Below are 72,089 nucleotides of genomic sequence, written 5' to 3'. Positions count from 1 at the left end.
TTTGTCTATCGCCATGCCTTCGCATCGCTTCATCTTCGCATCGCCACGCATTCGCTTTGTCTCAATACTGTAGTGAAACTTTAGCTTGTATTATTGCAAATAATTTCCCAATTAGCTAACTGCATACTACAATAGGTATTGCTCACTAACAGCTATTACCAGCCGGCATGTCATCAATGTACGGTAATGGACAATGCAATGTTGGTAACACGAGGCATTTGTGCCAAGCGATCACATGCTCATCATTGTTTGATAAATAGTTCTCGACTCGTTTATACGTTAGTATTTGATATGAAACTGGAAGGATATTATTTTTGAAATTTAATGACAAATGGTGTGCTTTTTAAAATACCTTGTACAAAGATTACTAAATAAAGGTTATTTCAAAGTGAAATTAGAGTCTATTGCTCAGAAAAAAATGCTTCCAGCTTATTTGTCTATCGCCACGCCTTCGCATCTCTTCATCTTCGCATCGCCACGCATTCGCTTTGTCTCAATACTGTAGTGAAACTTTAGCTGGTATTATTGCAAATAATTTCCCAATTAGCTAACTGCATGCTACAATAGGTATTGCTCACTAACAGCTATTACCAGCCGGCATGTCATCAATGTACGGTAATGGACAATGCAATGTTGGTAACACGAGGCATTTGTGGCCATCGATCACATGCTCATCATTGTTTGATAAATAGTTGTCGGCTCGTTTATACGTTAGTATTTGATATGAAACTGGAAGGATATTATTTTTGAAATTTAATGACAAATGGTGTGCTTTTTAAAATACCTTGTACAAAGATTACTAAATAAAGGTTATTTCAAAGTGGAATTAGAGTCTATTGCTCAGAAAAAAATTGCTTCCAGCTTATTTGTCTATCGCCACGCCTTCGCATCTCTTCATCTTCGCATCGCCACGCATTCGCTTTGTCTCAATACTGTAGTGAAACTTTAGCTTGTATTATTGCAAATAATTTCTCAATTAGTCAACTATGTTTGCTACAATAGGTATTGCTCACTAACAACTATTACCAGTCGGCATGTCATCAATGTACGGTAATGGACAATGCAATGTTGGTGTCACGAGGCATTTGTTGCCATCGATCACATGCTCATCATTGTTTGATAAATAGTTCCCAGCTCGTTGATACGGCACTGTCAGGGTTAGGTATTTATTTGGTAGTGTTAAATATGAAACTGAAATTTTATTTTGAAATGCTGTATAATGAAAAAAAAGCTTTCCAATGTGTTTAGATAGTATGTAGAATGTTAAGCTCTACTATATACTTTCCTTCCTATTAAGCACCAACTCATTGAAATCAAAAAAGAGGTATGTTTTTTGACCACCCCTAAGTGTGTTTGTCTTACGTAAAGACCATTTATAGCGGGCAGAGCTGCAGGTACGCTCTAGTATAATAATGTCCAAAAGATTTATGTTTACATGCCTATATCAAATTGGGATCGAGGCCGCGTCTGGCATATATTGAAATTTAAATAATCTTAAAACAGCAAAAATAATCTTACTCCTTAACACATCGATACTAAAATAAACTAATATTAAATTCAACCGAAGCAACCAAACTATATAACACAGAAAACTTGAAAAGTAGTTGAACCATCGCATAATGGGAGTAAGGCAATAACTTCGTTATTTGGTCGGGTAGGTTTCAAGTCGTATCCGTGGATCTGCAGCGAGCGTCGATAGTGCCTTCACAATGCCGGTCTTTGGTGACCGGAATAAATAAACTACGGAAAAATGGATCGGAGTTTACGGTAAGGTGAGTGGGTTCAACGCTACGAATGATAAAAAAGATCCGTCTTGATAGGTACAAGTGTATATTTACAGAGCTTTCTCGGTAGTCTTAATATCTATGAAATGATAAGCGTAATGTATCCTCGGTCTGGCCGACAAACTGGTGCTGAAATTGTATTGGCCCGTACTATCTAAATGCCAACAAACAATGTGTATCTCTATGACCTCCTGTTAAGACATACTAAGGTATGAAGTATGTTACTATTTACGAGAAAACGAGATCGTAGCCGGCAGTATTAAATAAAACAGTAATTATTATTTCCATACTACAAATCATGTTTTAAGACAGCTATTTCCGAATCGAACAAAACAAAATACAATTATTATTTGCACTACAATTTTGCCTTTCCGCAATCCAACACATTAACTTTATCGTTCAACATTCTTTACAACAAACTTTAAACAAAATATTCAAAAAGAAACTAATAACAAAATCTCCCCTTAAAATAATAATAGGGTTCCCACAACAAGGCGTCCAAAACAGACTTAAATAAATGTGACGTCATTATTTTAATACTTTCATTTGCTAAAGTTATTATAATAAGTTGTTTTTGTAAACTTCTGTTTATGCTAACGATATTAGTGCTGTATGTTTATTTATGTAATGGAGATTATGTTATTTTGGTAGAACTATTTTTTATCCATTACTGCTGTCCCACTGCTGGCCAAGGGTCTCTTCCCGAATTGCGAGCAATGGACTAGATCTTAAGTCCATCACGCTGGCCAAGTGACCATAGAATGCGATGTAACTATAGAATTGATAGATATTAAATATTATTCTACAAAAAAAAATACGTTTCAGTTTGGACCACCAAATTGCCCAAAAAAATTTCAGAGTTGAGAAAACATACATGTAATTAGGAAACGGAATGAAGTTTTTTAAACTAGGTCGTGCCAAGTTCCTTTCAATTTGAATATTTTAGTTTAGTTACCAGAGGAACGACTTGCAGCCACTATCGACTATCGACAACCGAAAAAATATAAATCGTGAATGTTTTTTGTGTGAAAACTTCATCAGTGGCCTTTGCGTATTCCGTGAGAACTATTTTTGCCAGTAATTTCAAATGTCTAACGCTTACTACCGCGGTACCTCATTCGTACAACAGACAACTATCATTTGCAACTTTTTAATATCATGTTAGCGATAGATAGAGTCGTCAGCAATTCTAACCATACATTTTTCATATAATGTACTTGATAAGTACATAGTCATGGTAACGGAACTATTAAACCCGTTTTAGAGCTCTTACTAATTTTATTCTCAAAAACTACTTAACACAGAAAACCAAAGAATTCTAGCAAGCACATTTTCACCACTAAAATTAACCATTTAAAAACGTTTTCGGTCCCGCAAATATGTAAATAAAGACATTTTAATACATATTGCAACGTTGCAAGGAAACCGCTTCCATTTTCTTAAAAACTCTTTCACAGCTGCTAACATTAAGAAGTTTCTTTTGCGTGAATTTATGTTTTGTGTACTTGTATGAGAAATAAGATTAACTGTGAATATATGTAGCAAGTTTGATATGAGTTTGTTTGCTGTTACATTGTTACATGGGTTGTTTTAATTTGTTTTGTGTCGGTCTAGCTACATTGAAACAGTAGTCGATTAAGTGATATGGAGTAACTATCCGGATATTTCTTATTATGGGTTCGGGCTGTCATCTTCAAAGATCTTTGACAGTCGCTAACAGTAGTCAGAAGCTTCAAGGTCTGACAACCAGTCTTACCTAAGGGTATCGTGTTATAATCCAGGTAACTAGGTTGTGGAGGTCCGATATGCAGTCGCTTCATGTAAAATACTGGTATTCAGCTGCATCTGGTGAGGCTGGAAGCCGCCTCCAACATAGTTGGAAGAATGGCTAGGCTGATATCATCATGGCTAAGCCTTTCTTCCACAACCCAGTTACCTGGGTTATAACACGATAATGGCTAGGCTGATATATGATAACATAATTGTCAGATGTACGACATAAAGCAGAAGTTTTGGTTCAGACCTGTCATTACTAAGATAATATTCATAAGCAAAACTAAATATACAGAAGAATGTTCCACCGAAAATATTTGGCCTAATAAAATAATATTCGTACCGTCTTGTCCAATTAATTAGCCGCCAGGAGGTAGTACAAACAAGACCCTATTTAATTAACGACTGGAATTCGCTATTCATAATGGAAGTTCGCCTTTCAGTTATTAATATTTAGAATTTATTGTGTAGTGACAGTGTACTTAAACAATCCTTTGGGATGTCACAAACATACTTTTAATTGTGGATTAGTGCTTATCACCTATCCATTGTGAGAAATCAAATCAATTAAGTATATAATAATTGTAAAGAGTTGTATAATTATATATAATATTATGTAAGAATTGATATAGAGCGCCATTGTCGCCAACAAACTGTTATGCAGTTTGGCGATTTTTTGTGAAAATTAAATTTTATAGTTAAACTTGAATAAATGATTACAAAAAAAACAAAACACCAAAATCACGTTGATGAAAAATACCACTGTCTACAAAATGTAAGTCCCGTGTAATAGGAGTCGAGCTACTATTTCTGTAACATTCGTAACAAAATTAACCACTGTTTAAACGATTTTTTTTTCAAATTGCTTGTTTTCTCGGCCATGTTGCATTTGATAACAATATTTTAACCCGAAAGATAATTCTATCCTAAAGTAATATGACATTTTAGTCTTATCTTAAGCTTTATTATTTTGTAGCCAAGAAATAACTAGCGTATATCAAAAGCGGCCTCATAAACGGGATTACGTGAGCAGTAGAACAAAACGGGAAGTTTCATCAAGACGTCTTATTGGCTCGCCCGAGCGTGGCTACCTTTGTCCGATTGTGGAGTCAACTAACGAGAATACTAGTCTACAATGAGCCTGTTTATAACTATGGTATAAGCCGTTTTTATACTCAAAAGATTAAACAGTAATTTTGCCTTGAAATAAGGTAAAAAGTTGTAGTTTTGTCTGTTGTAATTTCAGTCCAATTTTTGATTTTAAATTCATAAGCCTGCCTGATTGTAACACTTTTACGTTATCGAACCAATAGTACCGACGACATGACACCGATGAATCAATTTTGATGATAAACGTTGAGACAAGTGAGGACCTGGGATGTTAAAATATAATGTAGAAATGACACTGAAAACCTTTATATAAGACAATAAAGAATAGCATAATATGTAGGATTTTTTAAAGTGGCCTTTAATGGATGAATATCCGAACGCTTGCAAGGCTAGTGGACTATTCTATCTGTGATCTATATAATTAATATCGTCACTATCCCGTTTACCTAACTCTAACGACTACAGCAGAAAACGGAGGGCACATAAAAAGTCGGTTTCGGTTGTTGCCAATTAAGGTATCAATCGTTAAGCCATGTCAAAGGCCTTCGGGCGGCTTGAATAACTTTGACTTCAAACCACTAACCATACAATAAGGAGAAGAAACAGAAAACACATAGTATACTTTAAATTAACTTGTAATGAAAATCGAAAATCAATATAATTGGCCCATTGTCTTCAAGAGCTTAACGTCTAATCAAATTATAGTCCAAAGTGATCGATCGCCATTTAATTTGCATGACTTAAGACTGTAAAAGCATCGCATTTTCAATTCTGTTGGAAAATTACGAGCAATTGCTTCAAGTTACTAGCATTTTATATACAGTCATGGCTAATTTATGTAGTCTTTCTTTATATTAATAAAACTCTACCATTTACAATTGATGGTAAGGAACTGTGGTTTGATCTATAAATGGCTATTTTGTTTCATTACTTATTTTTGATATGCCATCTCCCTACAAAGATACCATACATCTTTTAGTCCAAAATTTTTACCCAAATAACTTAAGTGATAAAAATCCTGGATATTCCAATAATGTACTTCTTTTGAATACAGATAAAAATATTTACTGTATACTTTCAATATACACTTATATAAGTGTTTATATTACAAGCTAATAAATAATATAAATTGTACCATTATTTATATACCACTCTAAATGTTTTCCCAAACCTTAGCCAGTTCAACTTCAAAATGATATACTACATCTTCATCTCTTTCTTTCCTCAGTAAATAGAAAAGGCCAAAGCTAGTTAAACGAAGCGATCAATGGGGGACAATATTCGCTAGACGGCAAAACTTTTGTTTTGAATTTAATTAAAGTTGGTACAGTTTTTTGTGGTTAAGTGAATGGAAACCGAGAGGTCTTTTGATTTTGAACAAAAGGAAAAGGGTTTGTTTACTTGACTTTGATAGGGAATTAGCGTGCATTTTGTATTCTTAACCGACTCCACAGAAGGTGGTGTTCTTTATTTTTTGCTTTTTATGTTTTCTTGTTGTAGGAGCTCTTGTATTGTATTGGGAAGTGTGAAGGATCTGTCATTCAATTCTTTCTGAAATCCAGACTAAATTTTGTGCAACTGTTTGATTAAATAAACGTGAAGACATTTTAACAGACAAGTAATGAGTACAGATTTAGTGCTGGTTAAAAAACAGTAAAAAGCCTTAGCAAATGAAAAGTTGTCTATGTGTCTATCTATCTAGCTGTAGAAAAAAACAACATAAAAGTAGTAAATTGTTTAGACTAAATATCATAAAAAAGTCGTTTCCACTATCAACGAGGTGACATAGCACTACCACGACAGTAAGGATAAATTCTTCAAGCCACATACAGACAAAACTAGTCCAGAATTTCAGCATATTTATGCTCTTATCTACACATTCTAGTTACAATACACTGCAGCCGGCAGTCACCCGTTACGCCTTGACGCTAAACTTTATTTAGGCTTGCTTTACTCTTACGCTGTTATCGGTCGCATATATCGGTCTAGCACACCGTCAGTCGCATATCAGTTCTGGAGACTAGGGTTCTATTTAGAGCTATAACTGTAATTATTTACATGCAGGTATAGGCAGGTTGCCGCAGTTACAGAAAAACATCGTCATCTCCGATGTGCAGTGTCCCATTTTATCTTATGTTTAGGGGTGGATGAAGCCTGTAGCTCACAAATACTTTAAGCATTATTGATATTTTTATAGCCCCTTTCTTTGCTGCTACCAACGCTGGGAGGCAGTAGTGAACTTGTGAGTTCCTGCATACCCTGCAGTAGAAGCCTCATGTTTAGTGTTTAACGTATACTTTGCACTGTCTGAAAAAAATGTGTACACTAGCATGCCCGCCAGATATACCCGACTGACGTTAGCGTAGATAGAACTCAAGCCTTACAGTTCTAGTACACTGGCGGACACAAGTTGTGACCGCAAACCACTAACTCGACTGAGATTTGTAAAGTGTAACTGTATAAATGTGTTTGGAATACTCGCTTGTGGATTGAATGGGTAATGGAATTAGAAAGCATAGAGTTACTAGCTAAGGTTTCAAGGAGAGCTGTAATTTGATTGTGAACTTTAGGTATTATCCTGCCGCTGGAATTACATATTCCTCTATAAGTAACTATAGTTTTCGTAGTTTCCGCTAGTACCAAGAGGTCAATTTAAAATTAGATTGTATTAGATACAGTTTGCAGTCATTCACATATCAATTGGAATAGTAAAAATTGTGAATTTGTGAAATGGCCTTGGTGTCCATTTTTTCCCTACTAGTCGCGAATACCAGAACTGCTTAGTATTAGTAGTTTTTATCGATATATCGTTAGAGTGATTTCTGAGGAAGGTAAATTGTTTTTTATTTCAGTAAAAGCTAAGGCTCTTTTTTGGTAAAATACGGGCTTTACATAAAACATGCTAATACAATTCAGACAAGGCAACTAAAAACAGACTTGTCAACTCTCATTACCTAATTCCCGAGGGATCACGAAACATTATTCAAAATTATCTTCTCTGTTCATCCGAAGATAACTTTATTTTATTTATTTCCGTCCATCTTACAAAGTGTCGTCTTATTTATTAAATTAGCCTTCTTTTCACCTTTAATTTCCTAAGAGAATAGCGAGCTTTCAGTTTCATTCAGGGCATTTTCTGCTGTAAAAAAGGAGTCTAGGTAGAAATGTAACAAGTACCTAAAAATGTTGTAAAAAATCTTTTCTCAAATTATATTTTTGAGTCTCGAGCTAGCAGTTGAAACTACACCCGAATAGTTTATTAATAAGCATGTGTTTTCCACGTACTCGAACGTGGTTTTAAACCCAATCCAATACAAAGTCACAACCTCTAAAACATTTCAAGTTTAAACCTTCACTTCGCCAGCACTATGGACTCAAAGCGTGGCTCTATATTTCTGTAAAAAATTCAGTAGTAGATCAATAACAGTTTATTTTTTATACCAGTCTTTTAAGTTTCGTCTAAAAATCAATTCACCTTATTCATCCATACTAATATTATAAATTCGAAAGTAACTCTGTCTGTCTGTCTGTCTGCTACTCAATCACGCCTAAACTACTGAACCAATTTGCATGAAATTTGGTATGGAGATACTTTGATACCCGAGAAAGGACATAGGCTATATATCATCACGCTACTACTAAAAGGAGCAGAGTACCAGTAAAAAATGTAACAAAAACGGGGAAAAATTTCACCCATTCTCTCTTATTGGACGCAAGCGAAGTTGCGCGGGTCAGCTAGTAATAATATATTGGAACAACAACTACACCAAATTAAATACCATTATTTTTATGTGTTTGTTATTGATAGGGCAAGGTTTGTATGGGATCGACGGGGTCCAAGTTCCCATGGGACTGAGATCAACGGATTAAAATTATACTTTATTATTGGACGAAGTCGGGCCAGATCACTAGTTATTTATATAATGTAACTTCTAAGTTTTCAAAACACCCTCAGCTATTCTGGGCAATTTCATGTCAAAATCAATAGAACAATCTGCAAAGCCAGTCACCCTAATGCGTTGTCATTAAAACTCATACAACTCAGATAAATACTGTTTACAAAGTTGTGGCCACGAAAATTACTTTGAAACAAAAAAGTTATACGTTGGTTGCGGCTTAGTTTGACTGATAACTGTAGTCTGAAAATGTTCGCGTGCCAGTAATTGTAGGAAAAAGTAGTATTTTTTGTACTGCGGTGTTGGTGCAGCGAGAGATCCCTGGTCGGGCCAATAAATTTGGGTTTAGTATAGTCAATTTTTTGTACTGCGATGCCGATGTTAGTGCAGCAAGGGATGGATGGATTATAGTCGGCCAATAAATTAGGATTAAGTAGAAGTATCCACTCTGACTTTTGCATCAATCATATCACTGCTGTACCTACCGTATTGACCGTATATATTCTAGCTGACCCGCCCAACTTCGCTTGCATCACAATAGAGAGAATGGGTGAAATTTTTTCCCGTTTTTGTAAAGTTTTTAGCCTATAACCTTCCTCGATAAATGGGCTATCTAACACTGAAAGAATTTTTCAAATCGGTCCAGTAATTCCTGTGATTAGCGCGTTCAAACAAACAAACCCTTCAGCTTTATAATATTAGTATAGAAGTATAGATTACGCACACACTTGGCCTTTCTAGAAACAGTGTAGTGAAAATATCAAAAACATAATAATTTTGTATTCTGTATTAAAAAACTCACAAGAACATGTCAACTTGTTGAACAAAAGAAATTTCGAAGACTACATTGACACTTACTTATCACTAACAAAATAATCTTAATACAGACCATTTTCGAGACCTAAATAAAATGCTAACACAACATTTCTCTCAACGGATTCCTAAGCCGGGCACTTGGAAAAACAAGATACAAAAACAGGCCCTAAAATATAAACTAAACAGCACTTATGTAAATCATGAAGATAGTGGCCAGACCAGATGTCTAAAATGTTCTTTTATAACTACACTAGGACATACCCGTGGCTTTATCCGTATGAATGACGGCAATTGGAGGTCTGTTTTAGCTTTGGGACCAAATTGTAAAATTATTTCTTGTCTGCGGCCACGTGAAATGATTTCCTGAGGTAAAAATTGTTATTTGTTCTTATGTAGGTACAAAATTTTGCTAAGTACGTAATTTAGCAGTTTCAGCGTGATCGAATAATAAGCTTATACACTTTCTAATTCATGATGACTGATGATTACAATATAGTGGAAAAGTATGAAGTAAGACTAGAATGTACTCATGGCTCTACTCGTGTAAGAATGGCGTACTTGAAGTTCTATTTAAGTTATTTTGATCGAGTTGTACCATTTTTTTATATTCTTTGTTACTGGTGTTTTTCTGTATCGTAATTGGTAGAAACTGGGATTTAAAGTTGCTAATAGAGGTAGATCTAATATGAAATATTTATTTATTAATTTACTATCGGCTTTTAACCCCCGGTTTCTGAGGTACATTTATCGGTAGTTTATCTATTCAATAGGGTTTAAACTCATATAAGAAAACGCTATTGAACAGATAAACTACTGCTAAATATACCTCAGAAACCGGGGGTAAGTGAGATATGTAATTATGTACTATATAAATTGAGTAGCTATTTTTAAAGTTGTACTATGAAAAGTGTACATAGTAAATCTTTCCGAAATATTTTAGTATCCGTTTTTAAAATGGCTTTTTGACTACAAAATAGTCTCTCTGGTTTTTCACTAAAAGGAGATTTAAATTGAAGTAACAGTTGCAACAAAACTACCGGATTACCCAATAGTGTACGAACAAAAGTAAATAAAACAAATGTTTGGATGAACAATACTTTTTATTTGTGTTTTCTTTGCTGTATTTTTTGTTTATTTTCAGGAACACGTTTTTCTAACATTTGTGCCATATCGGATTTTATTTAGGCTTTAGTTTTTGCAGCTATATGTCAGAAATTGTTTATAGCATGGATGGTTTTTAACATACTAGAGGATAATACTTGGAAATGTTTGACTATACACAATAATATAATATACAAATACAATAAATTTGTTATTCAAAAATATTCCGCGATTTTTTTTCGTGAAGAGAAAGAATTACGAATAAATTACTGTACTAACTCAGGTTACGTACTCTCAGTGTGCCAAACTTGATATTATATACAACTAGCTGACCCGCGCAACTTCGCTTGCGTCACATATTATGAGAGAATGGGTCAATTTACTGTCTATAGGTGAATAAGGTATATAAAGATAAAATAAAGAAGTATTAATATCCATACAAAGTCATTTAGTATCATTATAATATCTTGCTGGCTACTGCAGTATTTTACTATCTGATGAAGTCCTAATAATGTTCTGCGAAGGAACATTTTCAATTTCCTTTATCTATTTGCGACAAGACGTTGCGTTGGACGGCAGCCAGTTTGTACAAAGTGCTGTGTACTGCTTACAAGGCAACGGTACTTAGTGACTGTCGCTGTTTCATGCTAAGCTTGTATTGTGACTGAAATCACGTATTTGTTTGTAGGGAATATTTTTCTTGTATCTATTGTTATTTTTTAATACCACTAGTAAAAAATAGATTTCAGGTCAGGTCGATTGGCAAAGGTCATTGATTATTTATGATACTCGCTGTGACATTTTCGATATGTGGCACCAATGTGATGGCTGAAGAGACAGACAAATACTTACTTTAAGTGTATAAATTTTGCAAGAGTAAACTTAATGTTTAAGTACAACATGACATTTTTAGGGAATAAATTACTCCCAAAATATAAACTATTACTTAAAAATTTACAAGGTTTACTCAACTTAAAGTCATATCAATTTCTATACACTTCATTTGGTATAAAATTCTCCATTGTTATCTACCATAGCACATACTTCTTTAACATATGGCAAATCAACCTTTACTCTGCCAAATACCTCTACGATTAATAAAAGAAACTTCCAAGAAACCCCAGAAACCCTCAAAACCCACTTTTCTCGAGGGTTGTTAAAGAAATCTGATTACCTTACATACCCATATGTTAATATTCTAATTTAAAAGGCCCTCTATCACTCGTACCGATCTCATTCATCGAGTGCTTTTGAACTTGGGACTCTTTATGGGACGAATTCGGATTATATTTGGGACGAAACAGGTGTATTGTGGGGCGAATGGATATATGTATATATATATGATTCTTGTACCCTTACCGCCATGTTTTGGTAAAACATATTTTATTACATACTCTGGAATGTATAATGTATTTTTTAAGAAACGATACTACTTATAAGTTCAGTGTTTCTATTAAATCGTTAATTTTTAAATATATTTATTTAATCAGCCCGATCGAAAACTATAATTATAATAACCATATTTTATTTTGTAAAATAGAAACGTATAGTCAAGATACTATTTTGACCGCTCAAATTCTGGGTATATGTTAATGAAATAAAATTCTATACATAGCATTTATCAATCAACATGAAATGTAATGCGTTCCACAAAGCTGTGGACATCCAATAAACTGGTGCAGTAAGCTCTCTTTAATTATTGCGTCCTGTTTCACTATGAGTAAGAATATGCTAACAGCAATCAAACTAATCATTAATGTTGCTTAACTAGAATTATATGAAGTATGATTTTGTCAGTACACAAAATTAAACAAAATGTTTTATATTATTTTAAGCAAACACAAAAATATTAATACCAGAAAAAAAAACACGTAAAAAATTCAAAAAATAATTTTATGTACCAAAAATACAACAGCCGCAATCTCGCATTAAAATTTCTGATATAAAAGAACACCATTACAAAATTTAATTAATGAAAAATGATAAACTTTTTTAATACTGCTCTCAATATGAAACAGAGTGGTCGCTTTATAAAAACATTCATGTTTTGGACCCACGCCTTTTAATTTCGGCATCCTATTTGCATTGTTTTGCAGATATTAATAAATTATGGTGTTTGAAACAAAATATCAATAACATTGCCATCAAACAGTTTCAAAATTTTACCTTTTAGATTTCTATTTCTGTTTTAGAAAATAATTATAACGCTTAAGGGTACATGTATGTGCGTGGCTGATGTGGTCGTAACTTTTTACTTCGAAATTTTCTTTATACGTACAATCACGCCTTTTTCTCACGGAGGTATACAGAAACCGAAGAACTAAAATTTAAAGTCTTTGAATAATCCATTTTTCTCTAAAACAATTCATAAAGTCGCTGCCCACATACCTTACTATTTTTCAGAGTAATCGTAAGTTCTGTATAACACACTACATGATTGTTGATTGTTATCAAATTATAGAAAGAATATGTTCACGACCAAAATACATTTAAATTGAAAAATTCTTAAAGCTCGTTATTTTGCATGTAAAATATCACAGAAAAACCTCTGAATACAACGCTAAAACTATACAAATTCATTGGCTTTCCCCTTTAACGCTCACATAATTGATGGCGCAAAGTTACGTCGAATAAAGTGGCGCCATCTGCGAACATTTTTTATGAGTTTCCACTTGGTGTTTAGTTCGCATTATAGTTTTATACGGACCTTTGTACACGACACACGGTACTATTTTATTTTGAGCTTTTTGCATGCACGTAGATTTTTCCTCCAAATTACTCAAGAAGAATTATTATTGTCTGGTCCCTCCCTTCACCTATGTTATGAGAGCATGATTTTATGTATGTATGTGTTACCCAGAAAGCTAATAAACTACATAAAAGTAATGTATTTGTTAACCCATTTGACATACATTTTTTGGGTATTGCATGTAGCCTTGAAGAAGCCTAGAAGTGTATAAAACGTAGGATTAGTGCTCGATTTCTGAGGCACATTTAGCGGTAGTTTACCTATTCAAATTGTCATTTTTATATTTGCTTAAACTCTATTAAATAGATAAACTCCCGCTTAAAGTACCTTAGAAACCGGGGGTAAGAATATTAGTGATTCGTATATTTACCATCGAGGCCTGTTTGATACAGAGAGATTTAAGCTGCTTTGTGTAGAAATTCGCAGTATTATTAATTATTCAGCTTTATAATATTAGTATAGATAATCAAGTTAAACATGCATCTTAATACTATCTACTAAGTGTTTGGACTATATAATAGTACATCGTTGAATGGTAAGAATAAAAAAAGATCATAATTCGCAATTTCAAAACATATTGGCATTTGAAAACTACATTTCCTTTCCAGTCCCAATTTATCGTGCCAACAGATCGGGTAGCTAGAACGGGACGTGAGTGAGGGTATTTTATGTATGTTTGTAAAATATTAGGGTGCGTTATACATCGGACCACCTACGGCTAGAGAAAGTTTATGAGGATATTACATGAGGGACACTCACCTGCAGTATTATATTGTTGTACAAAAATGTATGCAAATATTCTGATGCAACCTGTCTTATGCGCGTTTAAGATCCGCTGGATTGGAATATTATGTGTACAAGTCACAAATTTTTAAAAATCGTTATATGCAAATATATCAATTTCTAATTAGTCCGAGGTAAGAAAAGAAATTTATGCTTATTACTTTTTCAAAGATTATTTTTGGTATGTTAAAAAAACATTGACTGACGCAACGTATTTGCTAAGACAACACGTATAACTTAGTTATAGTACATAATGTATAGGTTGAAGAATTGTTTAAGTATTACACTAAAAATTATACAATAAATATACTTTCAGTTGTTGATACTTATACATTTAATAACATATATCGACCAATAGCTCATGCACCGAACATAGTAAACATAATGCAATACGAAAGTCATATTCTAATGAAATCGGACAAGGATTCGCAATAGATAATCGTATTACCGACTGTAAGGCGCTTACGGGATTATTTCAGTGCAACGACTCTGCAATCTACATATAACGACTACGAACAATGCACGAGAACAATTCTGAATGGGTAATGAAATTCTATTGATAGTAATTTGGGTAAATATCTATGGTATACTAGTAAGCTGTATGTACCAATGGCGAATTACGGGTTTGTATCAAATGTTGGGTCATGGGTATTAATGTATGGTATACCGTAAATATTAGTATGATGTCTATATAACGTCTAGTTACTATAGTACAAGCTCTACTGAGTTTGGGATTAAATGGATATTTGTGAGTTATTCAAAATGTATCCATTTTATTATGAAATAGAGGATCGAAATTGCAATAAAATAGTCTTTAATGACTCCAAGCTAGATTTCATCAAAATTGGTTAAGCGGTGAAATAGAAATGAATAATTAATTATACAAACAGAATCTAGCATTTGTTATAATTATTAAAATATGCATGGGCAAGTATAAAAATTAACACTATGTCTAATATTATTATGAAACTGCTTCAAAATCACATCAAGCATAATTCAAAAAGCAATAGTTCCTCCACATTTGTAAGATATGACTCGGAAGAGAAACAATATAAGTTTTTGTAGTAACTCCGAGCGAGTCAGCTCTTGAACTGGATCTGCAAATGACGACAAAAACTGAACGCTGAGCTGAACTTTTCTAGATCTCTGATTTGTTCCTGATAAATCACCGTGCTTGTAGTATTGATGGGTTAGAATAAAGGAGGAATGTAAGACAGGCGGCAATGTATGTCGGTTTTTTGTCGGTTTTATAAGACAACTCCCGCACTAAGAATTGCTCTTGTGTCGCGGGGACTTTTACAAACATACAAACAACGGACACAAAGCACAACCAGACCCGAAACAATTATTTGTGGATCGCACAAATAATTGCTCCGTGTGGGAATCGAACCCACGACCTCCTGTTGCAGTGGTATCGGCGTGGCGACCTAAACCACTGCGCCACGGAGGCAGTCAACATGTATGTAACATACATAGATAATATCATGGCTGTTATACCCTACGATTTAGGTAGAAGTAATTAAATACAACCACTTTCAATAGTTAGTCCCATATAATATGTGTATCGCCATAAATTATGTAGGTAATTTTTTTTTTTTAATATTTTACTTATTATTAATTTATAAAAATTTACATTTACGCTTTTCGTTTAAAGTTAAAGTCCTAAACCTACACATTGCCAATGTGATGAACTCTAACTGATTATGGAACACAGCTTTTTCAATAATAAGACAGTAGTTAGAATATTTTAATCTTATTTTTGTATTAATTGCTTCTAAACTATTTCATTGTATACCTAGGTATTATCTTCTACAATTAAATAAATACAAATCTTTAGTAAAACTACGTTTGAAAGAGAAACTAACGCAATTTTAGAACTGGAATGTAATTGGAAAATGAAATAAAGCTCTAGTGAAAGAACATGTAAAGATATTATTAAATTAATGCAGAATGTAATAAATTACTTACTCGACCACAGTAGAGAGCACAGTAAACTAACTTTCCGAACATTTCGAAATATTATTTTCTAGGTATACATATAAGTAAAATTATTGAATGATATCAATAACTTAATTTGATATTGTGATACTAAATACATTTTAAATAGTCTTTCAAAATAAATTTTATGACGTTTTTAATTAGATTATTGAAACTAACTACCAATAGTACTTTTAAAATATTTTTCTGTGTATTTCAATCTTTAGAGTCAAAGGTACTTTTTTAAGACTAGAGTAACTCCAAATTTGATATATTTAGTCAGTAAGTATAACGGAAAAAACTATTATAAAAATTATTTTACAATTATACAATTACTCGTAGCATTATAATAAAAATTTTTCGGATCAAACTGCATACCACACTGGATACTCTACATCATCCAAACGGACTTTTGAGCAATTTAAAAAGCAATTTGCTGAGTCGAGTCTGAGTAAAACTCAAAGAATCACCGGAGCAAATGTTTGATTCATTCCACCATTAATAAAGATAGGAAAGTGTAATTAAAAACTTTTCATTCTGCACCTGAAGCGTTTTAGATTATCAATTTCATTTTACTTCGACTGTAGATGTAGTTAATCATCATTACCTTCATGTCTGCGACTGGTTAGAAGTACTTGGTTTGATTTCCGAGTCGAACCGATGGCGTTTTATAAAAACACTTTATAATATTAGTATAGGTATTCGTCTTAATTTAGTGAATGTTGAATATGTGCAAATAGTTAAAACACGGCCAAATAGAGCCTAGAATAGCGAAATTTGCTTCAAGTACTTATAGTAGAATAACGACTCTTACTAAGACCATGATTAAATAAAAAGCAGAAAATATGCGATTTGGTGGACACTGAGTAGCTAAAATGTGTGGGTAAATGTTGACAATGCTACTAGCAAATACATACTATTTATTAAAATAACTAATAAGAACAAAAATAAATAGTTTACGAAGGTGTTTTCGTTTCTCTTTTTCACTAAATCACCTAAAAACTCATTTTGAATACTGAAATAAATAAACTACCCACAAAATGTATGATCGATTCAAAATTAACATATTATTATACACATACAACGAAATAAACAAATTACCATATAAACAAAAACGAGGCCTCAATAAACATACTAAACACATTTAGTATCAAATTGGAATTTTAAAATACGAAAATGTTATTTCAAAATTGGATATCGTAACGTCTCTCGTATACCGCGACCTCATTACCTTCGAGTACAATGTAAAGAAATATTCACGAAAACGTGAGCATTTAAATTGAGGTTTATTTAACAAAATTATACATTACTTTGAATATGTTACATTAATCTTAGGTTTACGACTTGAGACTTTAATTTCAACATTATTATAGAAAATTACGTCTTGTCTGCAATTTCGCCCGTATCAAAAGATTTCCTGTGAAAAAGTATTGACTAGTTATATCTATCTAGTTAACTATCTGTGTTAGTACATATCGCGCTAAAACTGCTTAATTAGTATTAAGCAGTTTTAGCGCGATTGAGCAACAAACATGCATTCAGACAATACACGACACAAACTTTTGCATTTGTACCTAATATTACTAGATACGATATGGCCCTTGTCGTGTAAGAAAGTTAAAGGTCTTAAGCTCTATCTGGACCAAATTGTGCCACATCTTACACGTAAATCCAGGTTAAAAACTACCTTTGTACCAAATTTCATCAAAATCTGTTCAGACGTTATGGCGTGACTTATTAAAAAAAAAAACATAAACACAAACCATAACAAAGAATGTTAGTAAACTTATGAAAATGTTCCATAATTCATATAAAAAGATCGATATTCATGTAAATGGAAGGTTTTGCATAAAAATATCGGATACCATGCGTGTTATGGTAATGCAGACCTCTTCTGAATGAGTTAAGAGTTCGGGTATTATACCAAGAACTTGAAATATGAGGGAGAAATGAAATTTAAAAAGTGATAAAAAACAAAAAAAATTTTCGATGTCACTTTCCCCGACATTGAAGAGGTGTTACGTTTTTAAGCAGTAAGCGTTTTTTTTACAGTCAGCAAAATATTAAAGTGTTCTTGCCGCATTCTTAAGATATGATGCAATTTATTGCTTAATGAGTCACATATGTACCTTATGAAGCATACATATATACTAACTAATCAGAAGAAACTATAATAAAATACATCACTCTCATATTACATCCGGATGGAGCATAAAATCGTCAAAATTCAAACCATTTCGAATGTCTAAAAGCCATATTCTAGCCTTATCAGTTGCCTAGCTTCAAGTCAGTAAACTTTTAAAGCATGATTTAGCAGAATAGTGTGCCGACTCCACTCTGGGATAAAGGTAAGAAAAAATAATAGATTGAACTAATTTCCTGAAAATTCTTCTATAATCTATTACCCATATTAGTCATGTTAATATAGACAGAGACATTAACCCTGCTCGTGCAGCGCTGGTCAAACAGTGATAGTTAATTAAACGTCACTCGCAGGTTGCTTCACACTCGATTTGTCTACGTCATCATGTGGTTATTATATTCACAATATTGTAGGTAATGTATTACTAACCTGGGAAAGGGTGTGCGTAGGATAAGGCGGTTCTAAATGTAAACATTTAGAAGTTTTCTTCAAGTATAAACTTGCAGGTATTATTTGGTATTGAGAGGTGACCCGCTACTAAAATATTTAGGTAGTTTTGTACCTTAATATTTTTGTAACTGGCTTTCATAATCAATAATGTCAAAGATAGAGACTGAAGGAGAAGGTTTAGACAGACATTTGCCCAACAACAACTATAAGTTAATAAAAAAATGCAGTATTCATATTATTATGATCATAATCAGTATTCATTACGCTATAAATTCAGTGTGTTCTTATTTCTCACTTTATCAAATCTCCTTTCAGCTGCCGTCACCTACATTACTTAGTTCTATTACTTAAATATAGGTAATATTACCAACATTTCACCAAAAAACTTCATAATACACCTTCACTAAATCTTAACAGCAACTAAAAATAGAAGCCGACCATATATCTCACCTGCAGTCTAGTCATGATCACAATATTAGTATGTGTCGTGACGCAAGCTAGAACTGTTGAGCCGAGTCACGTCTACAACATTTGTGATACAAATCTGTTATAGGCCTGCTAGGACGGTTTCTTAATAAGGTTACATAGGTGTCTTGAACGATAACTTAGGTTTATTCTGTAGTGGTAAAGGTTAAAACTAGCCCCCGGTTTTTGAGGTACATTTAGCGGCAGAAACCGCGGTAAATCGTGCTCAATGATGATTCAGAATGGTTTTCGCATGATTAAAATAATTATGTTATGGACTTTACATCTCTAAAAAGCGTTTTAAAGAACTTTCACGCTCGTAACGTTCGATGAGTTCTTACATTGTTGGAAAAACTGTCAATTTATTTATAAAACACGCACATAACTCCGTCCTGTTACATAGAAGCAGGGTTGCCATCCGTCCGGGTTTCCCCGGATTTGTCCTAGTTTAGAGGGCATCCGGGGAGCGTCCGGGGAAGGTTTCATTTGTAGACCGGGTTTTAAAAAAATTATAAATAAAAATAATTTGGGCCGCCTGCGAGACACGAACTATGCTCGCACACCACGATCAACCGACGACCCAAGTATATTCACCGTTCCCCCACTCCTCCCGTCGCGGTTGCTCTTCTTTTTGACATGTATGTCCGGCTTTCGGTCTCTTAAATCCGGGGTTTTCACGCGTCTTGTCCGGTTTTCCAAATTTTAGGATGGCAACCCTACATAGAAGTAACGTTGTTAACGGCGAAGCGTGGGTTTATTTCGTACATTTTTTTGCCTAAACCTTCGAGTATTACAGGAGTAGTATTTACTCTCATATCGTATTTAACTAGGAGTGAATAAACAAAGAAATACAACACTAGATATTGCAGAAATAAAACGTTTATATCAAACGGTAGTTAATATGAATAAGTAAAGAGAATTGATCGGAACATGCATTTATTATTGCAAACAGTTTGTACCGCCGCCGTCGAAGTTGTATCGTTTTACTGGCTAGTGTATAATCAATACTGCAGACTATATTTAACTACCATTTATTTGTAGAAAACTGTTTGCTGTATAATTTGAGGATGTATGTAGTATTAAGTAAATGTGTATTTATATTATAGAGCCTTAGTATTAAAAAGTAACATACTTTTGATTGATTGCAATGTAGAAGCCAAATGCGGAGTAGTTGTCCTGAAAAAAAATATAATAAAAAAAGTGCTAAGGAGAGAAAATTCCGAAAACTCGAGCTTGAACCTGGCGACTGTCTAAATTAACTAGCTGACCCGCGCAACTTCGCTTGCGTCACATAAAAGAGAATGGGTCAAGATTTTCCCCGTATTTGTTACATTTTTTATTGCTACTCTGCTCCTATTGGTCGTAGCGGGATGATATATAGCCTATAGCCTTATATCTAACACTGAAATAATTTTTCTAATCGGACCAGTAGTTCTTAAGATAAGCGCATTCAAACAAACAAACAATCAAACAAACAAACTCTTCAGCTTTATAATATCAGTAAAGATATATACAAATATTATAAATGCGTAAGTTTGTGAGTCTTTTATACTTTCACGGTTAAACTATTAAACTGATTTAAAATACTTATTTTATCAACATTAAATCTCTTTATTTCTTTTAGCACCACCAAATCTTTTTGTCTCTCTCTTATTTCTTTTAACCCAATTATAACCAAGCAGAGTTATAAAACTGTAGCCTGGAATTAAAATAGGAAAATATTTCAATAAAATGCGCTCGACAGTCCGTTATCGCGATACCGGGTTAAATGGATGAAAGCCATTCTCTAACAATGCATCAGTATCAGTTTCTTCCACAATGCCCGAGGGTACAATAGATACATTTAACTGGAGACAATCAATCTAGCCGTGAAGTTTGTGATCGAGAAAATTGCAGCTATTCACTTCCTTTATGTTGTCTTCATTGCAGACTTTTAAATAGCATTTAAAGTCTGCAAAGTCTTATTTATGTAACAAAGTTTAGTCTAAAAATCTTCTCCTTTTCTCAGTCGGTAAATTATTAGTCACGCACTGTTACAAGCTTTTACATGAACTTACATCATTGGCCTGTATACATCTATTGCAGATGATTAAGGTGGCGTCAGGTAGAATTAGTGCACTTTCGTTCGTGGCTGAAAAGGCCTATGCGGGAGTGGCAACCGCGACCACATTGACGACAGACAAAAGTGCCAGAGGAAGAGGAGGTGTTTGCGGTACGTTGGTGTCGTAGGACGCGTTTCTGTTCTACCGTTACTTTGTCTTCCCAAGTGATGCCTAATATTCTGCGGAGGCTGCGCATATGAAAGTTATTTAATCTGCGCTCCTGTTTGGCGTAAGATGTCCAAGTTTCGGCGCCATACAAGAGTATACTTAAAATACATGTCTGGTAAACCAGCATTTTTTGGAATCTTCTTTTCGTTGCTACTAAGGACAGCCTTCGGTGACACTCAACAAGGGATTCATTTACACACTAGACCCGATGGTAAACTTTACAATATTGCGCTACTTAAGTCCAAGCGTCACCGTGAAGATTTATTTGTTGATAGCCTTTTGTTCGCTGATGATGCAGCCTTCGTAGCCACAACACCAGAAGAATTGCAGAACATTATCGATAAATTTTCTGATGCTTGTAAGCAGTTCTGCATGACTATCAATGCCAAAAAGACTGTTGAACTTACAACGCACAGCTTTACCTAGATAAAATTTAAATTATTCTAACGTAGTTATCTTTCATTCTTTAACTTAACAATATTACTCTAAAAAAGAAAATGCCTGTAATAACTTGTATATTATTATGACAACATTATTTTGGGGAGACCTTTGCTCAACAATGGGACAGTACAGGTTAATAAAAATAAATACATTATATTACATACAATTTTAAATTAAGCAGTCTGTTCAAAAAAACCATGTTGTTGATTCGAAAGATACATAAATAAGATAATGCGGTTCTGCATTCATTTTCATTCTTATTGACATCCATACTAATCCATACTAATATTACGAGTATAAATGCGAAAGTAACTCTGTTTGTCTGTTACTTAATCACTCCTAAACTACTAAACCAATTTGCATGAAACCAGTTTTCGGTGATATGGAGATATTTTGATACCCGAGAAAGGACATAGGCTACTTTATACTCCGGGAAAATGACGCATTCCCATGGAAAAATTCAGGTGGCGGACTAAGTCGCGGGTAAAAGCTAGTATTTAATAATATGTTTCGTATGTCTTCTACCACAAGCGTAAAACTTAGACTTCGCTATTTCCCTACCCCTATAATATTAAAAGGGATCACTAACATCCGCTCAGTATTGTACATGTAACAAACATCAATCTTTCGACACCAATAACTCGTAATTACGCTACAATAATAAATGATACCGTCACACATCGCGGCTGAGTCACGGCGAGGCAATATTTCTTCATACAGCTGATGTTCTTTATGTATGTATATTGGTAGGCTATTTTTGTAAAACGGATACAAGTAACGGGAAATAAGACCAAGCTTTGTAATTCGGCCAACTTTGGCGGTCTGAAATTATTTCCAGGGTAAGAAGTATTCAATTTGTTAATCCTGGGTATAAAACGTCTATGCATTAAATTGTATCTAAATCTGTTCACCATTTTTGCGTGAAAGAGCATACACAAATTCTCAGAAAGATTAGCATCTATACTAATATTATAAAGCTGAAGAGTTTGTTTGTTTGAACGCGCTGTTCTCAGCAACTACTGGTCCGATTTGAAAACTTAAAACGGGGAGAATTTTGACCCATTTTACTCTTATGTGACTCAAGCGAAGTTGCACAAGTCAGCTAGTGTATTATATGTGTAAGAATCGATTAATTTTATATACTTTTTCTTATAAATAAAAAGTTAACAGTAATTGACGCGGTAACTCCGTAAATGGGCGATCCAATATTTATTTCTACACGCGCGTTTCTTATAGAAGTTTTTACACTTCAGTAGCCTTGTTAAAAATCGCTTTGATTATGTTCAATAAGATTACCAAAGATCTTCAAGTAGAACAACTTTGAAAGTACAAAATCTTGCACAAAGAAAAAAATAAGTCCAGCAAATAAAATCGTTAACTACGCACAAAGTCCGCTGAATCCTTATTTATTTAACCAATTTGTACCCATAAGTACACTGCAAAAAACCTTTCAGAATACGTACTTTATTCAAAGGTTTCTTGCAATTTACACCTCAACCCTTTTATATCCGGGAGAATATTCAAAGGGTTCCCGATAGCAGTGACAGGAAGACCCGGGATATCCGCAAAATTTCAGGTACCTCTGAAAAAGGCTCTTTGCCTGAAGGCTTCCGTTTATCGTATCTTATTTCAGGCTACAATATTCGATAATAGTAAGCTTGGTTATTGTTTCAGCTTTATAGAGCCAGGTACTTATATTTCTGGGCTTTACTTTGTTTACAAGAAGAGCCTGTTTCTCTAAATAAAGGCAGCTCTACGAACTAGTCTTAACTTGCGGAGGCTTTTATGATGGCCTTATGGATCATTCAAATATTTCTTGACACCGTACCTCGATGGAAAACTGTAAGATAAAGTTAGCATAACTTTTAGTGATTAGTTATGCTAACTTTATCTTACAGTACCGATTTGAGCGAAACGACATTTATCAAACAAACAAGTCACCATAATAAGAGCAGGGCTACAAATAAAAGCATAAATCAAATAAAACTTCACAGAGAAGTAAATCATTTCCCGCCCAGCTCGACGGTCGGTTGCACAAACTAATTATACTTCTTACACCACAATGAAACACGATGTTAAATAACAGTTACAAAACGAACACCTACAATAAAACTTGTGCTTTTTGCAACTACATTATACTGCGCTTCGACCAGAATAACTATGTATCTATACTGCGAGGATAAACCTAATAGCTAAGCTGGACTATGTGACCGTTTCCACTGGTACTAAGCTATAAAGCGGTGCTATGAAGATGTGCCGCCGCTGAGGAGTACTGCAACGAAGATGCGCACCTCAAACTATACCATATATCGATGCAAGGGAAGCACATCTCTGGTGGAAAAACACCCTAAAGATTATGCAAATTATGCGACCAGCGCTCATGTCCTTGAACACATTTGACTGACTGTAATCAGTCAGTCAAATGTGTTCAAGGTCAGGTCATAGGTCAGATATTAGCCGTGGTAAACGCCACTATGTCCCTAAGCAATACTATTATTCCCTTTACACGGCCTCGCTACAACCCATCTCTAGTAGAAACAAAACCTTAAGCTTGGTAAAAACCATCGATGCGTGAAAATAACCTTGTTCTACAACTTGAATAAAATTGTTGGTACTATTTTCTTTAAGTTTGTAAGAATAGAATTCAAGAATATAAATTAGATTTAACTGTTGCTAGAGAAAACTAAATTTACTTTCAGCGGAATAACTTAAAATAGTTTCTTACTAGATTTAGTTATCTGTTTTGATTTAATACATTAAATATTCTTTAACATACCTTCCCATACATACAAACATAACATCACGCCTCTTATTATAATACCCCAAAGTGTAGGCAGAGGTTGTATGAAACATAGAATGCTCAGCTAATTTATGGGTCGTTTGCCATAAAATCATTAAAATATTCGAAACGTATATGTAACCTCGAAATCTGGTTGGTTTAGAGCCTACACTTTCGAATATAACAGACGTGATATTGTGTATAGTACTTTACCGGAACCACAATTCCTCAATATTTCCTAATTAAAGCAAAACATTGAAACTCTCGCTTCAAATTAATCAAATTACAGCACAGAGTGTAAATGCAGAACATTTACAAAAATAACGCTACTAATTTGTTTGGAGGGACGTAAATTGAATCAGACCTAGTGCTGCGATTACTCAGGCTCAGTGTCCGCGCCAATTATGTATTCCTTCAGCGAAATTATACTGGTTTTCGTCAAATTTTCAACATTTTTTACTTGTATTCTTTGAGGGATATTTTTGGAAATTAGACTGCTTTTTTTGTTATGGTAAGTAGGTGGTTAAGTTGTTTAGTGACTAGATACTGAGGCGTTTCTCAATTATATGATAAATAACTCTCAAATATTATGTTTTCTTTGTTCGTTTTAAATGTATTGTAGTTATTGTAGTGTTTTTACTTTTTTCTTACGTCTCTAAGGCAGATAAAATTTAATGATATTGTTGGGCATTTATTTTAGTAATAATCACCAATGATTTTGAAACGACGATTGATGGGAACCAGTCTGATATACAAAATGGTAACCACGCTCCTCGTTCCAAAAAATACCTTTCCTTTTAAATCCGGCTCTAAGAATTGCTCTTGAGACACAAGGGGACTTTTACAAACATACAAACAACGGACACAAAGTACAACCAGACCCGAAACAACTATGTGTGGAAAATCTGTAGAGTTCTTCCGAAATACGCTTTAATAACTTAGTTTTTAATATTTTTTTTATAAAGGACATCATTAAATGACCCAAATACCACATATTTTGTAACACAAATTACATTGATCTAAGAAACTCGCATACTTTACTTACTAAAGAGCCACAAGTTTACTAAAGATATTATTTGTGTGACGCATAAAGCTAAACATCACTTTGATCAACACCCGTGGCGGGTGAATAAATGATCACTATAAGGCTTACTGTGTACAGAAACTTTTCTTTAAACAAATATCCAAAATAATAAACAGTGCTAAGCGAATTTACAGAAAAAGGGGAGTTGGATATTATAATAATCAAATGTATTTGAATTTCTTTTGAGTCAGGATTCTAATTTCGTATTCATATCTTAATAAATATTCATTGTAAGACTAAAACGACATATTGAACGTTTCTGTAACTTTTAGTTGTCCCCCAGTAATTTACTCATCTTTGTTGTACTTTTCAGGGAAGAAATCTACTTATCCTCCAAATTTAACCTAGTCTAGTAGTTGTAGCCATTCTGATATGAAAGAGTGACAAACAAACACATTCACATTTATGATGTTAGTACTTTTTAGTACCAAGTGCATGATTGCAGACCAAACTATTTTTATACTAAACAGCTCGTAACTGCTGTTACTTTCTTGTAACTTTACTTCTTAATTTTAGCGTAATTCTATCAAATAAGTTAAGTCGCTGTATGAGCGGCTTGCCTTACTGTCTTGTACTAAGATCCTACTAGTTGGCCCGCTACTACTTAATCCTTTACCCGGCTCTTAAGGCGACCGAGCAAATAGACGAGCTATTTATAGCAAAGCCTTGTTAAATACACTGACATGTTCTAGAAACTGACAGATTGAAGTAAAAATTTAATAAAGGATGAAATCATACACATGCTTACATATGTATGTGAATTTAAGCATAGGTTATACACTCAAAGAGAAAAGTATCTAAGGAGATATATCCACGGAATTAATAAATTACTGTGCCAAAGTTCATAAAATCCATTATTATCGAAATGTGTTGTTATTTGTTACATTTATATGTAACAATTACCAACACATTTTAGAACCTTGGTACAAATTATTTAAAATAGTCACAATCCTTTGAGTGTTTTGGAAAATCTGGTTACTAGTAAAAAGGAACGGCCAGAAACATAACAAATTGGGTGTAAGTGTTAAATGTATAAAACTCCCCCCAATGTAAAAACAAAGTGTCCAAACAAATTTATCTAACAAATGAAGAAAATGTTAAGAAATATGGCAACACAAACTTTATTCATTACGGTCCACATCGCCGCTAGTCTCCACCGCATCGGGAAAAACTATATAAGTGCGAATAGAAAATCTTACTTCTGCAAGGAAACTACTTGTTACGAAGTGCTAGCGAGGAAAGATGTTGGTTTCTTATTCTTGGGTTTTTTTTTTTGGTTAACGAATGAAAGATATAGGAAGGTTTTTTGACTATACAGTAAAAATAATTTTAAAAAGTCATATTTTATCTATACTAATGTTATAAAGCTGAAGAGTTTGTTTGTTTATTTTTTGAACGCGCTAATCTCAGGAACTACTGGTTCGAAATGAACAATTCTTTTTGTGTTAAATTGACCATTTATCGAGGAAGGCTTTAGGCTGTATAACATCACGCTGCGACCATTAGGAGCAGAGTAGCAACGAAAAAGGTTTCTAAAACGGGAAAAATTATGGCCCATTCTCTCTTATGTGACGCAGGCGAAGTTGCGCGGGTCAGCTAGTTACATCATATGTATAATGATTATAAAGAATAGTTCGGTTGTCACCGTTTGATGAAAAATAAAGCAGTAAGAATAAATTTTCGCATTTTTATCTATCCCCGTAACTAGTCTTAGGACTAATTTTACTAACTAACTAACGAAAAAAATTAAAGAAGCTTTTCTGTACAGAAAAACTATATTATAATACATATGACCAAAACACGCATTTATTCTCAACCCACCACTAACACGATTACACGAAACATACTAACAAAGTGTAGAACAGGCGACTAGTACCACGTTGAAGCTTGAGGCAAACTTCTAAAACTACGATGAGGGCATAAATTCTCCCTAACGTCATTAGCTCGCTGAAACTGGGAGTCTAAAGTTTTTTCATGTAGAAAAATCTGGTTCGGTTTGCACAGTATGGGTTAGTTTGAAATACGTAACCAGAATGCTATGGTACTACGGCGGAACTATTTTAAGAACAGTCCAACAAAATCTTAACTTTTCCTTTGTTTACTTAATTTATAGTTAACCAGTTAACAGTCAGTTTAAGTTTTTGAAACCACCTGAAGAATTTTGACGTAATTTAACTACTGTTGTCTTAATAAATAACAACCAACACCGATCTTTTACGTACCTTAGAACAAAGAAGCTCAATTCAAATACCCCTGAAAAAACATCCTGAAATACCATTCATCGGAAAAAAATAAAACAGGTATTTGGTCACTAAAATGTTCGAAAAATAAATACTTCAAAAAGTTAAACGTGAAATAGATACATTTAATTGGGACAGTGTAGCTCAGTTTGCATTTATTCATTCGTAAAGTTATTTAGTCAGTTCGTAAATACTGGTGTCCAAATATTAACTGCAACTCATATTTTGTTGGGCAAACATGTTTGTTCAAATCAAAAAGTTTATTTTTAGAAGTATGATGTGAAATCAGGTCGGCAGGTTTTATTGTTAACTAGCAGCTACGGATCCACTCGCCTGTAATATGAATGTTGAAAATCAGAAGCGTATTTCTAAACACGGTTCTTCAGCCATCTTCAAGCATTTCTAACTAAGCGGATTAATTACTAATCTATAACAAATGTTTTAAAATGCCAAAGTTTGTCACTGTGTTTGTTACGGCTAAACTGCTGAATCTGAATTCTACCAAAAAGACACCCAGGAACAAATGTAGGCACATCCATCTCTTTTTGGCAGAAATAATAAGGCTAAGCGGAGCTCGGGTCAACTAGTACTAAATAAAATAACCCAAAAGACAAAGAAAACTTCCTTTACTTCCTCAACCACACACAAAGTCAATTAGCAAACCAAACATGCCTTCAAAATACTCGTAACAGCTCAAAGTAAATTGCAGTGTAAACAGAAGCAATCCTGCTTAGTCTCTCTCAAAGGTTCGCCGAGTCAACATACAGGTGCATTTGAAAGCTTTTAATGAACTCCACGATACGAAGGAAATAAAATATGGAAGTGCTCTTATACATACAAATGGGTAGGTCAAAACTATTGGAAGAGTTTAGGTCTAAGATTGTAAAGATGTCAATTTTCTAATTTAAGAACAGAAATTAATATTGAATAATGTTTTTTTTAATAGTTACAGTTCAAGTATAGTACAGAGTTTTTCAATTCATGACGAAAAGGGTACTTTTTACAGTCTTGATGATGCCAAGCACAGTTCAAAATATTGCAAGAACCGCTGATGATATTACACAAAAAAGAATTAAAAAAACCATCGTAAACTCATCGCCACCAAATTTATTATAAGACCCGTTTTAGTTTTAGTACATCGATACGTAAAATCACACCTTCTTCACATAGGAGGGAGACAGAGACCAGAGAACGCCACTTGGAACGATCCTTACTAACTTCCTTTGCTTCACTCACATCCATACATCTTCTCATATATTCTTAGTACATTATATCCAGTTAGAATACATCGAGTAACTTCACATCTGTACTCTCATATTCTGTGCCACTACTCAGCATCTCTCAGTGGCAAATGAATAAGTAAACGCTGCTCGAAATAAGGTGCAATCTTATTCAAACTGAGTGCTCCTTCGTAAGGAGATGGTTAGTTTTCATGTGTGCTCTGTGCTTTTGACAAAACTGACTTTTGACGACTTCTTTGGTCTGGTCGGTAGTATGTACGACTGCTGATCTTGAGGTCTCGGATTTGAATCTCAGGTTGGCGAAAATGTTGTTTAGATTATTCTAAGTCGTAAAATGGTTTTTCTTAACGTGCCCGGTAGATGACAAAAGGCGTGTATTACATGGGACTAACATTGTCAATGGCGAAACGTTAAAGTATATACACTTATGCCAACATCTTTGAGTATAACAGGCTTGATATTAATGTATGTACGATATTATATCTATTTTTTTTTTGGTAACTTTGTTCAAGAAGTCGGTAAAGATTATACTTTGTGTGGAAGTCAGTTGCGTTTATAAGCATTGTAAATAATGTATTTTAATTAAATAAACAGATACTTTCAATACTCCTTGAAAGACAACATATTACGCTGCTATAGTGAAAGTCAACAAACGTCGGCGGCAGGAGTTTGAAGTAAACATGAAGAGCGGTTGTACGTCGATGTATATTCTTGAAACAACAAATATATTCTCTTCTATGTATTCTACTGAATGTAAATATTGGAAACCTTGTATTATCAGAAAGGCTATTATATTGGTCGTGGGTTCGAATCCCAGAAAACAGCATGGTAAACAGAAGACATTTTGTTTTCTATGAACCACGTGTACGACGCCGCGACGTCCAATCTTTGTAAAAATATTGCTGTAATTTTTCATAATCTGTGTTTATTAATCGAAAAACTTAATAATCTTTTTTTAGGATTCAAACCCGAGACTTCTGCGTGGTAACTGCATGCACTTACGACGCTAAACGACAAGAAGCAATCGATACACCAAATAAACAACTATCATAATAATATCATCTACAATACAAACTTTCGCATTAATAATGAAAGTAGGAAATAGGGTAAGCAATGCAAACTTTCCTAAGAACAGAAAGGAATTGAAATTGTTTTCTTTATAAAATCGCGTTCGGTACAAAGCAAATTCATTTACGATTTCTTCGAGAAACAAATAGAAGGTAAAAGTCAAAGAAAACGAATACATTTTGCTTGGCTTTGTATTTTGTAGCAGTATTATTGAAATGAAGTTGCAGGAATGGACAGAAATGGAGACTTAAATAGGGATTGCAGAGAATGTTTTTTTAACAATTTAACCCATACTGTCCCACTGCTGGGCACAGGTTTCCTCTTGAATGAGGAAGGGTTAGGCCTCGAGTCCACCACGCTAGCTAAGTGCGGGTTGGGGCCTTTGCATGCCCTCAAGAAATGTATTACACAAATAGGCATGCAAGGTTCTATCACAATGTTTTCTTTCGCCGTTGGAACAAGTGGTTATTGATATTTATTCAATGAACATTGAAATTTTAAGTTGCATGGCTTTTGTAGTCTGGGCGGTGTATGACTGATGATCATAGGGTCCTGGGTTCGATTCCCGATACTCTCGTAAGTACAAAGTAATCTAATATACTCCTTATTAGATTATTTCTCGATAGTAGCCCGGAGTTTCGTAACGTGCCCGGTATATGACAATAGGCTCCTCCCTATTACATGAAACTACCATTGTTAACGACGAAATGTGGGTGTATTTCATACACCTCAGCCTTCATCTTTAGTTATAACATCCGTGATAATGTAATAGGAATATAATTTCTGCATATTAAAGTAAAAATTGCAGTTAAAAAGTTAATTAGCAAGCACAAAACGTTTCAATACACTGAATGCAGTTAAAATACACTTTTATAAAATGTAGAAAACATATTTATTTTGAGGGAAACTTCGTAATTTGCTGAGTGAGCGTGAATGCAAACTACAGTTGAAAAGTTATTTCACGTTTTGTTTGGTTTTCATTAAAATATGTATATGAAAAGCTTTGATTAAAATACTCCATTCATTGACAAATGCTTTTTTTTTTACTGTAGCGTGTTTTGAATATGACTACTGTTTTAAAGTTTTATTATTTAGCAAATACTACTGTATCAATTAAATGTAAATATTTGATAGCCTGCTTAAGAATCCAGATATAAGTTAAGGTCATTCATTTCATTTGATTCCAACGAAGAAAAAATATTGCTGGAACTATACGGAATTGTTATGGGAGATGAACAAGCTGTGTTTGAATGAATTTACCGAAAATCTCGGTGACTTAGGACTTTTCTAAAAGAAGAATTAAACCTGGAACAACACAAAATTAATGTTTTTCTCCAGGAAATCTTTCTACGCGTATGGAGTCGCAAGCAAAATCTAGTACTTCATAAACAGAATTAAATATACACATCAAATTATTTTGTCATAACTAAGTTATTTCACAAAAGAAATAATCAGTTACAGTAAAATAATTCAAAAATTAAAAGTAACTTCAAAAAGATGTCTGCATCGGCCGGGAATCGAACCCGGGCCGCCCGCGTGGCAGGCGAGCATTCTACCACTGAACCACCGATGCTACGTACTTACAACACAGAATCAGTGAGTACGTACTATACTAGTATCGTCAGCATACAAAACGTCTGCCGTTCACTTGTATAGAAAAACGTGAGGTTTTATTAAATGTGAATGGATGAACCAACTATCATTTCATTGCGCTAAAGAAACGTTACATAAGACTATTTCTTTATAGAGTTGACTCAGTGGTATATCGACTACGCCAATACTAAAAGATAGAGAGAACAAGATTTGTTCCCTTGAAAGTAAAAAAAAATAATGATATCCGTATTTTTTGTTAATTTTCAGCGATGAGAGCACTTGTACTTCTTCTACTCGCAGTAACTACTTGTAATGTATATAAACCAAAAGTAATGATCATAAATATGGACTTAGTTGTAGGTTAGTATTTAGTTTAGGATTTCTGAAGCACTTTTATCGTTCCCAGGGAAGAATTTGATTATGTTTTATCATTTCACATTTCGGACTATAATCATGGGTACAACTGAAATAAACTCTTAACCGTTTCGGATTTTCAAATTTATTTTTTAAGTCTCAAAGCGGTAGTTCAGATCTAGACAAAGAATACATTTTATGCTATTCTTCCACGAGAAATCCTAGTTTTACAATTCCTTACGAAAAGTAACCTCGCTCATCCTTTACTCAGCTTTGTTGCAATGTGACCCCATCTGTTTGAAGGTGTTTACCGACAGACCTGCTCGCCAGAACCGATTTATTCCACTAATACCGACATCAATTTAAACCTCACTGAAAATCGGGACTGTTTTCAGGAGCAATTGACTTTGTTTAGAAGGTAATTCGTATTTATTCGTTTGGGGTAGTCAACTAGTGGTATAGAGGTAACAGGTATGGTAATAGATCGAGTAGTTCAAGGTTTGATGATGGCGAACACTTCATGGGGTCTTAAATTAACTGTTCAAATGGGAATTTGAATTTACTAGCTTATCCGCTCGGCTCTGCTTGACTTGGATTAAAATAAAAAACATTTTTAAACAGATTTGCCCAAAACTAAGAAGTAGCCATTGATCTCAGGTCTCTTATTATCTCTATATGAGATTTTATCATCAAAATCGGTTAAGCGGTTCAGCTGTGAAAGCATAGCATAAACACAGACAGACTTTTCCATTTATTAAATTGTAGATTCCGAACAATTCGCTAATGACATACCTACCTACTTTTTCTATGATAATGTTTACACAACTGTAATGACATCAAACCTACGCACTAGGAACCCAGCTGTGTAAACAAATAGCTTTTACAAATAAATCGATTTGAAAACAAATCGTGAACGTATAAGTTATGAGAGCAGGACAAAATGGAATCGTTGGTGAAATTCACCAAGTTCCTAGAGATACAGCATACATTATTCAATAAGTTCTCTCCGCAGATGTGAGGCCAGGGAAACAGCGGAAACACAAATGTAAAGACTAATTTTTTGGCCAAAGTCATAAGCAAAAGTTGGTTACATAGGTTATACTATACATGCACACATACATACAATCATGGCTTCTAGGCAGAGACCAGAGAACGCCACTAGGCACTATCTTTACAAACTTCCTTTGATTCACATCCATGCATCTTGACACACAAGACCGTCGATTACGAGTACTACGCACCTGATCTTTTTGCTAGACATCACCGATATGATCTGTGTATGTCATTTATTGGTTCTCAAAAAAATATAGGTACTTCTTTCAATATTAGTTTGTGCTTAACCAATACTTTTTGATCGTAGGCCTAACTCGTACCATATAATAAACGACCAGCGACATGGTTATTATAATTTGTGTGAGGTATTGCTATCGTCCTATTTCGTAAAAGAAAAAACATTTGTATAGACACTAAATTTATATTGTGAAAGGTTAAATTCCAATATATATAATAAAAAATAGCTAGAACCATAAAAAAATACAAAACGAAGATCATAGAATATTCTACACGCTGTTTCTAAAGCCACAAATCCAAGGGTAGTGGGACCGAAGTCCGTACTCTTAGCCGGGCCAATTGTACGGTGAATGGACATTCCAATTTAGTCGCAGCGGCCAGCGAGCATTGCTGACTCAGGACCTGATCACCGTCCACGTACGGGTAATGATAGAAACGTGAGGGCATGTAAGGAGAAGACTTTGTTTGAGTATGACTAAAAGAGATGTAATACGTAAGTCGACGTAGTAATTAATATGCAAAGCTGCTAGTACCGCACGGGTATCATGGGATGGGTTATAGCAAAGATTTATTAAGAAATAATAAGACAGTTGTTTGTATGGCTGTTAAAATCCTTACGAAACAAGCCTGGTAGTTAGTACATAAGTTGATTTTTAAACAAGAAAAAAAAACTACATGAATAAAACATGACCCGGTAATTTGATATTACCTAACAGCAGCAAGACCTGTAGACTCAGAAATTTTGTTTAAATGTCGTCAAAATAAATAAATGCTATGATTAGCATTACTACTTTTTGTAACTTTCATGTTAGTGTCCAACTTATTTGTAGAACTTATTTACTAATTCTGTCTTCACTAAGTTAGTTCACGCAAAAAAAAACAGCAAATATCTTATATTCAAGCAAGACTTCCAAAGAAAGTAATATATTCCAATCAACTTTGTTCAACACTGAGAAAATTTCTTCAACAAGGACATGTATACATCAACATACACCAATAAATATTAATGACTCGGTTGTTTACAACACTGTCACTACAGCCTTAAAATATAGCCTGAAATGACATCATAAATATGAAATAAAAACCACCAAACTATAAATAAAGAAGCACTTGTATCTGACACGGAAAACATAACGAAAAATTATTCCCATCGCGCGCGCATTATCTGTCAAAAAAAGGGATTTATGGTAAACTCACTGTTCACCCCGACTTGGTTTGTGAAGCTAGTATTTAAGTCACGAAGTGTCAATAAATAGTTTCCGGTTTTTTACTTTAAAATCGTACGTTTAATAGTAGGTAAATGATTGACTTAAAAATAGCATGTCCTTAATGACATTAATAAGTATATAAATCTCAATTAATCATATGCTATATTATCTTGACAACAACCGGAATCGACGTTTTACGTGCCCTCCGAAGCAAGGAGACGCCTACTTCGAATACCACTAAGCGGTCACCTATCTATGAAATGACCGTGTCAAGGGTTGCTTAATCAACAGGTTGTTTACTGACCGGTGAACGCAACTGACTATGTGCGTCCCTTCTCAATGTAATAATCTTCACAGCACAAATTACATCTTAAAGAAATCAGCCATTTGTGCAAGAAACAGACAGGACTTCTTCATAATATTAGCAGTAGATAAGCAAATCAAAACCCGTACAGTTCCAAAACGGATTGTCAGTAACACTGACGACATTTTAAAAGAAAAACATTTGCTTAAAAATATGAAACATTTAGAAGGTAAAGCTGAAACAAAGACGGGATAGACAAAGGCTCAAACGAAAGGCGACCCATTTTCAAAACGTATTTCAAAGAACCTGTTTGTATCTAAATCCGAGGGAACGGGCGTGTTCACACGTATCGTGGCAGTTGAAGATGTCTGGATTTTGTTAAATAAATAATCGACTTATTTGTTATGCAAAGAAATTGGAGATGTAGGGATGAAGCGCCAGTTTAAATGCAATAAAGCAGTTGCAAATGGTACTTATTAGAGTAGCCTTTCAAAAAAAGGTCTTCAAACTAAAAATGAACTGCTGCTGTGAACTTGTGAAGGGCGGCTGCCGCTCTTTGTCATCAAATAGACTTCAATAATTGACTAAAGTTTACTATTACTCCATAAAACAAGCAATTTTCTTGTCTCGTCTTTTAATCTATATTCCACAGCTGTATCAACTTACTGTAGCTTATAGAAAGATATTTTAGGCAAACTTTACTAATACATATGAAAATAAGTTCTCGCGCAGTCGTAGCAAAACAATATGCGAATTTAGCGGGTAAAAACAGGACTGCCTACTCCTCCAGTATGAAAGATATTTGTAAACTGCACCAAACAAGCTCCCTTCAAGTAATATATATTTTTAAATAAACGGAACTGATTGTCTGTACTCTACAAGTGTTAATATATTTCGTTCTGAACACTCCGTTAGCCGCCCGAGGTTTGAGACACAAGTATGCACTACAGACACATTAGTCACATTACGTTAAAGACGTTTCCTGCTATTCTAGTGGGAAGAACACAAACTGTTACTTATAAACGAACTAGAGCTCTTTAGTTAAGCTTATATCATTAATTTTACTGCCAATGTTATTTCCTGTAGTTTTCATAAAAGTATATATTCATAATTGTTTTTGCCTGAACCAGTATGACTATGTATACGGTCACAAAAAAAAGCAAAAATTAAAAATAAGAAAATAAGATCTTCTGGGTAAAAGCCTCCCTTGCTATGTAAATAGTTATTAGTTAATTATATGTGGACATCGAGCTAAAGGCTTTATTTCGTTAAAAGTAAAATATCTTTGAAAAATATACAAAAACCAAAAAAAGATAACTGCATCGGCCGGGAATCGAACCCGGGCCGCCCGCGTGGCAGGCGAGCATTCTACCACTGAACCACCGATGCTATACGATATGTTTTACAATATAGCAATACTTTTGACGAGTAAAGACGTAAAAGTGAAGATGATTGTTTGAGCAAACCTTTCACCTTGAGATGCCTTCACTGGTACTATTATAAATTTTATCGTATTTTTCATTACCTCACGTAGACGATGAAGCAAAATAATCTTAGCCAATACACTAGTTGTACCAGAGTTTCCAGTTTCACATCATACCTCATAAGTTTCTAACTTGTTGTGAACTGATGCTCATAAGGAAAATAAATTCAGCGCCCCCTTCACATAATAGCTATAACACTTTATATCTCTACTAATATTATAAAGCTGAAGAGTTTGTTTTGTTATAAAGCTGAAGAGTTGAACGCGCTAATCTCAGGAACTACTGGTCCGATTTGAAAAATTCTTTCAGTGTTAGATAGCCCATTTATCGAGGAAGGCTATAGGCTATATATCATCACGCTATGGCCAAAAGGAGCAGAGTACCAGTAAGATATGTTACAAAAACGCGGAAAATTTTGAGCCATTCTCTCTTATGTGACGCAAGCGAAGTTGTGCGGGTCAGCTAGTATTTGTTATTTATCGTTGGAATACTGCCCGCCACGAAAAGCTCCAGCGCCCAGTTAGGAGTGATATCTCTTCTGGGAAACCTAGGCAGTTACTATGTATATCGACAACTAAGACGAATAAATTTCACCTTCATCAGAAAACAGGAATAACAAAACAGTATTTTGGAATGGAATATTTATCATTCCTGTCTCTTGGTTCCTTGAAACCTTGCAAACTGTACCCCGAATCTCTACCACTATTGACTACCGACAACCGGCTAGCTACCGAAACTTTGACATTTAGAATGTACTGCCAAAATGTTTCCTACGACACCCGTCAGAGGCGCTGATCAGATTTTCATACAAAACTCGATGACAAGTCGGTTGTCGGTAGTCGATAGTAGTAAAGAATCGAGCTACTGCAAAACGTACCGGCTCGACCCAACCCAGTACTATGCCTTTGCATGGTGATTGGCAGAAAGGCAATAGATTCGAATAATTTTAACTGACTCCAGACAATTACTGTAAATAATTTATTTACAGAAAAAATCAGAAAAAAATTTTTTGCTCACCCGGTTTTCTAACCTGTATCCATACTATGTTTTACAAAGCAGACTATGTATCAATCTATACTAATATTATAAAGCTGAAGAGTTTGTTTGTTTAATTCTTTGTATGTATGTTTGAACGCGCTAATGTCAGGAACTACTGGACCGATTTCAAAAAATCTTTCAGTGTTAGATAGTCCATTTATCGAGGAAGGTTATAGGCTATATAATATCATCACACTACAACCAATAGGAGCAGAGTACCAGTAAAAAAGGTTAAAAAAACGGGGAACATTATGACCCATTCTCTCTTATGCGACGCAAGCGAAGTTGCTCGGGTCAGCTAGTGTATTTATAAACTAAGTCTGTTTGTCTGTTTTTTTGTTGGTCTAGTTTGAAGTGGTCCTTCGTAAGTAAGGCTAAGACTTAATATTGACGGATTGCCCGCAGATCTTAGGACTTAGGAAAGACAGACAGAAACCTAAATCTAAGTTTCGTTTACTTAGGATTTGTACTAAGACTGTTATTTATTTACGCAACTGCGTACTTGTAGCAAATAGAGAGTCGAAATTTTAGAATAAAAATCATGATTATATTGAGTATATTCATTGTGATATGGCAAACTTTTACCATCTAAAAGTGAATGAAACATAAGTAAAGAAACAGCCAATTTTGAAGGAAGGGAGGTAAAAGAACTGCTAAGTATCCGTAGGTTAATGAAAAGCTAACATACATAATAATATTAGGTCGGGGAAAGTCTTTTCGCATTATAGTATGTATGAACTTGTAATAAAATCTCTTTGGCTTCAAAAACAATAAATGAGTACACGGTTCATTAGGTTTATCCCAGTTGACAACTATTGTACGTCAAATTGATAATCACTATTCAGTACATTGCTGCTTTGACGCAAAGCGCTTAGCATCATAAACTAAGGGAGAAAGCAATGCACAGCATAGTAAACCAATAAGAAATATTAAATAGATTCTCTGATATACCGGTAGTTTCCGAAATCTAAGAAGTCAATACATTGTTACATACTTTATCTTGTTAAAACAAAATAACAATATAAAGAAAACCCACTCTTATTGGTTAAAGTAACTTGACGCTACACTCAAACACGAGTACGCTCTCAACTTTAGGGGGTGTAGTTAAAAACTTACACTCACTTCCCGACTACGAATAACAACGGCACTGCTTAGGAAAGAACTTTAAAGGTATCTGCGGAAAACAAAATTATAGAAATTTATAAAAAAAAGAAATACATGGATACGTAATCTATCAATTAGTTGTATAAAACATATAATAATAAAAAAGATATATATATATATATATATATTGTTATTATATTAGACTACCAGGATCAGTACCTGGTAGTCTAATTTTGAGCATAAGATCTCTTATGTCGTGGTGTAATTAACTCCTAGTTCCAGAAAGTAAGTACTGTTGATTTATACAAATTTACTAAATGCTTATATCTATAAAAGGCTTATTATAAGCTATGAGCTTGCTCGAAGATGGGATAAAAATAAAAAAGGAGAAAATATGAGCGAAACTCCTATTATTTTTATTGTCTCCATTTTTTATACAACACGCATTTACATTCGTGATAATATGCTAAATAGGTATATTATAAGTATTCATTTAAAAATAATTACTAAACTGATAAAGCCCCGTACGTGACAATCTAACAATTTTATTCGCAATATTATCAGTGGCGAGGTCATTTCAAGGTGAAAGGTGTACGGACACACGCATCTTTGCTCTTTCTTATTATTATTACGTCGAGATACCAATAAGTATATTGAAAACAGGTATATAAGCATCGGTGGTTCAGTGGTAGAATGCTCGCCTGCCACGCGGGCGGCCCGGGTTCGATTCCCGGCCGATGCAGATATCTTTTTGAGTATCTTAAAATTATCGCTGACTTACAATTTTTATCAAACGCAATGAATATAAGGGAAATTATTAGAGATTCCACACTATTCGTATAATCAACTCATAGGACTTTTTCCTTTTTTCTTGAAAATGAAGTTTTAATTTGCATTTGTTCGCCGTAATTTTTATTAAAAAAAAAATCAAGCTTTTGTTGGTTACCATTTCTAACTTTATTATTTTTAATTTTAAAATCGATTCATATTCGGTCCGTTTATAAAATTTTTAATGTCTTCGGGTCAATTATAGACTCCTAAGGTTGCTAAAATGACATTGCAGTTAACCGTTTACCTCCGATCAAAATGTAGGCCAGAATCTATGTGCTGTAATATTTTTAAAATCCATCTATAAATGCGAAAGTCAGTCTATTTGTTACGCTTTACAACTGAACAAACTAAACTTCTGAATATTCAAGATAATAAAATTTTTACTCGGAGATTGATAAAGACACAAGATCAAGTAAGGGCTATTTATATTTTCAAATATTAACAATTTAGTGGTTAATATTTGAAAAAAAATAGGAAAATAATTGATGAAACGTTAACTCAAGCCTGAAACGGCAAAAATAGAGAATGAAGCTATAAAAAACACCACCATAGTCCCTCCCATAGTTATTTATGCGGCTTCCGTAAAACCGTTTTCCATTGCAATATCAGGATTTATGTGTATTGGACTTAGAGCTTACAGCCAGTGACAGGGATTCAAGGAAATTGTGATATGTTGTGCTATTTTAAAATTGAGTTTTATTTGAATCGATGTAGATATAATGTACGTGGGTGGCTCTTGAAATCTTTGAAGTACTATATCTGAATTTGTTTTTATATTAAGCTTAATTTTGTGTCTTCTGCTGGATAAAGATCTATTTCTTCTCCAATTGCAATATTATGTAAATATATTGCAATGTTCTATAATTAATTTAAATTGGAATGTACCTATAACTTACATGTGTATATGTGTAGTATATACTGTTAATGTAAGACGGTAATAAATATATATATAAATAAATAAATTGCAGATGGTGAGGTGATCGAGATGAGTTGATAGGCTACAATCATTCAAAAGCCAGTATGAGTTGTTTTTGGATCCAAGGGTGACTAAAGGACGCACAGTCAAGTTACAAACAATTTGTGTTTGGAGTAAAATATCGAGAATAGTATTGGCTCAGTGAAAATTTGTTTAGCACACATAAGAAGTAAGCTTTAGATATATATTGCTCAAAAAATATACTCAGCTATTTGTTTAATTTGCTTGAATCCTAATAAAATGGGAATAGCTCTATTTTCTGTATAAAAAAAATAAAAGTAAAAAATATATCTGCATCGGCCGGGAATCGAACCCGGGCCGCCCGCGTGGCAGGCGAGCATTCTACCACTGAACCACCGATGCTACATACTTGTGAAACTAAACAACTGACTAGAAATATACCTAAAGTAAAAGTAAAGATGCGCAAATTACCAATAGCGCTCTACCTTTCACCTCAAAATGACCCGGTCAATGACCATTATTATACGAAAGAATTCACTAAAGTGGTCCAGACACCATACAGTTATTGGTGAATATGCAGAAAAACAGTTACTGGTCTAATCTTTTTTGTAGTAGGTTTAAAACTAACTTCTCCCTGCGACAAAGATTGTTTTTTGATTCTGTGCCATCATTAAACTATTTCCCGTAAAAATTCTGAAATAAAGATATTCGTAAAAAACTAAATTGGTCTTTCTCATCTTTGACTTTACCTAGAAAGCTAGGTATTTTTTTTAGGTATGTAGAGTCAGTAAATATTATTTTGGTAAACGGCAGTCATGTTTGACAACATGGATATGATTTTAAGCCCTCGGGACTTGTACACATAATATTATAATACTATAATATAACATGGATGTAAATTAAAGCATAAGAGGTATTTAGTTACTGTAGCAAGTGATGTTCTTCGAAAAAACCCTGATTTTATGTTTGTGTGTGCAATGGTCAAGTAAATTCTTCAAACAGTAATAGCAGGCTATCTTACCTTAAAATGTATCGGTTATTTATTAATACTAGATCATATTTGTAAAGCAAGAGTGAATGCTACTAGCTCTTCAATCTATCTATTAATATCTCACTGCTAATTGCTAATGGGAAACAGTTTCCTCGGAAAATAAAAACTTCCCCAGATTTCCTAGATTCCCGATTACTTTCTTTAAGACATCAAAGAGGGAAACCTCAGGATTAAAGTCAATTTTTTTTTTCATTGATAAGACAAAGTACGGGCTTGTAACTTGGCAAGTCTTCTGCCTATATTTCGGCTGTTTTACAAGCGTGATGTTTAGATGTAACATCTCCCTTCACTTTAGTAAATCGTCACGTACTATTTCTCAATACAAGAGAACGGCAGATGTTTTGTATGCTGACGCTACTAGTATTGTATGTACTCACTGATTCTGTGTGGTAGGTATCAAGCATCGGTGGTTCAGTGGTAGAATGCTCGCCTGCCACGCGGGCGGCCCGGGTTCGATTCCCGGCCGATGCAGATATCACTTTTTGTAGGTTTTTAAGACAAGGTTTGTAGTTTCAACCTTCTTCACATCATTGAGAAGAGACACCTCAGTACCGCGATTCTTTCACTATCGACTACCGATAACCGGATAGCTCTCAAATTGTTTTGTGTGAGAATCTGATCACCGCCTCTAGCGGGTGCCATAAAAACAATTTTTGAAGTATATTTTAAACGTCAAACTCTTGGGACTCCATAGTATCGACTGAACAGAATCATGCTACAGATTTGGGGTCCAATTCGTCAGAGATAAAAGCAATAGTATGGTTACAGTCTTCTGCCTATCTTTCGGTTGTTACAAGCGTGATGTTTATATTGTAACATCTCCCTTCACTTTAGTAAATCGTCACGTTCTATTTCTCAATACAAGTGAACGGCAGATGTTTTGTATGCTGACGCTACTAGTATTGTATTTATTCTCTGATTTTGAGTAAGTAATGTAAGTAAGTAATAATAAGTATGTAGCATCGGTGGTTCAGTGGTAGAATGCTCGCCTGCCACGCGGGCGGCCCGGGTTCGATTCCCGGCCGATGCAGATATCTTTTTAAGATTTTTACACTTTTTATCCTGTAAACTACGTTTGAGAAATATAACATTACCGTAAAACCGCCAAAGGGTTTTCGGACGGCTTACACAACTTTGACACTAGGTTGACCAGTGACCACTAACCATACAAATATTGAAGTTAAACTCTAACAATTCACTTGCATTCACTTCCTTCACAATAATTTATTTTATAAAAATCTGTTTACAATAAATTTATTTCAGACATTACATACAAACATAATATCACGGCTATTATACCCGCAAGTGTAGGCAGAGTTGTATGAGATACATCCACGTATATTACTTTACTGGATACCGCTATAGGTAACGTTCGGAAATCGAACGTGATACCTCGAGAACCGATCAGCAGTCGGATACCACTACTGTTTGTGTTTCAGTATAAATAATAATAATTAAAGTAATGGACCGTAGCGTCCCTAATTACCATACCTCCGTCTAAAATAAGAAATTGTGGAGATATTAATTAAAATTATAATTTTATTGCCGCTGCCATTTGCATTTTCCGGTCCTTCTTCTTTTAAGGGATTCTTATTACTTTTACTTTTTGTAATAAAATAATTATATTTAAGTCTTTAAGTACTTTTGGGATTGTTTACTCTTTTACTTTACTTTCGTAAAGTTAGAAGCTATAATTATAAACTAAAATGAGTTTTTTTTTAATTGTTAACAATTTTTTGTATTATTTTTATTAGGAACCCTTGTATGCGACACAGTCAAATTCAAAAATATATGTAAGTCTACTGCTTACACAATCACATTTTCAAAAGCATTCTTGTCGAAGTTAATAGTAAAATGACTACTGCATGTCGTCACTGAAATAATTTTGTGTTATTGTTGACTAATTGAGATTTCAATTATCACAACGCAAACTGTCATATTTTCAATTACAATTTCATATAAAAAAGTATTGGAATGAGCAATAATAAAGGCTTTTGAAAAATATTACATGAGACATAGTACATAGACGATTAAATTCGACTCCGAAATAAAAGCAAAATATTCGCAAAGCAAATAGACAGTTGAGACTAAAAATAATGCGTTGGTCTACCCAGAATGTCAACAATCTGTATCTGAATAATATCACATCTGAAATTTCTGAAAAGTGTAAACCTTTTGTTAAAAAAGATATCTGCATCGGCCGGGAATCGAACCCGGGCCGCCCGCGTGGCAGGCGAGCATTCTACCACTGAACCACCGATGCTTCATGGTCATATGTTATAATAAGTAAATACATACAATACTAGTAGCGTCAGCATACAAAACATCTGCCGTTCACTTGTATTGAGAAATAGAACGTGACGATTTACTCAAGTGAAGGGAGATGTTACAATATAAACATCACGCTTGTAACAACCGAAAGATAGGCAGAAGAGTATTAGAGGCTGTAGCCATACTTTTGCTTTTATCTCTGACGAATTGGACCCCAAATCTGAAGCATGATTCTGATCAGTCTAGAGAGTTTGACATTTAAATGTACTTAAAAAATTGTTCTTGTAGCATCCGCTAGAGGCGCTGATCCGATTCTCATACAAAACAATTGGATATCTAGCCGCTTACCAGTAGTACCCGATAATGACAGAGAATCGCGGTACTGAGCTATCTTTTCTCAATGATGTGAAGAAGGTTGAAACTACAAAACTTGTCTTAAAAACAAAAAAAGATATCTGCATCGGCCGGGAATCGAACCCGGGCCGCCCGCGTGGCAGGCGAGCATTCTACCACTGAACCACCGATGCTTGATACCTACAACACAGAATCAGTGAGTACATACAATACTAGTAGCGTCAGCATACAACATCTGCCGTTCACTTGTATTGAGAAATAGAACGTGACGATAAAGTGAATGGAGATGGTACAAATACTTGATAATATACCTAGTTATTTGAATGTTGCAGTAGTATTCAAATACTACGCTGAAGGTTTGATTCCCATCAATCAATCATCTGCGTCTCCCCATAGGCTGATGATTGCAAATTCCATAGAAAAATGTTGAATGGTGAATGATGATGATTTTTTTACCTATAACAGGGTAGTTAAATGGGTAAACATTTTTTTATAAAACTTATACTCACAAAAGATTTATCCAAAATGTTGATATGGTGTAATTTTTTATCCTGAATAATGTTGGAATTAAAATCATTATAGGCTGAAATTAACCACTCATTTGATGCCAAAGAAAATAAATAATAGTGACGACACTATGTCGTATTTTTATGCTGAAATGTGTTTTTGACATTTCATAAAGAGTAGCTGATTGGACTGGTAGTCAACTATCGATTTAATCAAAAATGGCCATTCGTATTTATATTGCAGATGTAGAGCTATATAGGTTAAATAACATAGACAATGTTGACATAGCTGCGCTAACTATGTAAACAATAAATATGTTACGCGGGGTTCTATGAAGAACTATGCCAAACTAAATAAATCTTGTACTATAGTAATCAGACAGCTGATAAACATGATTGTATACTTCTAAATAAATTTAATTCAAAGTCTGAACTTGTGCTTATCACGCAAATACAAACGTAAGGATGGATATTGTAAATGATAAAGATCTTAAAATTCTAATCTGAAAATGCTAGCCACCACCTAAAGAGGAACAGAGTAGCCGGCATTGACACGAGTGAAGTCATGGGACAAGTCTAGAGTTAGATAATAAAATATATCATTGCATACTTTCTAGTCTAAACCATTAGTTTAAAGTTATGACGTTTGCTTATTTTAATGGATTGTCACGTTTTTTTTGATAAAAGTAGTTTTGTATGCTGACGCTACAGCTGAACATAATCACTGATTTTAGTACCAATATTTGAAGCATCGGTGGTTCAGTGGTAGAATGCTCGCCTGCCACGCGGGCGGCCCGGGTTCGATTCCCGGCCGATGCAGATAACTTTTTTTACCAAATTTAATTCAAACGTTTAGAGACAGGCTTGGAGATTTCCTACTAAATATATAAATACATATACCTAGACGTGTAAATATAATATTTTGGTTTTATACTAGTGTGTGCCTGGGCGACCTTGTTAATCGTGTATTAAGGTTAAAAGATTAGCTTAGTTATTAAACCATAATTTCTCAACCTTTTCCAAGCTTCCTTAACGATGAAAAAAGTCTAGCGCCCTCCTTTACATACTAGTTTTAGAAATTAAATACCTATACAGTAACCATGTGAATAAAAGAAACCAGTCGAGTCACAAGTCTCCCTCACTTCAGACAACATTTTCCTGTTCTCCTGAATATCAGAAAAAAATCTCGACTAAAAAGTTATCTGCATCGGCCGGGAATCGAACCCGGGCCGCCCGCGTGGCAGGCGAGCATTCTACCACTGAACCACCGATGCTATGTTATATGACGAGCAAACAAATCTCTACAATATTTTCAATACATTACTAAACTACTTCACTTTTACACAATCTATTGAATAAGAGGTAAAAAGTTATTATTTCTAAATAGTGAATGTAATCTTCTTCATAATGTTGTTAGAATTGTAATTTCGAGACTTGAGATATGAGCATCGGTGGTTCAGTGGTAGAATGCTCGCCTGCCACGCGGGCGGCCCGGGTTCGATTCCCGGCCGATGCAGATATCTTTTTGTTAATTTTAATCTCTATTATTGTCTACGCTGACGAAAACGGCTTCTCTTCCATTATAAACATCCTACGTCCTGTACCGTTAGCCGGGTTCAATCTGTTCTGTTCTGTCGTAGTGGTCAACCTAGTGTCAAAGTTGTTCAAGCCGCCCGAAAGGCCTTTGACATGGCTTGCCGGGTTCAATGAAATTTGCCGGCGTAGACGAATATCGGCTAGGAGGACATTTTTATTGTTATACGTGTATAGTTTTTACTTCACAAGGAAAAACTGTAAAAATTCTTCAAGTAGGTACTAAAATAATATACTATTTACTCATTCATATAAAACGGCCATTTACCTACCACAAACTGGTACCAGGGCAGCATAACTCCTCAGAAGGTAATACTGATGGATGACCGATACAAACGTCGCTCGCAAATAAAGATAGAACGCTCGTTTGTGAAGCGAATAGACGAATTTGTAACAGGTCACTACGTGGGCCTGATAAGATGTATTGTATGTGTTTTGAGAATTATGTAAGTTGTTGTGTATGTAGATGTAATTATTAGTTAAATATGTATGTAAAACTAATATTGTTAAATACAAACTTGAGTAATAAAGAAGAGGCCTTTGTCGTGTATTGGGATACGGAACTAGATAGGAATGTTTGGCATCATCCGCTAGTAATTACTTCTTCTGTTGTAAGCAAAAAAATAAAATATGTATGACTTAACAGACACTTTTTATTATTAATAAGATCGGTCCCATATAATAGACAGTGAGCCAATGCCACATATCAGACAAGTTATGATACTTACCATACTTCAAGCTACTATGGAGCAAAATTTAAATATAATAGAAAAGACTAATTACGAAACACATTAAACACCGAAGTGTTATTGACAAAAAACCTACTACAGCATTTCCGACCCTGGTATAGAAACCGGAACCTCGTGATCAGCATTCCCATGCAGTGACCTGTCAAAACGCCAATCAGAGTGCTTTCAAGGATACATCATGGCATACCTTCGTAACCCTTTTTCGCCAGAATGAGATACATAATTTAGAAAAGCTTTCCACGTGGACCTAGTCGCATGCAAGAGCTAACCTAGCAGCTATAAAACATAAACATAGCAAGCAATTAACTCTCTCAGATAGTATCATGTTTTTCTCCCGGGGTTCTCTCGGTATGAAATTATAATCGTATTTTATTTCCATCTAGTCTCCAGCCTCCCCCGGGAGAATGGTTTACGTCGCAATTGTTGTAATATCTAAGCAATATTACTTGTAAATAACGGTTCTGTTTGCGAAACGCGAAATAAATTAAAGTAAGATGTAAGTAAATAAAATACGAAAAGTAGAATTAAATTAGAAAAATATCTGTTATTGTTCCCCACTTTTGATAATTGTATTGATAAATTCAATTTTAGGTGGTATGTTACAGCCTCAATTGTAAAACATGAAAAGCATTGAATGGCACAAAATCAGCAGTTAAATAACTATCAAAATAAATTACGGATTTTAGGATAAATAATTATGAAGAGTATAATAAGTGTGTTTTTTTTCCTTTTTTGACTTATACCTGCAGAGAAACAATCACTGCTTGTGAAATGAATAAATACTGATAATGTGTACTTTTTGGAACCACACTACAATGCTTCAAATAAAAAAAAAACATGAGCATCAGTATCAAAGCATATAAAATACCTACTATCCATTCCTTTGTTAGTTGACTAAAAAAATCTTGAGGCGTGAACATAGAAATTTCTGAAAATATGCCTAGTTTTACGTAGAAGGGTACCGTAAAAACTGTAGGTAGGTAGGTACATTATAAAGGTTTGAGACCAAAATACATTGTATCAGTTTATGTATAAAACTTAGCTACTGTTTTGGTATAAACAAAGGTTATCATAAAATGTTACCTAACTACACTATGTTTTTTACTACTTTTCGCAATATTGTTAAACCTTGTTACTTTGTTTTAGTTTTATTTTCCAGATAACAAGACTACCTACCTTATTTTGATAGATACCTTATTTTCATTTTGATTTTACCTTATAAGTTAAGGTAAATAGTAACTATAGTAGTTATTATTTTATCTAACCAATTGTATATTTATTACCTGTTAGTATAAACACATGTGGGCGTAAGAAGAGCGGACACGAAGAATTTAAAAAAGAGAATTAAATTAATTTATGAAAAATAAGTATTTCGTAACTCATAAAATAAATGTTATTATAAACCTCCGTATTTAAAGTCGACCACTGCCTAAGTGTACTCCAAACTTAAACTTTAATAAACTAGTAGAAAACCAACATGGAAGCGATAATAAAAAAGTATATTTTACGAAGCGCATCCCAAACTGGACGGCACTCGACCACCAGAGCAAAACTTTAACTTTTGAACTAAGAACTTTAAATATGTAGTTTTAAACTAACTAACTAAAGTTTAAAGTGGTTGGTTTATTATGAAAAAGGAAGCTAGCACATGTTTATTTTACAGGCCTTTAGAAATCATTTTCACAAAATAATAGGAAAGCTATAAAAAGCTGTGACTAAATGAGTCCCGTTCAAAAATAAACTATTCGAATATGTGCCATTTTATTTGCAACGAAACTACCAGTACCTACGTATAGGGCAATAAAATAAATGGCCTGCATTGCTATTGTTATTGAGTAATATAATTGTTTAAAATTGAATATTTCACATTAAAATAATGCTTTTTGTAAAATATAATATCATGAGGCGCCTGAAATACTTTGTACACAATATTCTGTCGCAATAAATAATTGCTATTTATTTCTTGCAGGCGCTATCATGTTCCTTTGTCGAGTTTCTTTATTATCTGCATTCGTTGTTGATATAGTTACATGTTTCTTTAAATAATGTATAATAATAAATTATATAGTATTTTCCTTTGCTCGTAGTCGAGTAATTGCTCGAAAACATGTCGTAAAATCACAGTATTTTATTTTGTTTTCTATACAATAGAGTCAACAAAAGGACTAAACTACATCATTAATGAACCTTCAAAGGTCGGAGTTCTAATCTTCACTTAATCTAACCTGAATTGTGACTTTATCACAGTACTTGACACTATTTCAGCAAGGGCAAAAACAATCTTAGTTAAGAAATATCTTAGAATGCGGAACACAAAACATTTGCAACAAACTCTTTTCATTCTTACACCAACTGTTTAGTCTTGTTAAACTAAGTAGGTACTTCTTCATCGTTTTCTGACTTGGAGAGAAAGAACAAGATAGAAACAGGGATTTATCAAGAAAGCAAACTGAATGTAGACCCCGTGGAGAGAACTCTTGGGTACGATTCAGGTACGATTCAGACCAACCGGCTCGCGTCGGGCCGGGCCGGGCGGCATTTTACAATGCGGTAAAGAACATTGAATTGTATCAACAGTAAATACAGTTCATATTTGCAAGCAACTTACGCATAGCTATCTCCGTCGGCATCCCGCGACGCGTCGCGACCTGTCGCGACGGCCGACCGGCCCCGACCGGCTCCGGCCGGCCCCGACCGGCTCCGACCGGCCCCGACCGGCTCCGAACGGCGCCGTCGGCATCCAATCGGCTGCCGTCGGGTCCGTTCGGAGCCGGTCAGCTGTGCGTCGTGAAATACGAACGGAGATTACGGTGCAGCAACTAGCGAATCATTGAAGTTGTGTTCTTCAAGCGACAGTTAACATATTAAAATCAAAAATGGATACGGAAGAAACACTAATTTCTTTAGTCCAAACATATGATTGGATTCCAGCGGACGCTGTCGGCTGCCGCGGCACGCGTACGGCTACCGCGGCATCCGTACGCATACCGCAGTAGCGGTACAGCTCCGGCGGACGCGTTCGGCTGCCGCGGCACACGTTCGGCTGCCGCGGCACGCGTACGGCTCCGTTCCGATGCGGGCCGACGCTAGCCGGTTGGTCTGAATCGTACCTCAGACCAACCGGCTCGCGTCGGGCCGGGCCGGGCGGCATTTTACAATGCGGTAAAGAACATTGAATTGTATCAACAGTAAATACAGTTCATATTTGCAAGCAACTTACGCATAGCTATCTCCGTCGGCATCCCGCGACGCGTCGCGACCTGTCGCAGAATGCATTCGGCTGTCGCGACGGCCGACCGGCCCCGACCGGCTCCGAACGGCGCCGCCGGCATCCAATCGGCTGCCGTCGGCTCCGTTCGGAGCCGGTCAGCTGTGCGTCGTGAAATACGAACGGAGATTACGGTGCAGCAACTAGCGAATCATTGAAGTTGTGTTCTTCAAGCGACAGTTAACATATTAAAATCAAAAATGGATACGGAAGAAAAACTAATTTCTTTAGTCCAGACATATGATTGGATTCCAGCGGACGCTGTCGGCTGCCGCGGCACGCGTACGGCTACCGCGGCAGCCGTACAGCTCCGGCGGACGCGTTCGGCTGCCGCGGCACACGTTCGGCTGCCGCGGCACGCGTACGGCTCCGTTCCGATGCGGGCCGACGCTAGCCGGTTGGTCTGAATCGTACCTATGTTGACCGTTCTACCAAACGAGTGATCGAAGCGCAATAACCCCCGCCGTCGTGTCCTGCAATCTTTTCCAAGCAGACATAAAATCGTGTTCAAGTTTGGCGGCACCTATATAAAAAGACACCTAACTAAGCAAATTATTTGCCTAGTTAGAACTCCAACCTAAAATAAAGGCAGACAAACAAAAAACATAGGCCCCACGGAGCCGTATTGCTAACAAAACCGAACAGTCTAGCCTATAAAAACTTAGGAGAGCTATAAGGCATTATCTAGAGAAAGTTTACTAAGAATTATAGACCTAAGTCTAGGTCTTAGGTATCACATTAGCCTAGATGTTCCGTCAAGGTATATTCGCGGAATGGCCGACCTACATATTTATTTTGTTGTTTGAGGCCAAAGACTGAACTAGTGATTTGGTAATGGATCCAAATTACAGACTGGATGTTTTATTTTTATGTTCTAGTTCTAGATTATTGACCTAATACCTACCTTACGGTATAGGTCTTAATAGAAAAATTATTTTATTATTAAGTGAAAGTCTTATTTAAACTTTATCGTTGAATTTTCGAAAGTACCTACATAATTAAGGAAGTAAAATAAGATAGAAGAACTCGAATAAGTATTTAAATTCACTTGGCTACTTAAATATTCTCTCTAATTCCCAGATAAATGAATAGGTACACATATTGGCTATAAATACGATTTGAATCGTAACAATAATTTTCCGTCAAAATATCCTGACTCGGAAGTAGAATAATTCAGTTCGTATTAACTTAATACATAAATATAATTACACTTTCTCCCATGACGATAGGCAGAGATCTAAAAGTTTAAATTTCCCACCTCTTTACCTCAAAAACAAAACCAATGTTCATTTACAAATCAAAACAAAGTTAACTTGTATCCCATTTCATCATTCATCATTGGTATCGAGATACAGTACAGTACAGTCAGCAACACAGAGTTAGTTAAAACAATGCTCGTGCTTGATCAACGTCGTCAATCCTTCGTTCTACAGCGAGCTGTATCGACCGAATACTGCCGCTAACTAATAACACAGATTTAACAGCTCTACTAGAAGTTTTAGACAAATAATTTGGTAAAAAAAAAATACTAGCTTTAAACTACAATTTGTTATATTGAATCTCGCATTTTCTCCAAAAATATATTTCATTTTTAACTGTTCTTTTTTTTTCTATATTATCTGTTTTCACTTATTTATTTTTTTCATATCCGCCCCCTACAGTTGTAAAGACGCATCTGAAATTTTTGTCGAAATTGAATTCCATAATATTGCGGGATTCATCAAAAAACGAACTATACGTTTACAAATCAAAACAAAGTTAACTTGTATCCCATTTCATCATTGATCATTGGTATCGAGATACAGGTCAGTACAGTCAGCAACACAGAGTTAGTTAAAACAATGCTCGTGCTTCATCAACGTCGTCAATCCTTCGTTTCACTGCGAGCTGTATCGACCGAATACTGACGCTAACTAATAACAGAGATTTAACAGCTCTACTAGAAGTTTTAGGCAAATAATTTGGTTAAAAAAATGTTACCTACTAGGTAGCGTTAAACTACAACTTCTTAATTAGTCTTTTTTTTTTCTATATTATCTGTTTTCACTTTTTTTTCCATATCTGCCCCCTATAGTTATAGAGACGCATTTAAATTTTTTGTCAAAATTTAATTACATATTATATTGCCGGAACAATCAAAAAACGAAAAAAACGTTTACAAATTAAAACAAAGTTAACTTGTATCCTATTTAATCATACATCATTCGTATCGAGATACAGTACAGTACAGTCAGCAACACAGATTTAGTTAAAACAATGCTCGTGCTTCATCAACGTCGTCAATCCTTCGTTTCACTGCGAGCTGTATCGACCGAATACTGACGCTAACTAATAACAAAGATTCAAGTCTACTAGAAGTTTTGGCCATGTATTTTGGAAAAACGACTAAAAATTTATAAACGACTTAGCGCATCTCCGCTCACGCTTTCTTGTTTTTATTTAATACCGCGCATTTTCAAATTGATTCACCTTTTACACCTTCTCTGGACTTCTTCAAATAATTCAAGACCAAAATTAGTCAAATCGGTCCAGCCGTTCTCGAGTTTTAACGGGACTAACGAACAATGGTGGCGTACGTAACTCATAAACCTAGGGCTAATTATGAGCTATAGAAAAAATACTTACGTCAGAATCCTCGTGACTTCATGAAGTTAGAAATAACTGAAATGATCTATGAAAGACTGATGAATTGCTTTTAATCATGTATTAGTTTGGAATTAAAAAGTACGGTTTGACATAAGCTCGAATGCAACACGATTAGAATCGAATTCGAGTGTCAGGAGTAAGCCTGTTGGGTATATTCGAGAGCCTTTACGTCTAGTCGTGTGCCTAGTAACGGTTTTTAAACTTGGTCCAATTTGAAAACGATTGCCTCGACTTTTATGGCCAGTTCACAAAAACGTATAAAACATAAATTTATAGTTTAATAGATTTTTATTTTTCTGACTCTTTTTGAGCTACGCGCTAACTATACGACCTGAATAACAAGCAGACCACTTTAATAGCTACGTGGCACGGATTTTTATGTCTATAAAATCCTAAACCGTAAAATTTGAAACCAAACACTACAATAAATTCATCCTCCACACTCATGAATCAAAAATGAGATTCGAAGATTTTATTAAATTCTTTCAATAAATCCTTTCTCGAAACATATTTATATTCACAACGTGTGCCGCTATTGAATGTAGAAATATTTTATTGAATTCTTGTTGTGAACGTTCGTGTCTGACCTACAACTTTGCTATTCAGGATTCCTGAGATTTCCGTAGTCTGTTCGAGCAAGATGTCTGCAACATACTTTGTAAAACGATGTTTGATATTGGACAGTAGGTACTGGGTAGGTACCTATTGAACACAGGTATTGAATTATATGCTTAGGTTCTTTTGGATCTATTTGCTCCTGACTGCAAGTTTGGCGCAGTGGTTAACGTTTTCACTACGCTGCGATAACCGTAGCGCCGCGTGTGATGGTTTCGAATCCCATCCGGGACAAATATTTGTGTGATAAGCATGAGTAATATGTTCTGAGTCTGTCTAACCGTCTGGTTCTTAGTGTAACTACTTATAAAAAACAAACTATACGTTGATCGGTGTTACAGAGCAGTTAATAGGGAACTACGTAACTAATAAGTAGGTACCTACAATACAAAGGCATATTCTACCACAATAAGTATGTACTTGCATTCAATGCGCGAGCGTAAATCACGTTCAGGCACAGTTATTAAATAAAAACAGATCTGCAAAACTACAAAAATATCAGCCAGTATTTCCAGTAAAACTTTATACCAAACAAAAATAAACACAGGCACTGTGAATTTGATTGAAGCGGATATTCGGCGTTCCGGTGCCATTCGCGCGGGGGCGCCTACATCGCGGACCTGTTTTTTTTTCGACAGATTAAAATCCAATAACTGTATCCGACCTACACGTTGCGTTGTTAGTTGTTTACTCTAAACTTTTTTATTTTCATTTGACTTTATGCTTTTTGAACGTAGACTTTTAGACGTTTTTTTACTCAAATCAACGTTTGCATAGTTAGGTAGAAAGGTAGATGGATAAGTCAAAAACCGATTAAATCGCCTGTTAAAATAAGTATAGCAACAAATGCTTATGCGTAATGTTTTAAGTTCAAACACCAAAAATATGATTAGAAATTGAAATTTACATAACTGTATTGGATAAGATTCTCGTTGATTTGGTAAAGTAGTCCATTAGCTCGTAAATTAAGGTTCAATGAATTTTCTTGCCTTTCACAAAAGTTTACCGAGTGTACTATTAACTCTATTAAGCTTCCAGATTTAACATTTATTATCTTGGTTCAAAGTTTAAGTCAGTTACCAAGGCATCAACAATAATAAATTCACAATTTTGTGGGTGGACTTGCTTATTTGTGTACTTTTTTTCAACGAGTAAATTGCGTTTAAAGTGGCATCTATGTAGAACAGTTACCAGTTAGCATGTAAAGTGAAAAAATGGGTTTACTGCCATCTGTTGCTTTATTGTTAAACTAATGGCAATGTAACTACAGCAAAATCTTTCATGTTTTGCTGCTAGATGGCGTTGTGTTAATTTTTAGTCTTTTTTCGCCATAAAAATTAGTTGTATACGTACCTACTTAATTTTAATATCAATCATGTTTTAAAATCGTTGAAATATCATTATAAATACAAAAAAAAGGTGTTATTTGCTAAAGAGTAGCGAATTATTCCTGCACTCAAAAACTGGATATATTTATATACTTAGGTATTTGATGAGTATCTGTTTATAATAAAAAAAAATACTATTGTTGATGAATAGGCCGGTTAATATGTTTTGTAGCTAGAGAATATTATTATTTAGATAGATTTTAATCAAACTTGTTCAAGCATATTAACATTAGTGTCGATAGTCTGTATTTTACTAAAATTAAATATTAAAATTAAATTCAAGATTCAGATATTTCAGCTGATTCTTTGAATTAAAATAAAAAAGACCCATAATAATATTTATTGTAAATTCCGAGACTGAAAGTTTGTTCTACTACCTACCTACTACTTTTGTGTTGATGTAAAAAAATGTGAAAAAGTTGATCTGGTTTGGGACGCTGCACGGAACAATGTGTGAAGTGTGTGCTCTGTCTCTTTCTGGCTACGAACTGTCTGGTAGGAAGTGAAAGGAGGTCAGCAATAGGGCCATGAATTCGATTTGAAGCTATAAGTGTATGATATGTAGAATCTGTGACGTTATTTCATAAATAAATGTCAAAATAACTCTCTCGATGCCAAGTAATTATTGTTGTTTTTACAATGTTATTCCGTTTGTTTCTATAAAATGCATCGAGATTGAGTTAATCGCGTTCGCGTGTATTTCACTTCTATAAGTGAATGGTCGATCGCCGCGGCTACCTTTCGTGAAATTACCAGATTAATCCTCCTCTCGAAAATGTCAAATTGTTTTTTAGTGTTTTGTATGTTATTTTGTTTAAAATCGCGATTAAAACCTTTGCAATCCATTGTCAATAAGTGTTTTAGTGATATTTAGTTAGATAAAGTGTTAATAAATTGGTGCTATTGAAGAAATTTTGTTGTGATGTGTGTCGGTGAGGTTAGTTTTTGTTCCCGCTATTATGAGGTTCCTGTACTGATATCCTCGCTGCGGTTCGGTGAGTAATAGCGAGTAAGTTTTCTACCGAAGGATATCTAAAGTTATTGCAACCAAAAGTTTACGAAAACGCTAGATTATGCATTCAAAATGGTGTTATTTTTTTCAACACATGAACTGAAACAGATGTCTACAACTTAGTCTAAACTGGACTTTTATGTGTGGAAATGGCTTGTAAATTGCAATTTTATAGTTAATATAGACACTATAGTAAACATTTCTTTGAATATTAAACAATTTATATCAATACGGGTACAATTTTGTTTACTGTTTACACTTGTAAATAAACAATCATACTTACCAAACAACATTACTGCAAACTCGATCAATAGAGTTGAAAACGTAGTTCCTTTTATATTTTGTACGTCTTTTAATAACAGGTAAGTCACAACAAAAACAGGCTTAGTATTTTTTTTAGAGTACCAAATTAGTACTTACTCGTAAATGTTAGTTATACTAAGATGCTCAATGTGCAAATGACATGCAGTGAAAACAATTATTTGCAAAAAGGCAATGAGATTAAAATGGTATGTTTCAGACTATCTATTGGTATGCGGGATCAAATCCCTGATTGAATGTTTTCCAAATAAATAAGATAACAATGAAAATCAGGTGATTACGTATATCAGAGGCTTAAAGCATGTGTTAGAAAAGATGTAACATGAATTATGAATGTATGAATGTGGATGAAATAAAGTTAAGTTGTGTATGAGTTTACTACACCTAACTTACTCTATAGGTTAATGGTGTAAATACATATTTACGTCTGTATGTGAATTGTTTCTGTTTTCTGCTCAGCCAGTTGTAAGTGGATGTGTGCTTGATGATAACATATTATTAGTTGGTTTGAGTCCAACTATTAATCATTTTATCAAAAACAGATGAGTGGTATAAAATGGGGAGGCCCTATAATGGCCTAGCTGTTGTAATTAGAAATATACAATACAAGCTAAGGACTTTCAAACCTAGTATAAATAGGAGAAGGTCTATGCCAGAAAATAATATGTACCTACAGATAAGGTATAATGAAATTTGGGTTCAATTCCCAATTGAGTACAGAAACAATTATGTGCATAAGACAAGTATTGTCTATTATTATATTGGTTCAATTCCAATGATAAATAATAAAATCAATGGATCAGTTGAATAAATTTACTGAAAATCCATTGAATATTTTGTAACCAATATTCGATAAACAATGGTTACATTTTTGAAATAAATGGGTTCAATTCCCATTTATTTAGAAATATATTAAAAACTTTGCAAGCTTTTATTAGAGAGAATAAGAGTTTTAATATTATAGTCTCAAGACCTTGCAGTGATTGTTGTGAGTGAGTGTTGCCATATTAATTAGGACATATCAAGTAGTCTTCATAGAGCTAGAAAAGTTGAAGCTGGTAAATAAATATGTTGTGGGTAAAAATCCCACATTTATTGTTAAGTAAAAGATGTATGAATGTGGATGAAAGACCACCTGTTGAGACAGACTTTAACAAGTCGTGTAAACACTTCTGTTTCTGTAATTCGAACAGTTTAAGAAGTTTATTCTATATTGAGTTTTACTACATATTAAGTGACAAATGTATGTTTGACTGAAGAATTATTTAGAGGCTGAAGGCTCCATGGTGGCGCTAAAAACTTTCTAAGAGTGAATAAGAGGTATATCTTGTAAAGCTAAAGCTTTGTATAGTATATTGTTGGGGAGGTATATGCCTAGCAGTAATTGGCATTATGTTTACATTAAATAAATATATCAGTTCCGAAATATCTGATATTGTTATGTTTATGAGGATGAATGAATGTCTTAGTATATGTAACATATACTTTATCATACAAATATGTCTGATTTTGATTCTAAAGAAACATGGAACACATGTACCTAGTTTCTTACTTAGATTTATGCATAGGGACTTAAAAAAACAAGGAATCTTTTCAAGCAGACAAGTTCGCAGGCAAAGGCTAGCAATAGTTTATATTGATGAAGAATTTGGTGATGAGTATTGAAAGTAGCTGCGGAGCTACTTTCAGTGGCAGTGGGTTCAATTCCCTGTTAACTTGAGTGAATCGACTCAATATAATGATTTTGTATGAGAGAGTCGGGCTGAGCAGTGTGAGATGAGAGAATGTCATGCCCAAAGATATTTTTTGCGTAATAAAGCAGCATATATTATTATCTGGTAACAAATAGGATGGTTACCTATTAATAGTTGCAATTATAGGTTAAATTCTATGATTTGCTAAACTAATATTACATACAAATATATGATAGATTTTCATTGTGCAAATGAACAAATAGAGTTAGTAGGTAGTGTGAACAAGCATCAGTAGTTGTAGGGTCAAAACCGAGGACGCGAAATGAGTTGACTTCAAAGCAATAAGTTTCTCAGGTTCAATTCCTGGGAAATTGTATTGTAGACTGTTGAGTAAACAGTTATGGGTTCAAGTCCCATTTGAGTTAGGTATGAAAATTGGCTTAAGCCTAAAATACTTCTTAGTTGCTTTTTTAAGTTATATACCTAGGTATGTACACTTTTGCCTGTGGTTGTCAAAGATTTTTTATTTTAGTCTCATGTAATAGGGGGAAGGCCTACTGCCTACCTGAAAAATACAAATAAATAGGTATGCATGTGAATTTTTAAATTGTGTAGGATTTTTAGGGAGGGTATTTTGTTTATTCAGCAAGTTTGTTATTCAATAGAGCCATTTTCATGCATAGTATGATGGGATATCTGTTTTTCCTTTAGATTTCCTTCACTCTCTTCTAATACAACTTCAAGAATTTATTAATTTAATAACCATGGTGCCATTATATAAAATTTGAATTATTGTTTCTTTAATTTCGTTTCAAAAAACGAAAATTTTCGCGAAATATTTGTATTTTTTTATTATTTTCTTTTACTTTTTTGTTAACTTAGTATGCAAGGAAATGTTTGTAAACAGTTTTTTAATAAATAAAGAAACCACAGAAAATAAAGACAAATAAAAAAAAAACAAAAGAAAAGAAACCATAACTAATAAATATATTTGGGATGGTTGGTCTTTTATTTACCTTTCCTCTCCTTATCCCTCCCCAAAATTTACTTCCTTCAAAGGTAAAGGTAACCGGTAACTTAGGGACAGCAAATAAAGTAGATTTAAAAACGAAAACCCCTGCGTTTTATTTCTCCTAAGGTAAAAGTAATAATCTGGTTTTTCTCACAGTTCCTGCCCAGTTTATTCCGGGGCGGACTGGCGCTGGTCTTCTCATACTCAATGGCTTCACGTTTTACATGAAGAACCATCAGGCGCATGGCAAGAAGCAGTGGTACTGCTCTTCAAGGGACGTTCACGGCTGCCGTGCTGACGTCATCACGTACAAAGGTGTCGATGGCAGGGATTACATCTCAATATTCCGCGGAAGACACATACACAACCCCCCACGGCTCCGACAGTGCCAAGACGGCAGGTATATAAGAGAAAAAACTGTTCTACACTTTAACATAAAGTGATATTGTAATTTTTACGTAGTTTTAAATATACTTTATATTATTTTTTAAATATTATATTTTTAATTTTATAGAAATGTGACGTACTTATTGTAAATCATGTTCTTCTACGCATGTTTCTGTAGGGACCTGCTAGATATTAGATGAACTGTTATTGTGACTATTTTAGGAAATACAGTATTCTGCTAAACTGATATTGTTTTTATTGAAATACCTCATATTGTTGTAGCGAATGCGAGTGTTGTAGTTTATTTATAAGCAAAACAATGTATTATTATAGAGGTGGAAGTTAAATATATGGGACAATAATGCTCTCCGAAATTATACATGGAAATTTAAATCCAACCTTTTATTTCTTATGTAAACTGACTGCCTGATTTTGGAAAATGTTCTTTATGCAATAGGTATTAAGAGTGAAGTTTTTTACAGGTATATACTACCTTCCATCGCATAGGACGGGGAGCATGGTGCTTATATACAACGACAACAAGTATTGGATCAACAATCGTTATCAGAACACGATCAATTGGACGTGCAGGGATCGCAAACGGTTGGGTTGCAACAGTTGTGTGCAGACCACAATTGAAGGAAGGTACATCAAGCATAAAGGCTTCCACAATCACGCGGATAATTACACTAAATATAATTTTAATGATTGATGGCAGGAGACTTTATGGCCAGTTATTACTTCTGTTGAGAGTATAATCGAGTAATTACAGATTTTCAAGCGTACAATTTTATAAAAGGATGGTAAATCCGATGTTTATGCAGTCTGTTGTAGTACTTAAGCCATTATATTTTAAATAAATGATACCACTATTGTTGTCCGCAAGTGTACTGCTCAAGTTTCTTCGGAGGCTTTCGTATTTTTCCCGATCATTCCCGAATGACTTTTGTACCAAGTTTTTAATTTCACCTATTGCCGTTTTTAAAAGGTGAAATTGGCATTTGTTTTCTCAACTGACTGGTCATAAGCTCATTTAAACTTAAATAAATATGTAGTTAAATATTTTATTGCATTTATCGGTAATTTAAGTAGTGAAACTTGTATCCTTGTGTATATTTAAGGTATTTATCAAGAAGGAACTGATAATGCACTTAATGTATGTGACTAATTATAAAAATAATAATTTTGTATTTAAGGTAGAGGGTTTCTGTTCCGTTTTTTCTGTTTATAGTTTTGCTAGAGCTGTGAGAACTATTGTTTTTATTTTAATTGTAGTCTTTGTGTGTAACGCCACCTAGTGGCCACTAGATGTAATATTTATAGCTGACTTTTATATTAGTTCACTTTTAGCGAATAGAGATGGCGTTAGTTATCTTGCTCAAGTGACATTGAGAGTATATTCTTAAGATTTTAGATGATGTATCTCTAAAATTGGTATATGAGAATTTTCAATTTCGAAAAGGCGTATCTCACATTACAACGGAGTAACATGTGACCTTTCGAAATTGTATATTTGTGAATTATATTATTTTTAACTTATTTCCCTAGTCATGTATGTTTCTCTTCCAATAACGAACTCGTGCCAAATCGATACTTAAAAATATATACTTTTTACTTTTTTTACTCTGATACTGTGAATGCTTAGAAGCAATACATAGGTATAAATTTTGTGTTATGGTGTTGTAGATTATTTTAAAATATGTATTATACTGGTTTAAAAAATACGATTTTAAGCTTCTCCCATACCTTGAACTAAGCTATCTGTGGATCAGATCGGCGCTACTTTTTTATTTATTATTTCATTTAATACCTCATAATAGGTAGTTTTTTTTTTATTGACAATATGTGGCATAAAACCGCCTAATGATTTTTTTGTTAACCATTACTTACAAATAAACACTTAAATAGGAAGATCCGCAGATGATTCACGACATTTTTTCAGTTAAAACTTAATTACAGAAATAATTATCATTTTCTCGACGAATATAGTTTTTTTTTCGAACAACATTATTTGTTTATAGAAAGCTTACAGCCCTAAATCAAATGCAAAACCTTCAAAATGATACCCATTTCTAAAAGTATCCAAAAAATTATAGCATACTAACAACAGTCCCAAACACAAATTAATGCAACCAAACTCAATTCCCGTCGCCATTTTTATCAAACTACCTACAGGCATTAGGAGACCGACTGGACGGTTCCGAACACATAAATCAATACTAAAAGTGATGTAGATCTAGTTATATTATGCATTGCGACCTGTCTGTACCCTATAAACTAGAAAAGAAGATTGCTGGCTACCATTTTGAATCTTATGCCCTGGTGACTGAAGTCGAAATTGGTTTGCTTATTTGGAGAATTTCTCCCCGGGCTTGTGGTGGCTCGCAGCTCCAGTTCTTTTTTTAGTTTGCGAATATTTGAACTGTTTTGTCCAGAAGCTGTAAGTAAAATTATGCGTCGTATTCCCTTCAAAGTGATTATTTTAGGTTTTGAAAATATACTTAGCGAAAGAAATTCTGTTCTTAAACGTGATTATGCACTTACTGCTTTAATAATAAACCTGGAGTAACATGGAGCAATCTATCCATGTTTTGTCCTTTTCAGACAAGTAGTTTGAAACGTGAATGAAAGGGACAAAACATTCGTTAGCTAGTATATGTGGAGTTAAATACCTTGAACACAAGTTTCTGTAGTCAACGCAAACAGAATGTAGAGCCAGTGCAGAGTACACTTAGTTGGAAGATATACTAAGTGGGCGATCGAAATGCAATAAGTCTTACTCTCCTCAAGGGACCTAAAAATAATTGTAGTGAACGATTATTTTTATTGCGAAATTGTTCAAGTTATTTCGAACCTACACAAGCTTATTTCACGTTTAATATTAAAGCAGCTGTGACTCTATTGTAGGTGTAGCGACCCATAAGCAAAGAATTTAGTGAAATATTACAAAAGACAGATAAATCATTCCAGTTACGTAATGTTATGTATTTGAAAAACATTTTAGTACATTGTATATTGTTAAATTAAAGTAGCTTTTATACGTATTTACAGATTGATTTCATAATATAATAAAATGCATTGATCATTTGTGGAGGACTTTTATTTTTAATTCCCACCTTTGGCTAGTACAAGTCTATGATAAATCATAGTTCCCCTCTCTAACGGCGATTTTCTTCACTAAAAGTAAAAGTCAAAGCCAAAATGACATTAAATTTGACGAACAAATAGGTGCCTTTACACACACGCTCTTTCGCGCGTGAAACAATAAAGGAAGAAAGAAAGAGCGTGTGTGTAAAGGCACCTATTGTCAATTATACTTTTTTCCTATAGTTTGGCTGTTACTTTTGATGAAGAAACTGGCCGTTAATAAGCGTAATTGTAGAGCTAAATGTATTCCATTTCTTGTCATAAAGCCAAACAAAAGTTGAGAACATAGAAATTCTAAAGAAACTAGGAAACACAATTGCCACCAAATAAAATACAGTAAATTAAAATGTTACTCCTAACTTTCTTATAGTTCCAGTCTTTCGTTTATTTCGATTTTTATTTGACGGAATACACAAATTATACTATCGTTTTGATATTCCCAGAAGCGTATGTTAATTTTATTCTATCGCCGTTCAACTATAAGTGCTCTAAGCCCATGGAAACATAGCTAAGTATAAATACTAATTAAAGTTATTGGTTATATAATATTGTTATTCCAGTGACATTTTTCGACACGGTTAACGGAGTAAAGTTAGCTTTCTACCAGAAGTATACGTATAAGAGGCACTGCGCTTTTCACGTTGGGGTCCGATGGTACTGCAGTCAGAGAATCTCGATGAAATGCAAAGGCTACATTATATTAGATCATCAACGTCCAAATTTTATTGTGAACGATGGTACTTTCCGCCATAATCATCCTCCGCCCGTACTTCATCCGGGAAACGACGGGTTGTTTATTAAAATATGAATAAAGACGGGGTTTCATCATTTTAAATCAATGGAGTTTTTGCCTATCGCAAGTTTACTGCGGAGTTTACTTCGTCGTAATACGAATAAAGTCCACCACTAATTTGTACCTTATTTCTAGTGACATATGCCAGATCTTTGAATGGCAAACTGGTGGTCATGTACAAAATGTTCAGTTTCTACAGACAATGCGCTTTGAAGACGGGAAGCAGGTGGCAATGCACGCAGAGGATACCGCGGAAATGTAACGCGTATTTAGTTCTGCAAGACGATGGAGTTATACTAAGACTCAACGAATACCATACTCATGAACCACCTATTAACTATTATCCATATACTGAAGATAGGGGTAATTATCAGTACAAATTTTGATCTACTACAGCAGCAGCCGATAAAGACTTTTCGGCCCAGAGCTCCAGTGGCTCGCGTTTCCCATGAGCGCGTTTGGGACACACTCATCGCATGACAGCATTTTTATACCATTAAGTCAATTGTGTTGAAGTCTATTGACAGTGAGAAACGAGTTTACCACGTTGTATTGGGAAACTAAATATTAATTTGACTGAATAAACGAATTATACAATCAAAAATCGTTTTGATACTCCTAGAAGCGTGTTTTGATCTCTTTTTATCGCCTTTCCCATCTTTTAACTATATGTGCTCTAAGCTTATGGAAACCTAGCAGTAGAATGAATACTCCTTAAAGTTATTGGTTATATAATTTTGTTATTCCAGTGACATATATCAAGACAGTTAACGGAGTAAAGCTAGCTTGCTTCCAGAAGTACACGTATACAAAGCAGTGTTCTCTAAAAATTGGCGTCCGATGGCACTGCAGCCAAAGATACTCGAAGAGATGCAAAGGCTACCTTATATTGGACTACGAACGTCCGAATTTCATTGTGAAAGATGGTACCTGCCATCATACACATGCCCCGCCTATACTTTGTCCGACTAGTAGCGGGTTGTATGTCTCACTCACTAATTATAATTAGGTATAAAAGAGTTTAACGGACAGTTTCACTACTTATGAACAAGTCTCCGATAAACTATCCAATAAAGAGACGGAAATGTGTGAAAATGTCACCTGTAGCGCGACACTCTTCAACTATCGACTATCCGGGCAGCTATCAAGAGCTTCTGTATGAAAATCTAATCAGTGCTTCCAGCGGACACCCTAGAAACGATTCTTGCACTATTTTTAAATGTTAATGTTATGTTACCCACTGTAGAGAATCGCGATGCAAAAAAAACTTACCGATTCTTGTTCAGAAGTGGTGAAACCTTGGCTAGATGTAGTAATAGCTTATATACTTTATAGATTGATATATTGTACGCGCCATTTATATTATACTCGTATACTCGTATCAATTATATAATTCTTATCTGAATAAATTGTTTTAATGCTGCATCATCTCTTAACACTTTGGTCAGATTTCACGAAAATGTAATTTTTAATAACTACGATTAAATTTTCGGAATTTTTAATATCGATATTTGAGTTATTCTCTAGGCTTTACAAATTGGTGATTAGTTGCTAAGTTCCAATTGTTTTTTTTGTGAAAGGTGAAAGTCGTAAAAAATGGAAGACAGTTCTTTATTATAGGCCTCATTAAATAATCATGTTAAATCTAAAAAAATAACGAGTCAAAAGTTTTGATTATTTTTGTTTTTTTTAGATAAACATAAGTCAAAAGTATGGAAGTATTTTAAGAAAGGTGAAGATCGATGGACTGCTATTTGCATAATATGCAATAGGAAGATGGGATGCGCTGACTCTAATACTAGCGGTCTCATCAGGCATCTGTTATCCCGTCATAAAATAAAAGTAAAGCTTACGAAACCACGTCGCAAGAATGTAAAAATACCGAAAGTCATGTCCAAAAGATATTTTCGCGTTGTGAATGTACGTGATCCTCAGATGAATCAACAGAAAACATAAGGCCCTTCTATACGTGGTTAACGCATTACACCTGCGTCCTGGGTGGAGTGCAAGGTTATGGGGGACTCTGTCGACAAAAGGGTGGACATGCACACTAAACCGCCTCGTGTGTGGCGGCCATTTAGCGGTGTGCGGCGGGATAACTGTCGAAGCATGTACCGCAAGCCGCACGCTACGCAGTTCTGAGGCTGCCCAAATCACATATACAAATATATCAACATATTTAAATAACTAAAAAATTATGTATTTAATATACATTATTTTATTAATATTCATTTAGTACTAGATCTTTTTTCCGAACCTATTCTGTCACGTTTATGGGCAATGGTCTCCCTGAAACTACCACATCGGTCGCCATACTCGATTATTTCCTGCCAATCATCCAAATAAGTGTTGACCTTTAGACATGCACTCACCCACATCCATGCATCCGAAGAACACAAATTAAATGTTGATAATTTTAACAAATTATTTGAAATAATATGTGATTCTGTCTTTAATCTAAAATAAGTATATTGCTATATGTAATAAAATACATTTTCGTGGAATTTCCGTTTCGCTTTATTTACCCTCTAATGCATTGCTATTTCTATATAATTAAAAATTCAGGCACGTATTCAAAGTCGTTCCAATATCTGATCTGTCTAGAAAAAAAACATCAGGTAATATTTTAATACTTTTTTATTTTTAGCGATATTCATTCGTACACGGAGAACAACACAAGTGTTGTTCAACGACTATACTTACGGCAGACATAAAGTCTTGAAAGAAGGATACAGATGGCACTGCTCCCTACACAGCGAAAAAAAATGCACCGCATATTTAGTTCTGGATGATAATAATTTTATTGTAAGAGGCAAACCAATCCATTCCCACCAGCCAACTAAGTTCTATACGGATAAGGATGGAACTTATTTTAGAATTACTGATTCTCAGCGTAGAAAATATTATACTTCATTACTCGCTATGTCCTAAAAAGTATTGTATTTGGAAAAGCATCAAATGGTTTTTTCACCAACGATGGCTGATGCATGCCGAGGCTCTCGGAAAACAAAAAAAAGGCTTGGTAACCTTCAAATCATCGTATTTAAAAGCAGTCTTAATTATAATATTATTTATTTATTAATAATTAAGTATTTAAAATAAATATCGTATACTACTTAATGGGCTTTTGACTAACCGTAAAAACATCTTATTAATTGCTTTGTTGAGTTTCACGCTACCATTTTTTTCTCCTTTCTTAGTTCTCTCTTTTCAATTACTTACATACAAGAAAAAAAAAACGAAAATTTGTCCAGACAAAAAAACTACAATATATTGTCTTAATTTTAAACCAATCTGTTAAATGTAAAGCAATCATATAATCTATGAACCTTTCAGCAAAATTCATCATAATGCACAATGGTAAAAGATACGCTATGTACAATGATTTTACATACTACAAGCACTACGACATGAGGTTCGGCAGAAGTAGATGGCAGTGTACAAGGCATTACTCGCAAAATTGTAGCGCTTACATAGTCCTGGACGCGGAAGAAGTTGTCTGTAGGAAAAATGATTGTCATACGCATAATCCCTCACTGTATGGAAGGACTAGTGATGGACGTTACTTTAAAGTGTAATATTGTTCAAAGAATTTTATTTTTTATAAGGCTTGTAGCTGAAGCGAAGAATTCTGTATACGGACATGCCCAAGGTCAAGTCTTCAGACATGCCTGGGCTTCGGAAGTATAGATTTGTGCAATGATTGCTAGTGTAGGGTGTGTGCAAGACTGTCTGCGACGTTAAAAACTGTCTGTCTAGTGAAATCCCCGCTTTAGGCTAATTAACTTTTGTGACTTTAACGTGTAAATACTTATAAGCGGAACTTAAGGATTGAGATAGTATTTGGCAATACTTAAACTATAGTAGCAGCTAATTTTAAGTAACACGTGAGGTTTATGTTAACGAGAAGGAAGACTATATAAAAAAACTATGCACCTGGATTAGAAAGCGTGCATCTTTTAATAAATCTTTTGTATTATTTATTTCAATACTCCTTTACAAAATAAAACTAAAATACCAGGTAAGAATCCACAAAATTCAGGAATTCTAGCAACACGATTTCTTCAAGGTAATTTAAGACGGTTAGATAGAAACCTAGAATAAACGCTGAATTCTAGATAGTAGTTATTAATACAATAAATGTTTTCAGTACTTCTCGTGAAGGGACGGAACGGGAAAGACTTGCTAATGCTGAATGGATACACCTACTATCAACACAAGATTCTAAGGGATGGATTTAGATGGAGCTGCACTCAGATGGGATCGAGATCTTGCCGTGGTTTCCTGCATGTCACTAAGGAAATGATTGTGGTCAGAGCGTTTACAGAACACACTCATCCCCCGTCGACCTTCTTGCTGAAGAGTACTAAGAAACAGGCCAAGTTAAAGAATGCTGAGTTGAATGATGTAAGTATAGAATAAAGATATTGCAGTGTGTTATAGTTATGTAACAATTTCTTGCTTTCTTGTGTTGAAAAAGCAAGGATTTTAAGAGACGTTTTCAACAATTTGACAATTTATATGTTGTCTATGTTAACTATAGCACCTATTAATCTAATGGAGGTAATGGGGGCTAATGGAAAGATATAAATTTTATTAATTGGACATCAGAAATTCCTTAATTTTTTTATGTTAAGCATAGCATCAACCAAAAAAGGGGTAATCTGGACATTGGTGATTTAATACATCTTAAAATTATAAATATAACACGCAACATATTATTATTTTTAACTAATAATTAAGTAACTGAAATCGCTCTATTGTTTCAGGCTAAAAGACATTCAGAAAGAGATCCAGTTAATCCGTTGGGGTTTAAAATAACCAGCATACACGGGCGTACAGGCTTTTAGCTATGCCTTTAATTAAGATCTATAAATATTGATATTAATAAAGCTACTATATTGTATATCCTTATGGTAATCGAGGTACTGTGCACAGGGCCTAATAGCCCCTTTTACACACACACTCAATCGCGCATGTAGCAACAACAAAACGTGTGGAAAGGAAAGACCACGCGCCGCGCTCATCTGTCAAGCCCGCGAAGAAAATCGCGAGCGCAGACCGCGCTGCTTGCCCGCGCGTAATCCTGTACGCTTCTAAGAACATGCGATAGAGTGTGTGTGTAAAGGTGGCCATTATTTGCCCTGTGTGACGCCGAATTTTCTTTGAATGTAACGAGATCTTTCACGTTTTTATTATTATATCACAATGTTTAGGCTTTAAATTTGTTTTTCTTTGATATTCTCTGGGTCAGAACTAAATTGTTTTAAGGGAAAATAGATAAATTGTTAAAGTAATGATTCATACTGATAATAAAAGGGAAAAAAAAAGGAATGTTCCTAGTTATTTTACAATTAGTTTCAAAGCAGAGCATTTAGCAATTGTTTAACGTAGCATCAAAGTTGGGAGAGGATCTTTGTAAACTAATGCATTTTAAAACAGCATCACATTATAAAAGGAAAATATAGATTCGATATAGAATCGAATATCGAATCGAATATTTGTTTGTAAATCAAGAGGTATCAATCAATCAATTTGGTAGCTGAGCTATCGTTCTGTGTTTCATTATTATTTCTGACCCCGTCTTCAAAAAACGCAGGGAAGAGGCAATAGTAGGAAAATGTGTTTTCAAAAATGGTCATGTACTTTTAGTTAATAAATCATATTGAATATTTTAGGTTCTTAAGTTTATGCTTCCATTTGCTATAGTTTAGATTACTTTAGATATTATATATTTGTTTTTTGATATTATTTTAATTTAGCGCAGTGCGTTTTATAATAATTGAAGCATTTTTTTGAAACTTACACAGCATTTGTTTAAGTATTTCTTGTTTTAGAACCGGGAAAAACTTTGGATAGGTTAAGATTTCAATATTTTGCACTTACACTCTTATTCATAATCAATCAAAATAAATACGATGTCCTTTTCTCTTTCATCCCATTGTTCAAAAGTTTGAAAGAGACGGACGATTTATAGCCTATAGCTCGAACACTGATTATGAATAAGGTGGTAAGAAATTAATAACTAAAATATACTAGTATTATTTGTTAGTGAATAATTTACAATTACAAATTATGTTCATTATTATTATTGATATAAAATATAAAAATAAATCAATTATTTATAAAGTTTAGGTGCGAAAACGACACAGAAATAGCATAATAATAAGACGAAATAGTGAATATGAAAATTATAACTTTCTGATCGACGTTTAGTAATTTTTGTAGCAGAAAGACACAGTTCAGAATGTCTGTTCACTTGTACCTACGAATTTGTCTATTTCTACTACAAATGCTAACGTCAACATTATTCGTGATAAGCCACTGTTGAAACTTAGCAAGTAGTGATATATTGCAATAAACTGTAGACCTAGGTTAATTACTAAATCATGTGTAAGCGATGCGTCACATTTTATAGAAATTATAGATGGAAGCTGTACTAGAACCAATGCAGACATAATTACCGATGGATATTGGAGGGTGTCTTTTCTTTGATCATATATTTTTATTCATGGAGATAGAATTGTAAATGTCTTTTTCTCAAAGGTAAAGTACTACTTAGCAGTCTGGTACAACCTTATGTGTTTGTGAAATAGGACACCTGACCATAGTTATCGATTTGCAATCCAAGTTCATTTACAAATTGCAGTGTAGACAAGTTTTCTGTACGAGTGAAAATACAATGCAAGTGAAATGCTTAGTAGAAAATCACATTCCAAATTAAGTACAGCTTGTACTGAGCAAATCAAACTTATACCATGGACCTGTACTCCTACTGTATACTTAATGCCTGCATATATACATAAACTAGCTGACCGGGCAAACGTTGTTTTGCCATAAAAAAAAAAAAAGTGTCACTTAGGGGCATGAAAAATAGATGTTGGCCGATTCTCAGCACCTACACAAAATGTCATGAGAATCGGTCAAGCCGTATCGGAGGAGTACGGTAACGAAAACTGTGCGAGAATTTTATATATTAGATTCTACGGCCAGATTCAGATCAGGGGGGCTATCACGTATCTCAGTTGAAAAAATTTGAAATCCACTATGCTGTACATTGTTTTCTCTCTTAGAAAATGGTGATTGACACGTTACAACAAAGCAGCAATGTGCTGAATAGTGACCATCAATTTGACGTACACTAGCTGTCAAATGAGATCAGTGATAAGCCCGCTGATCACATTTCAAGATGTTTCTTACTATTTGTCTATTCCTCTAAGTTTCTTCTATAAGCTTTTAAGCGATCATTTTGCTATGCATTCCACTTGTTATTCGACAGTATAATATTTAATATAGATGACGCCGCGATATCGCTATAAACTAAATATGCCTTTATGTGATTATATTAACTTAGAAATAATGTGTATGGTAAAAATAAAATATTATTTTGTATTTAAAATCGCTTATTAAATGACACTTAATGCTATTTTTCTTTTAATTACGAAATTTTAAGAGATATTTTCGTACAAAACACCAAGAAACCTTTCATTTTCACCTTTGTTGTTCATTAGTTTAAGTTAAGGTACCTCTCATTTCTCTATATTGCATACCAGACTACTACTGGATAAAAGACCAATTTCTTTAGATCATTCATTCTATTTTCTATATCTATTGTTCGTACTACCCTCACGGTTACTGACGAAAACATTTTTCCCGCAGTTGAATTCTACCTTCGCCCAAACGGGAGGATCAATCTGCGTCTCAACAACTTTACATTCTACAAGCATCTCAAGGCACGAAGCAACGCTCACCGCTGGAGCTGCACTGCTTACGGTTCAAAATGGAAGTGCAAAGCCCACCTCATCATCACGGACAGACTTGAAGTTCTCAAAGCGAATATTATCCACAGCCATCCTCCTAGTATGAAGAAGGAAGCCAAGTTACCATTACCTAAAATGGTAAGGAAGGACTTGAAACCGATTCCGAAGCCAGTGATGAAACCAGTGGCACCTAAACCGGAGACGGCGAAACAGGTGCAAAAGAGGAGCGATATGAATGAGTACTATCGTACGCTGACTCCCTTTCAAAATTATCTGGCAGCTCATAGCGTTTTTGGTAGTTATTAGTTCGTAGTGCCAATTATTATTAAGAAGTTTTGTTAATGGACCGTCTCTAGATAAAATTCAACGTCTTAAATATTTTTGCAATAAGTCTGCAATTTACTGAAACTTCAATGTTTTGACAGAGTGATTTAAAATAAAAATTTTGACCATTTTACACAGCAACACTTTTCTATTGTTATAGTCTTCCGTAAAAAAATGTATGAAAAAAAAAATAGAATCTAGGGGCGGTCCCTTAATAATAGTAATTGTTTATACTTGCTTACCATTACTGTGGTAATTTTCTTATAATACGTGTTTCTATGCTACATATTCTCATATCGTAAGATGTAGTATTATCTGATATCATTTATAGACTGCTTAGTGTATGTTTACTTACTATTTTCTCAGTAAGTTCAGTATTAGAAAGATTTTGAATAAATTTGCGATCTCGTTTATCTAATTTGATGTGAAATTTGTTCCTATTTATGATATTAGCTTCGATATGTAGCGTGTCTTAGCCTTGTTCGTTAGAATCATTAACCATTGTATCTGTAATAACTTAAGTATTATTATCATTTGTTGTATCAACGTATGATATCAAAAATACATTGAAAAGTGCCTTTTTAATAAACGTGTCTTTACGAAAATTAGATGTAACACCAATATTAGGTTTAGTTGTTTTGTAGAAACCTGTGTGATATTTTGTTTGCATTTCGACATGTCCAGTATTAACCATTGTGATTGAACAATCATGTAGCAGTAGATGTAGGGATTCGATTTAGAAAATTAAGAGTGTAGAATTAGAGAAAATACCGAACATTTGTAGTTTCGATAACTTTTGTAGCACTTTATGTCTATTTTTATAACATATCTCTTTATAGACGTAGATGTACTGATATATTTTTCCAGTAAAGAGTGAAACACTCA

The 72,089-nt window shown here is 34.4% G+C and overlaps 2 protein-coding genes and 11 non-coding genes across 14 annotated transcripts; 7 read left to right on the top strand and 6 right to left on the bottom strand.

The window, feature by feature from the left end:
- Positions 1-31,672: 31,672 nt before the first annotated feature.
- Positions 31,673-31,743, bottom strand: TRNAG-GCC (transfer RNA glycine (anticodon GCC)). The gene has a single exon. It is a non-coding gene; the product is annotated as a tRNA-Gly (tRNA).
- A 4,494-nt stretch (positions 31,744-36,237) lies between these two features.
- TRNAG-GCC (transfer RNA glycine (anticodon GCC)) lies at positions 36,238-36,308 on the bottom strand. The gene has a single exon. It is a non-coding gene; the product is annotated as a tRNA-Gly (tRNA).
- A 2,908-nt stretch (positions 36,309-39,216) lies between these two features.
- TRNAG-GCC (transfer RNA glycine (anticodon GCC)) lies at positions 39,217-39,287 on the top strand. Its single transcript has one exon. It is a non-coding gene; the product is annotated as a tRNA-Gly (tRNA).
- Positions 39,288-40,644: 1,357 nt separating this feature from the next.
- TRNAG-GCC (transfer RNA glycine (anticodon GCC)) lies at positions 40,645-40,715 on the bottom strand. The gene has a single exon. It is a non-coding gene; the product is annotated as a tRNA-Gly (tRNA).
- A 1,049-nt stretch (positions 40,716-41,764) lies between these two features.
- Positions 41,765-41,835, top strand: TRNAG-GCC (transfer RNA glycine (anticodon GCC)). Its single transcript has one exon. It is a non-coding gene; the product is annotated as a tRNA-Gly (tRNA).
- A 488-nt stretch (positions 41,836-42,323) lies between these two features.
- Positions 42,324-42,394, top strand: TRNAG-GCC (transfer RNA glycine (anticodon GCC)). Its single transcript has one exon. It is a non-coding gene; the product is annotated as a tRNA-Gly (tRNA).
- Positions 42,395-43,556: 1,162 nt separating this feature from the next.
- On the bottom strand, positions 43,557-43,627 carry TRNAG-GCC (transfer RNA glycine (anticodon GCC)). Its single transcript has one exon. It is a non-coding gene; the product is annotated as a tRNA-Gly (tRNA).
- Positions 43,628-44,091: 464 nt separating this feature from the next.
- On the bottom strand, positions 44,092-44,162 carry TRNAG-GCC (transfer RNA glycine (anticodon GCC)). Its single transcript has one exon. It is a non-coding gene; the product is annotated as a tRNA-Gly (tRNA).
- Positions 44,163-45,243: 1,081 nt separating this feature from the next.
- TRNAG-GCC (transfer RNA glycine (anticodon GCC)) lies at positions 45,244-45,314 on the top strand. Its single transcript has one exon. It is a non-coding gene; the product is annotated as a tRNA-Gly (tRNA).
- A 384-nt stretch (positions 45,315-45,698) lies between these two features.
- TRNAG-GCC (transfer RNA glycine (anticodon GCC)) lies at positions 45,699-45,769 on the bottom strand. Its single transcript has one exon. It is a non-coding gene; the product is annotated as a tRNA-Gly (tRNA).
- Positions 45,770-45,940: 171 nt separating this feature from the next.
- TRNAG-GCC (transfer RNA glycine (anticodon GCC)) lies at positions 45,941-46,011 on the top strand. Its single transcript has one exon. It is a non-coding gene; the product is annotated as a tRNA-Gly (tRNA).
- A 9,309-nt stretch (positions 46,012-55,320) lies between these two features.
- On the top strand, positions 55,321-60,438 carry LOC142976650 (uncharacterized). Of its 2 annotated transcripts, XM_076120136.1 has the most exons (3): positions 55,321-55,749; positions 58,950-59,193; positions 59,663-60,438. In XM_076120136.1, the coding sequence occupies exons 1-3, from the start codon at positions 55,677-55,679 to the stop codon at positions 59,685-59,687; spliced, it is 342 nt and encodes a 113-aa protein (XP_075976251.1). In that variant the 5' UTR covers positions 55,321-55,676; the 3' UTR covers positions 59,688-60,438. The 2 variants fall into 2 exon arrangements, with proteins under 2 accessions (XP_075976251.1, XP_075976250.1); XM_076120135.1 differs by lacking the exon at positions 59,663-60,438 and having other exon boundaries at positions 55,326-55,749; positions 58,950-59,604.
- Positions 60,439-65,771: 5,333 nt separating this feature from the next.
- Positions 65,772-69,588, top strand: LOC142976578 (uncharacterized). Its single transcript, XM_076120009.1, has 2 exons — positions 65,772-67,527; positions 67,890-69,588. Exons 1-2 carry the CDS (start codon positions 67,261-67,263, stop codon positions 67,968-67,970), a joined length of 348 nt encoding a protein of 115 aa, XP_075976124.1. The 5' UTR covers positions 65,772-67,260; the 3' UTR covers positions 67,971-69,588.
- Positions 69,589-72,089: the final 2,501 nt, after the last annotated feature.

This window comes from Anticarsia gemmatalis, chromosome 11 (genome assembly GCF_050436995.1).
Source record: "Anticarsia gemmatalis isolate Benzon Research Colony breed Stoneville strain chromosome 11, ilAntGemm2 primary, whole genome shotgun sequence".
In the NCBI taxonomy this organism is placed as follows: Eukaryota; Metazoa; Arthropoda; class Insecta; order Lepidoptera; family Erebidae; genus Anticarsia; species Anticarsia gemmatalis.
The sequence above is the reverse complement of the archived record's forward strand: the minus strand, read 5'-3'. Positions and strand labels throughout refer to the sequence as shown.

What these genes read in the sequence shown, in the direction of transcription:
- LOC142976650 (XM_076120135.1), top strand. Translation starts at nt 55,677, where the DNA reads ATGTGTGTCGGTGAGGTTAGTTTTTGTTCCCGCTATTATGAGGTTCCT. An exon ending in GATATCCTCGCTGCGGTTCG is followed by an intron (nt 55,750 to 58,949) that starts GTGAGTAATAGC and finishes TTTTTCTCACAG; the next exon opens with TTCCTGCCCAGTTTATTCCG.
- LOC142976578 (XM_076120009.1), top strand. Translation starts at nt 67,261, where the DNA reads ATGTTTTCAGTACTTCTCGTGAAGGGACGGAACGGGAAAGACTTGCTA. An exon ending in AGAATGCTGAGTTGAATGAT is followed by an intron (nt 67,528 to 67,889) that starts GTAAGTATAGAA and finishes CTATTGTTTCAG; the next exon opens with GCTAAAAGACATTCAGAAAG.